The sequence below is a fragment of the Brachyistius frenatus genome, unplaced genomic scaffold (assembly GCF_029030835.1).
Source record: "Brachyistius frenatus isolate BFR_SWC_R1_liver_20210118 unplaced genomic scaffold, ASM2903083v1 Contig_28, whole genome shotgun sequence".
Classification (NCBI taxonomy): domain Eukaryota; kingdom Metazoa; phylum Chordata; class Actinopteri; family Embiotocidae; genus Brachyistius; species Brachyistius frenatus.
Window position 1 is genome coordinate 1,578,364 of NW_027210627.1, and position 60,948 is coordinate 1,639,311.

The window sequence follows — 60,948 nt, forward strand, 5'->3', positions numbered from 1 at the left end:
TGCGTCAGTCGGCAACATACCTGCCGGCTCTTGATCATTTTACCCAGACATGACTGCAATTTCATGCCCCAACACTGATAGCTTCAATCCAACAGCGGCGTGGTGGTACTCGGTGAAAAGGAAACACTTTTTTTGGGGGGTGTCCCTTAGACGCCTGCATCGATGGTCCTTTCCTTTCCGCTACGTAGACAAGATAGCAACCGTTGAGTATCGAAAGTGTCCAGCGTTTCACACTCATCTTTTAGAGCGTATTGAGTGCATCGTCCGAGTACTCGTGGCACGCTGCATATTTCCATACTTGGCAGTGTGAACGGACTCGTGCAATCAAAACAGCGTGCGCAAGTACGCTACTTGGAACACAGCAAAGGTTTTCAGACTGTAATCACAGCGAAACTGAAGCTGAGTAATAGACAGGTGGAGCCAGGCGACCTCTTTACATCCTGTTTCAGTAAATGTGCCGTGCTGAACTGAGGTTCTACAGTTGATGAAATTGTTTTTGAGTTTTTTTATAACGTAATTTTTTTACCACTGACATTTGTGATGCTAAGAGCTCCAGTCAGCCACTTTGTATGCACACTATATACAGCATATACTTAACCTTCTTGTAACTTGAAGTTTGTTTTCAAGGGTGGAATAATATAGTCTAATCTAGTCTCTAATCTAGGGTCTTCGGCCCTGCGGCCGCAGCGGACAGAAAGGAGGCCATTCTAGTTTGGTGCACCACGATGAGGCGAAGAAGAAACGGCACTGCCAGCAGCATAAATGTGAGATTTATGCTTTCAAACTGTCAAACGACTTCAGTGATGAAGACTAAGTAGTTGTTCTGGCAATTGTGCCTCTGGCTGACTTCCTCACCTCGGTTGAAAAGCAGAACACATCTGCTTCGTGAAGCTTTTTCTATCATCCACTGTCTCTCAGGCAGTAGACAACTGTTCAAAAGCAGGCTAGCGTAACTGTTAAACGGAGGTGAATTTATGTCTTAATGAAAATCACATTCTAACGATATTCTCTAATTCAGAATAAAAATGACAGAATGTGACTTTTGGGAGAAGAATTTGACAGTCAGCGCATTTATTTTGGCAGCCAAAAAGGACAAATCTTGGAGACAAACAAAGATGAAAAAACAGTCAAGAAAAGCACAAAAAAAAAAAAAAAAAAAAAAAGCACCTGAGAGAGGAAGCCGGAGGCAGCCAGATAGAAAGCAAAGAAGGGGGATAGATGGTGCCTCATGAAGAAAAAGACGAGGAGGAACGGCAAGCGCTGAAGAAATCTCAGGACAACTGCTTGGAGAGAAGGAGCAGCTCCAGTCACCAAGCGCCTATTTGTTGTGGTACAAATCACTGCTAGCCCCGGCAGGCCCAGAGGGGAAAGCACTTTTCTTCACCTCATCGTCAGGCCTTGGAATCCCGTTCCACTTTTCCAGATGGCCTCAGCAGCAGCAGCAGCAGCAGCAGCAGACCGAGCTGGTCCTGCTTCCTCTGACCCGCCCAATCATCCCGTCTGTCCAACCCAAGCAATTCAGTCACTACTGCCTGCAACCGTTTGGGACTGGGAACCTAACCCCGGTGCCTCGCTGGAGACCAGTTTGCGAGGGTTCTGGCCTGGTTTTACTGTACTTGGCAAACTGCCTAATTCGACGATGGTTAACCATTCAGTGTGTGTGTCTCAATGCAACGCAGCCTGCAGTGAATGTAAACTGTTGTACCACTTAAGTTTCTCAAACTCACTTCTTTTTTTGCTGCAGGTTTACTGCAACACAGGTACGTTTATTACTGGCATAGTATGCAGGACTGAATTCGAAGCAAATTTCAAACGGAGAACAACGAAGTCAACTGAAACGCACGTGGAAATTTGCTGGTACATTTTGAAAACGACCAAGCACCAAACAGTCGCAGAAATAGCGACTTAATCTATGTACACACAGTTGTAAGCTCCAATCTTTTTTTTTTTTTACACTGACTCTCTACAGTTGCTATGTCAACTGTTGGTGGTAAATAAACATGAACTCTATACAGATCTGCATGAAAAATTCACACAAATGAAGTAGACAAAAAAAAAAAAAAATTCCAGTTCCAGCTGAACAAGCCTTTAAAGTTCTCAGATATATCTATAGATGTTGTCTGATTCTTTATGCTGACATGCAAGAAATCAGGCCTCATAACTTTGTATGGATTTGAGCAAATATATTCAGGGGAACAATCAAAATGCATATTCTTTTTAACAGTTATTCTGCAGTAAATTTGATCTTCAGAGCTACTTTTGTGATCTTACAGGTGTCTCGCAGGCTTTCTGACCCAAATGATAAATGTTAAGGATAAAACTACATTTAAAAAAAAAAAAACACTGTAGGTCTCCACTCTGCTTTTATTTTATTTTTTATGTGTACGAAGTCAAGTTTACAGGATGTGGCTGGTGAAGTCTGGAAATATTGGATATAGATGTTCATTTTCTTCCCATTTTTTGGGGGAAAGACAATAGATAAGAAAAACAAATCTGTTTCTGGATAACGGACAAGAATAATAATTAAACTAGTCCCTAAAGATTTTCATAGAAAATGCATTTTGTTCAAATCCAGTGCGATGTACGGAGTTTTTATGTCACAAATGTTCCTAGCTGATTCCAGACATTACTAATGGGTCGAGATATAAACAATAAACTTACTCCACGGGATCGTTTTTTGTGTTCAGCGGAATATGCACAGTAACAAATTCCAGTCTCTCGTAATGCCTCTCTTTTCTTGGGCTACCAGCGCTTGACCAAAGTAATAACTATCAGAGTGACACACTACATAAGGGAACTAGTGTGTCACAAATGCTTAATTGAGACATCCCCCATTCTGCATGCAAGGACATTTGAGACTATTTATTGAAGCTTGAGGGGCTCTAGGAGCCCTCTCAGTTTCCACCAGCTGAGAAGGACTTTCTAGCGAGATGGGAGCAGGCTAGAAAGCTCAGCCAAGTAAGAGCCAGGTTTTGGACTCCGGGCCAAAAAGTTCCCCAGCTGCTTCCACCAAGCGCTGTGCAGGCCCAGGTGTTCAGGCAGGATTTGAAACCCAAGCTCAGCAGTTTAACTGTTCCACAACCCCCCAATCCCACATTGTCCCTCTGTTTACCCCTCAACAATGCCACTCACTCAATATATTTTTCTGTCTGACACGGATCGAGTACTCTGGTCATCTAACTGCATATATTTGCTCCATATGTCAACACAGTGGACATCATATGAATCACTTTGTATTTTCATGATTGGGTCTGTGTTTCATCAAAAGCTTTACTTTTGTCTAATGAACCTAAAAAACAAGTAAAGCCCTTGGCATTCATGTTTCTGAGTGCGTGACACAGCTCGAAAAGGTTGTGGGTTCATGTTAATAGCAGTTTTTAAAAGGGAAACTTTGTAGTTTTGGAATCTTTGTGAAGCGTAACTCATGATTTATAAAAAGCAGTCTTAGTCGATCCAGTCAGGGGTTTAGTTGCTGGAGCTCGGTCAGATGCGGCCGGTGTGGTGGCCAATTAGCCAACGATTGCTACCTTAAACTTGATTTGATTGATTCTGCTCTCGTTCCATCAATGCTACGCTACATTTTAGCTCGTTACAGATCAATGACTTTAACAGGAAGGTGAATGAGAGCAAGAACAAACCTGAACAAGTCTTCCTGCCTGGGGGTGGGGGGACGTTCTCGTAACCCCGAGTGAGGTCTTCTAATTAAAATGTGTTTAAAGCAGCACGTGTAAATAGTAAAAGTCAATGATGGGTGAGTTCCAATCAGCTGCTTCAGTTTGAAATGTTCTGGTAAGCTGTGCACGGCATTCAAGTTCACCATGGGCAATTTTCAGTCGTAGGCTGTTGTCTATGTTACGAAGACCAACTCTACATGACTAAAATGCCAATATATTAGCTCAGCATCCAACGAAAAGTGGACTTCCGTGGCCTCTGCCTTTCCCATAAATGTCAGCAGACACGTACACGGTAAATATAACTCCATCTGAACACAGCCAGGAGTTTTCATCAGCGACGAACGTGCGCTTTACCTGCTATAACAAGCCCGTCTGACATTTGAAAAACTCTTAAGCAGCCAAGAAGAATTCAGCGAGCAAGCATCCTTCACTTTCCACTTTGGGCCACAGTTTTGATTGTAAGAGCAGCCCACTTTTCATTTGGCTAACACACCTATTGCTATGTGAATATGCTGTATTTAGTTTATTCATCAGTTTGCTTATTCAATGGGAGCTCTGTTCACCTTATTTTAAGAGGTTTCATACAGGGTGCCTCTCTGTTGTCCTCCCTGCAAGAGCAGCAAAAGAGCTCGCTAAGGCAACTCCATTGATTTTTTTTTTTTTTTTTCAATAAAACTGTTCTCTGCTGAATTCTACGTTCTTTTGTTGTCGTTGTTTCGCATGTAACGCTAAAGACAATATCTCCTTAGTTGTTGTTTTCCCCGTCTAAATATAAATAACAGGCTAAGGGAAGCAGATCAAACCACCGCGCTGACACCCGGCTGACAGAGATCATTGACTTTCAAATAAAGGATGTGCTTCCACCACAAACTCGGTGTCGGTGCAGTATCTCAGCCCAAAATCACAACAAAACAAAACAATATTTGACAGCCTATCATCACTGAGTAAGAAACAGTATTAAGGGAGGAAGGGCAAGCAGAATAAATGCAACACTTTATTCATCAGGGCATTCATTCAGCGATGTGTAGGCATCTGTATACTGGACACAGGTGTCATCTCTGCGCCTGCCCCCCCCCTCCCCCCCCCCTCCCCTCCCCCATTAATGCAAAGGATTGAAAGAATTAAGTCCTGAGGACAATTTAAGTAATTCAAGAGCACCAATTATTACTTCTTATATAATACATTCCATTTTTGAATTAGTCCCAGATTGTGTTGGACAAGGGAGGTGGTAAAATGTATGCGAGTGCGTGTGCGTGTATATTAAGGGGGGAATTAGGTTAATGAGAAAAGTTCACAGAAAGTCCAACCTCCCTGATTCCGTCTTCAGCTTGCAACACAAAGGAAGGCAGAGTTCACATGCACTTGCCGGGAAGAAAGGCGAGGTGACAGGTTCAAAAGTTCAGGCACCGCTTTAGACTCACTTTGCATGCCGCTACCATTCGGCACACCCTGATACTTTGGAAATGTCAAGGGGGTGGGGGGGCTCATTTACTGTTCTGCATCAAGCTCTGGGTGACAACAACCTCGACAGGGGAATACCAAAACGTGGATAAAAGCAGAGAGGGGGCTGAGAGCCCTGGATCTTCCACATCCTCCTTGATGCGTTTGTAAAACAGATCTTCGATGTCTCACCGAAGACAAGCCGTGACATGGCTCCCTTTTCAGGTGTGATAATCTCTGAACGGTATTTACCATCACATGAGATGCCATGAAATCGGTCCCTTCACCTGCGACCTCTAAATACTGTAGGACATATACGTGTCATGACAGGAGAATAAAATACAATTCTAGGACACTAACCCAGTTTTATATGAAACGGATCACTTTTTGAATTTAAAGAATCACAGAAGAGCATCCCTTTACTTTTGGAAAAATTTAAAAAAAAAAAATGGTTCTAATTATACAGTGGTACTTTGACAGACACCACTTTTCTTCACAGTATTTCAGTGCTTTAGTAAGGCACCTGAATACATTTCAGGGCTTGTGCAAAAACAGACTGTACCAAAAAAAAAAAAAGAAAGAAAGAAAGAAGGCAGCCGAACCGAAGACGCGTGTTGACTTTTAGGCAGCGTTCACCTAAAAGTCAATGCAAACCAAAGGTTGCCATGTGATACTGCAACTAACTCGATCAAATGTAAACGGCGTAACAAAAACATGAACCTTGATTCAGACTCGTAGGTGGAAAAACAGCAATAGCCTAATACGGTTCAAACTAAAAAAAAAAAGACACGGCATCCTTTCTTCTCATTATGCAACTGGAATAGTTTCTTTAGTCCTGTCTCTCTTAACTGCCCGCGTCTCTCGAATTCACCGATTTTTATTGCAGGGAACACATTGCATTCACAAAACAAAACAGAACAACAAAAGAAGAAGAAAATAGACAGCTCATCTCCCAATTATTACTATCTCATAATTACTAGAAAAGATCTGGATCTCGTATTTATGAGAAAAGATCTCGTAATTACGAGAAAGATCTCATAATTATGAAATCTAGATCTTGTAATTGAGATAGTGAGTAATAATTACGAGATAAACTGTCTATTTTTTTATTTTAATTTTAATTGAGACTGCAATGCCCTTACATAGGCTTGAGTAGAAAAAAAGGGTCAAAATAAAAAAAAAAAAGACAACTGAAAACTTCTCAGAAGACCCAAAATGTCACCATCAGAGCAGTCTAATCTGTGACGCCTTAACGGACGAGCAACGTGCAAAACGCAAATGGAAAAATACGAGAGCAAAGCGTTCCTTCGTGCGGAACCACCGAGCTGAAAGCGGTTCAAATCTTCTGCCGAAAACCAAAACGTCTTTTAGCTTTGAACTTTGTCGTTAAAGCGAATTAACGCGAAGCTGGTCTTGATGTCTACGGGGACCGGCGCGCAACACTGGAACAAGCATTCGTACCCGCAGCGTGACTTTGCGTGCGTCTTTATGCGGGAGAGAATCGGACGGAGAAACCGAGCGCGGAGAGGAAAAAGGGGAGAAACCAGCGCGAGGTTTCTGTCGCTGTCGCAGCTCGCTGCGCAGAAAAGGGCCTCGCCACGTCATGGAGCTGCTGCCGTGCGGCAGGTCGGGATCCTCGGCCGGTCTCGCCGTCCTCCTGACAGCATGTCTCCCGTGCCTGCAGCGGCTCCCCTTGCCCGCCAGTTCACTTCTAATTATCTCCTTAAGTCAAACGCACTCCGAGTCCAGCAGCGCAGTATCAAAACCTTCTGGAGGTTTTATCCCTCAAACCTCCTCCTCCTCGGTCCCTTTCGACGACAAAAACAAAACAAAACAAAAAACTTTTCACGTCCTGGTTCGGTTTTTAAAAGATGTTTCTTTCCTGAAGTTCCCTTTTTTTTTTTTTTTTTGTCAAGATTGCAATACAAGATTGTCCCAGCTGCCTCCGGTTGGACGGACATCATGTGGCTCTTGAAGAGGAATGCTGGAGGAACACTTGAATGCTGATTTACGACGTGATACGTAACCTGACGTTTTTACCGCAGCGCTACTGTCAGGGCGCCCACGGTCATTAGGCAACAAATTCGCTTCAGTCAGTCGGGCTTTGCGACACTTCTCCGTATCTGTCTGCTATCAAGCTGCATCAAATGGACAACCCCATCTGTTGCGTTTTATGTTTCCCCCAAAAGATCCAACTTTAGTGGAATCTGCAAGTGATTAGAAACAACTCCTTCAGAGCAAAGGACTCTCGGCTCGGGGCGAAATCGTGCACACGCGGCTTCGTACTGCGGGAGTAAACGCGCCGAATGTGATCTGAGCGTCCGTTTCATGCAAATTCTTGGGTTTATGTCTTTTAAGAGAGACGCGTCTCGTTCATTTCGGCAGTTTTCGCAGAAACTTTTGTCGGTGCGAAAATCAGAGAAATGAATGAGGGAAAATCCACATGGTCTCATGTTGACTCAACACTTTGGCTGCGTGTTTTACTGAGTCATTCGCCGTGCCATTTGTAAATATTCCTTTCCTCTCACAATAACACACCGTAAAACCCGTCTCAAACATGGAAAAGATATAAAAAAAAAATAAAAAAAACAGTCTTAACATGCAACAGGAAGAACATTACGTTACATTATTACATTACATTCAGCTGACGCTTTTATCCAAAGCGACTTACGGTAAGTGCATTTCAACCGTGAGGGTACAAAACCCAGAACGACGGGAATCAAGAAAATACAGTTTTCTTCAAGAAAGCCAAACTACAAAGTGCTATCAGTAAAGTGTCATTTTAAGCGCTGCTAAAGTTCTACTGTTCAAGGTGAAGTCTGAAGAGGCGTGTTTTCAGTTTGCGGCGGAAGATGTAACGGAGTTTCCTGCTGTCCCGACGTCGGTGGGGAGCTCGTTCCGCCATTCAGGAGGCCGGGACAGCAAGCGGTCGTGATTTTGTGGAGTGTTCAGCTCGCAGCGAGGGAGCGACGATCCGATTGGTGGAAGCGGAGCGGTGAGGGAGCGGGCCGGGGGCGTAGGGTCGGACCGCGTCCTGGACGTAGACTGGACCCGGTCGGTCCGCAGCGTGGTACTACGCAAGTGCCGACGTCTTGAAACGGATGCGGGCGGCCGGCTGGTCACCGGTGAAGGGAGCGGAGTAGAACAATCTCCTTAAGGGTGCTCTGAGACCAAAAAAAAAACAACAACAAAACAAAAAGGGCAAAAACATCAACAACCTCCAGGGGCAGAGAACTCTTCCCGATCGTCAGTACAAGTTTCCAATTGACAGAAGAAAAAAAAAAAAAAAAAAAAAACCACGCCGTTAATACGTCCCCGCATTGTTTTGTGGACAAGCGCGGAGCCCTGAGAAACGAACCCTATTTTAAGCATCTCCCCGGCGTGCGGTCGGAAGGCCCGATCGGACCGCACGTTTCCCGCGTTGAAATCGAGCAGCTGCAGAATGGGTTAACCTAACCCATTTCATCCATTATTCTGAGCGGACATGAATACCTTCGGCAAAAAATGCCATGCCTACCCTTCGATTAAAGAAGTGACTTAGCGCGCCGCTAAAATATAAGCTTCCGGTATATTTTTTTGAACACCAGCCGCGTCGAACTGCGCAGCTGGCGGTGAAACGCTGCCGACCTGCACGCATCGCACTGCCGCGTCAACATCTGGCCTTTTAAGGAGGAGAACCGACGCGTCGCCCTCCCGCGAAACAGGCGCGGTACGCCAAACGGTTGCAAAATCATTTTCGGGTGAGCGTTTTACCGACGCTCAAAAATACAGCCGGTTGCAATACATTTGTCGGTGGTTTACGATAAAGCGACGTTAAGCCCGAAACGGACACGAAAAAGAAGAAAACATTTAACAGCAGTTACCCGTGGAGAGTGTCGGCGGGGGCGTGAAGCCGTGCCGAGGACGGGATTAAAAAAAACAAAAAAAAAAAAACGCCGTCGCGCGCAGAGACTCGCGACCGTCGGCATCTCCGGTTTGACGCAAAAAAAACAACAAAAAAGGGGCGTCGGCAAAAAAAAAAACTAAAAACAACATTCCCGCTGGACGTAAAGTCGTCCGGTGTGAAGGGTCATGCGGAGGTGTTTGTGCAGGAAACAAGCTGCGTTGTTTACTCTGGCATCGTCACCGTGTTGTTCCTTGCAGCGTAAAGGAAAGCGGAGGGGACGATCCTTCAACGTCCCGGTCATTGATTAGGCGTAAATTGGATGACATCGTTTCCCGGGGCTCCGATCCCGCTCTGCAGCATTGTGCCGCCGCTGGACGGGACGGGACGGGGCGGGACGGGAGAGCTCCGGCGGGGATACGCCAGCGGTCACAAACAATATCGGTCTGAAACAAGAGTCGGACCTCTTCCATTTTTTTTTTGGGGGGGGGGGGGTATTTTCTGGTCAGCCGGTTTGTAAAAGCATTTGTATATAGTTGCCTTTCTGAAAGCCAGACGATGTCCAAGTGTACTCGCCGTCTTAAAAATCAAACGTTCATTGCGATATTCGAGCTGCGTGAACCTCCCCCCCCCCCCCAAAAAAAAATGGTGTCAGAGTCCTAAATAGAGTTAAAAATGGTCGGCCTTTCACATTTATGTTTCAAATGCAGTCATAAAAAGTAGATTAATCAGAGACGTGGAACGGCGTAATTAGGGTTATTCCACATGATATTCGCGCCTGCGAGCTGCATCGTTTCACTTGCGCGGCTGACCCGACGCCGGGATCTCCCCCGACTTCTGCTTCCCCCACTTCGGGGAGCTCGTGGGGGTTTCACCGGAGGAAGTGGCAAAATCGGGCAATCTGCAATTGCGGGATCAGCGCTAAGCCGTTCGCGAAATCCAGCGGTGGCGAGCTTTGTGTGTGTGTGTGTGTGTGTGTGTGTGTGTGTGTGTGTGTGTGTGTGTGTGTGTGTGTGTGTGTGTGTGTTTCACTGTTAGTGTAGCGAGAAGTAGCTAATGAGATAACGCTCCCCCGTGAAATGAACTTCCAACCTGCAAGGCGGTGCAGAGTCGAGAGTTTCACTTAAATATGAGCGCTCGCAGTGTGACGCCGTTGTTATTTTTGCAGTTGTGGAATATATTCGGTGTACATATTAAATCGATATTGGGGGGAGGGGGAGGGGGAATGATCTGATTGCCGTTGCCGTGTTTTACATTTCTATTTGTTTAATTTGATGTATTTTATCCGTCCTTATGCATTTATCTTCGGTAATGTGTCATTTGTCTTGCTGAAAAGCCCTTTGAGCTGTATTTATTGAATGAAATGTGCTATGTACGTTAAGTCTATTATTAGTATTATTATTATATAAAAAAAAAAAGTGAAATATTGGCTAAGGGCGCTTCAATTCCCTTATTAATTGAATAGCTTTGCTTTATTTTTTTTTATTTTTTTTCAGCATTTAATATTGAATAACTTTTTTTCATTCATTTGGATGCGTAAACCTCTTTCACCGCTTCGCTGGATCGAATAAAGTACAAACATAAATCGAAGGCGTAAATACTAAATTAGTAGCAAAGTAGCCTTTGCGTTATAGGCGGCGTATATATATATATATATATATATATATATATATATACGTGTATTTTGAAGTAGGGCTCTGTCACTTTAAGAGACGTTACCTGGCTGCCTTGCGGGTACGGCGCTCCCTGCGCTCTTCATCAGTACGTGAAAGCGGCAGGTCACGTTTATAACGCCGTGCAGATTTGTTTTGGAGTTTGTTCAACTCCGTTCATATTTGCCATCGTCACGTTGATGCACACGTACCTACGTATGGCACGTGCGCGTGGGACAGGGACAGGACACTTGTGCAAAAGTGCAATTTTGTATTCTTGCCACGTGTGCGCCGTGAACGACCAAACTGCCTGCGTTAGTGACGAGAGCGTTTTTAATACTTCTGGTACAATGCATGCGTGAACATACATGTTCCAGAACAGTCCAGTGACTGTATCATCTGTCCTTCACCGGCAATAAAAATCAGCTCGACTGGGATTCCTGGTCTGCGGTGATTTAAAACAACACATGCAGCTCTGTAGATGTTCTGGTGGTGTTGTGGTTTAATCAAAATCCACGATTTGACATTTGGCTCACAATCAGCAGTCTGGAGCCAAATACTTTGGAAATGTTATTCCATCTCTTTAACTTTTTTTTTTTTTTTTTTTTTTTGGGGGGGGGGGGGGGGAGTTTGATTTTCATACAGAACGTATTAGATATCAGCTGCAAGTCCAGGAAATTAATTATGAGTTGCATTGTCATGCAGATCTAGACGAGTACAGGACTCCTAGCAGTGGTTTCAATTATTAATGATTACGGTATATGCTAAAAAAAAAAAAAAATAAGGATATAATAACAATGTTATTCAAGTCGCTATAAAAAAAAAAGGGAGTTTTAGGACATTACATTTGACTGTTTTACTGTATCTGATTGGCTCCTGATTAAAGTGGAACTACTGCAAACTTAAACATGCAACGGTGCAAAACCTTTAAGGAGCCGTGTCCAAGTCCAAACATCTGCATTTGTTTGCATAGCGGTGCTATTTATAACAATTTATTTGATATGCTCCAGTATATTTAGGGATTTATATTTGGTCAATTCTGGATTAATCTCTGTTGTGGAAAACACATTGTGGCTATGAACCGTTTCCAAACAAGGGAGGAGGCTTCTGGAATAGTAATTGCATGTACGCTGCGCCTGACCAAACACACGAGGGCTCGCATAAATCCAAGACTTGAGGCTTTAACACATGGCAGATGATGAACTCCACTTCCAAATCTGACTTCATTAACAAATGATCATCTCGTTTAATTCCTGGCAGGAGCGGCGCTTCACTCGACTACCACGCGGTTTGCCTCCGCGATCGGTAAAAATGGCTTTTTTTTTTTTTTTTTTTTTTTTTTTGGAGCTGGAATGCGGCCCCCTCGAGACGCACATGTAACAGGTTCATGTTAAAACCGCAGAGTGGATAGGACGGGGTGGGGGTGGGGGGGTGGGGTAACCGAGTTTCGAAGCTGTAAAGCCAGTGTGTGTGTGTGTGTGTGTGTGTGTGTGTGTGTGTGTGTCTGCATGTGTGTGCATGTCTGCGTGTGTTTGAGATGAAGATAGAGGGAGCAGACGGTATTCACCGAGACACCGGAGGTCACAGATGTGTGGAGAGAAAGTGCACATTCAGCATTTCCCAGGGAAGGGTGGGGGTGGTGGGGGTGGGTGGGGGGGGGGGATGAGCGCGGGATGAGACAATCGGGAGATGCAGGTGGTGCGGCTGAACGTGCCGGTAAGCAGCAAACCTAACAAGTCTAATCAGGTCTTATCGGGCTCTGCTACAATTTCATGGCTGTTTGAACCAAGTGGGCCATGTTCCTCAGATCTCTGGTGGAGGATTTTTATCTCGGGGGGGGGGGGGGGGGTAAAAAATAAAGTTTCCATACAGCATTTTGAAGCTATGTTGAGGAAAAAAAAAAAAAAAAGGTAGCGTGTGCCAGAGAGATATCGTTTGTACGGTGACGACTTTATGCCTGTTGAGCACACGATGGCGGTTTCAAAATAATACAGGACACCGTGGTCTTTTAAAGACATGATGTCAGCATGATCAGTGGAAGGAACAAATAAATAAAGAAGCTGTTTTATCACTTAGTATAGTTTTGCACTTGCATACACTTAAGCACTACTGTGCCTATAAAATAGGTTTGGCTTTATTGTATTATTTATTAATGTACTGTCTTGTGTTTCATTTGATCTGTCCTATTATGCATCGTTTTTCTTTTTCTAATTTTTAAATGACTTTTTAACATGTTTTTATTTTATTTTTTATGTTCCTTTGTAAATAAATATATAAAAAATACTGGTGGAAAAAACAATCTGCTGAATTAGCCCTCATTTTCTGTGCTAAACTTCCCTCCAACACAGAACAGAATTGTAACACAGCACAATCATTTATGAAAAAAAGTCATTATTATAACATGAATTGGTGGAGCTTTTAAAAACACAGTGGGAATAAGTGTAATTTTCATATTGATGTTTTGGCGTAAACACCTGCTTTGCATCTTAAAGACGGCAGAACTGGGCTCACCATCGAGATCAAGGTTACAGTGTTCCAAATACCTCCCCCGCCAGCAAAGGCCAGACCTCACTGCAAGTTTCTTCCCCTCCCGTTCGCCAGCATGATCGACATAAATCAAAACCAGGCTCCGAACGGCAGCGCTCAGCCATCATCTCCGGCTCTGTAACACCAGAAGAAATCCCCTTAAAGACCTCTGATGAAAAAAACAATCCGAGTTGTTTCGACTTATTCCATTTCTCACCGCTGCGAAGACAAATCATCCACGCAGCGCACAATGTCTAACTCTGTTGTGTGTGTTTTTTTGGTTTTTTTTAAACCGATTCGAACCTCCAAATGACAATTTCTTGGAACGATCTTATGTAAAAAGTCAAATTCCTGGTATAACATGGTCACTAAAGGGTCATAGCAAAAAAAAAAAAAACCCAAGCAACCATCTGCATTGTGTGTTCAAGACGGGACTAAAAAGGTTTGAATGATGTGTTTCTGCGTGTTTGCTTTTTTTAACTTGAATCCACCACTTTGGATTATTGTTGAGGTTTGCCTAGTCATTTCTCAAGCGGAGCAGTGCACATGAACCTAACCCAACAACGTGAACTGGTTGACTTCAACCGTTCAAGGGCCTTTTGAGTTTGTCTGACAAACCACGTTCCTATTGGGAGGTCAATAAATACTCCTTGAACTTCATAACAAACCAGACGGGGAATTAATTGTCTGTCGTGCAACAGCAGCCTTGCCTTGCAGTAAAGTATTCGGAGTTTCCGACGAGTGCAGAAGTGAGTGAATAAGGCCCGTCCTCATGTGTTTGCACTAAAATTTCATGACCTCGCTGTGTAATCTTCCGACAACCTTCTGACATCCTCGATAAAAAAGTTCACGTGGGAATGCGTTGTGTGTGAACTCTGAGGCCCGTTTTCATTGCTGCCTGCTCCAAGCGGGACTCGTAACCACATCCAAACCTGTAACGCTGTAAATACTACGTTCCTGGAAGTGAGCAGAACAGAGGTGCAAGCAACAGGTGCTTTGCGAGAGCAGCGCCGGGCTCTTTTCTTGGGAACATATTTGAGCAATCAAGCAATATTTCATGACATGTTAAATTATGATGTGAACAGAACGTAGCGAAGAGCTCTCGCGAGGGTCGTAGGAAAAGGTGCTCTGTGTTCCTGGCAAAATTCGGACTTCAAAAAAAAACAAATACCTTTTTCCCAGTGCGTGTTCAGCCAAAGAAAGGTTTACTGTAGAATCACAAATCAAGTTTAAAGGGGAATAACACACACACAAAAAAATAGTATGACTGTCAATCACAAAGACCCTTCCCTTGTTCGGTTCTCAGCAAATCCTCAATGTTATTGGTGTAAATGAATCTCCATCAATTTTAAGGATGGACAAAAACCTGAAGTGAATCTTGTTGGGAGCAAAATCAAGACGAGAGGTCCAGACATACTTTGTGTTTCCAGTTTGGAAACTGGAACCGTTTACCCGGACTCCACTTTTCTTACCTTCACGAGCAGGTTTTGAACTCCTCTACATGGGACAGCGCTCGTTCGAGAGGCGACTGTCGCGTCACGGTCACAGTCGTAATCGCAGGTCACATGATGCCCCACTTGGCCCAAAGGGACTTTCACTCCCTCCCGAGTACTGCAACAAAAGAAACAGTTGTGCGAGGCCGAGTCCATTTTTCTTCGTGTCACAACATTCCAAAAAGACTTGTTTTTGATGCCATATACATGTTCGGGGAGTCAGCAGGAAGTCAGCCAGCTCAGTCAAAGAAAGACTTGCTTTATGGGCCCCAAAGATGTAAAAGCCTGAGGAAGTCTGGAACACTTTTTTGGCGCGTGATCTAGTGAGCAACTTTCATTGGAATGAATAGGCGGTATCCTGGGACTTTTGAATCGAGTTCACTTTAATGTGTCCGTGGTGGACAGATATTAGCTGCTTCCACACCTCTGAATCACGACCCACGTCTTTGTTCGTTCGTTTATTCAGCAAGCGGGCGCTGTGTTCGGCCCCGTTGGTAGCTCTTTGCCCTGTTTGATGACACAGTTGATGAGTGTTGGTCACAATAGAAGTGGTTCACAAAAAGGAACGTTATTAGGTTCTTCAGAAAAGTTCACATTGTGCAGCGCATTCACCGCAGCCCGAGTTTTCCAGCAGGCAGCGCCCGATCGTGTCTGCATACCCACCGGGAGGGATTTAGAAGTGAAGCGTTTTGCCTGCATGATTTTTCTGATTCCTGATTTGGTCTTTTTTTTTTTTGTCTTTGATTTGTGTGCATCTAGTATGGATAAACGTTGTTAAATAGGTTTCTTTTTTTGTCCTTTTTGTGTTTATTGTTGTTTGTGCTGCAGCGTACCGACGACGTTAATACAGTTAACTGTGTTTTACTCATTAAAAAAAACCACATTCATTCCTGTAATCATTTTACTACTATTTCACATACAGTGCCTGTTAGCAGGAGGAGAACGCTTTTTTTTTCTTTTTTTTCTTGTCCTACTTCAAAAAGCAGATGGAGTGATACGATCTATGATCGGAAAACTGCACAGGGTGTTTAAGAACTAATCCTACTTACAAATGGGGCCCCAAGAAGTGGGGACAAACTCGTCACGCCCTTGAATTTACCTAATCTGAGAAAGGTATTTTACTATATAGCACACCAGCTACATCCAAGTGATGACAGAAATATAGCTACAACAGTGGCGGGAAGAAAGGATAAAACTGTAACTCCGCCTTTTTGGAATAACGTGGGATAACCCTTTATAACGCAGAGGAACCGTTATCGCGGCTGAACTGTCGAGTAAATATGACTTCAATGAGATGGAAATAAGACTTGATAAAAGAATTAGACAAGGTGCAAATATGCAGCGACATTGAAACTTTTCAGCGCTGCCACACTCCTTTCCTCGTACTTGGTGTCTATGACTTGTTTTTCTAACCATCGGTACGCTCTGGTGATAAATATTCATTGGTTGAGCTCCATTTTAATGACTCTAATTAACCAACAGAAACAAATATCTGTTATGGGAGAGTAACATCACATAATACACGATGTTGGAGGTCTCGTTTTCATAAAAAGTTTGTGCGATGTAGTTTTTTTTTTTCACAAACCACCAACAATCAACACTGTTTATGAAGGTGACATCATGATATAACAAGCTGAAGGAAGTAACTCATTAATGCCAGCAGAACCACATTATATTCTAAAACGGACAGGACACGGTTTACGAGGCAGTGAAGGGAGGGCTGTTAAAATGGGACTCGTCCAGATAAGTAATTGGTGCCCATTTTGCCAAAGACAGAACATCATAAAAACAGCATCTATTTAAAACTGACTTGGCGTCCCCGCTCAACCTCCCTAATGTGAACAATATGAGAGGCATGTCGGGCTTTGTAGCTCTCTGATACATACTGCAGGTGGTCTCATTAAAATCAGAGTGAGAATGATGAATCCTGTGTATTTTAACATGCACAGCAAAATCACACTCAAAAAAAACAAACTATTAATATCTTCTTCTTTTTTTTTTACACCGTAGTTCTGCAGGTTTTGAGAAATGATCGTCAGTCATTTAGCATTTGTCTGAAAATCCTTTGGGTATTTATTAATTGTAACATGCAAAGTTTCAATTAAAATTTAATAGGATGATAATTTTAGATTGGATCCAAAAGGCACATCTTTATACAAGAAACATGAAGTGTCCAAAAATGTAAAACACTTGTACAAACTTGCCTCTTCATTTTTCAGACCATCATTTCTGCCTCAAATTGTTAACAATAAAAGCTAATAGTGAAAAACTAAAGCCAAAGTTGTCTTTTTTTTTTTTTTTTTAACCACAATTACGACAGTTGAAAGTGATAGTTTGAAATTTTTTGAAAATATGCTTATTTTCTTTATTGGTAACGGTTAGATGAGAAGATGCAACTCTCACACTTGTCCCTTACTTGTGACACTACCAATAGCAGCTGACAATGAATGTTTGAAAGCATTGATCAGCAGGCACCGGAGGCCCCTGCTACAGCCTTGGTTTTCTTTTTCTGAAAATACACTATTAATGCTTTGACACCCTGCGAACATCCCGCCATTGTATTTTTGAATCTCATCGGTCCAGTTTGAATCAGATTTGACAAAACTCCTGATCGTTCGTGAGCACAAAGCGTCGCGACGCAACCTGTGTAAACCATTGAAGATTCCAATAGCGCGACAACAACAGTTCCTTACTTTGTGAAAAAAGTGCACACACAGCAGGACAATTAACTTTATCCATAGGAGCGCAAACGTTTTTGCACAGTATTGTCGCCAATAAAAGTCCGCAGAACAAAATGCCTCCCAAGTTTTTAGTCTTTTTTTTTTGGGGGGGGGGGTATAAATTAGGGTGAACGTTCAGGGGTTAAGTGTAACACCGACTGACATGATGAGGGCCTTTGTGTGGTTTCTGCTGTATTGTCTGGTTTTGTGTCAGACCCTGTTTGTATCCGCAGTGTTTACATGGCGCGTAACCCAAAATTGTGTGTTCAATCAAATCACCACACGGCAAACGTGGATTCCAGCATTATGTCGTTATGACATGAAAAAAAACTATTAATGTGATATATATATTTTATTTTAAACCATTTTACCAATTGCAAGCGTGCAGTGTGGACACGGGAGAGCCAACCGCCGCAGTAGAGCGAGGCAGCCGTCACGCACACGCCATGCGGGCGAGTGTGTCCGGGGCGTAGATTATTTTGTACTCCGCATCAGAATATTAGCACCGAATCTGCAGTGTTCAACAGAGCGACGCGTTTCAGCTGTTGTTGTTTTTTTTTTTTATTGCTGCTGTTTAATGTGAAAAGAAATCTTTGGATTAAATGGATTTAATGTCTCATTTACTTGGATTTGTCCTCTCTTCTCATCTACTCGGGATGCGGCTTTTACAGACCAAAAAAAAAAAATAATAATAATAATAATCACTCGTTAGGATTTGCCGCCAGTAAACTGTCAAGTCGCTGCTGTGTCACATTCAGCAGGCCTCTCTCCGAGAGACCCGGCTGATGGATGGGAACGAACGGCAAGAACGCGACGAAACGCCTCGAAGCCGCAGTCTGTTTCTAGTAAAATAAAAACTTTTTATGAGCGTGTCCTTTCGCCCCCCCATTGATGTTACGTCCAGCGAATCGGCACTCGAAAAACAAGCAATCCGTCACGTGACACCTATCTGAAGGTAGGTTGACACATTTGCAGGAGTGGGAAGAATCACAGTGGAGACTGATGCAACGCAGATTACATTCTACGAGCGGTCTGGGAAACATCGTTTAAAAAAAAAAAAAAAAAAAAAAACTACATGATGCACATCTGTATTTCTTTTTTTTTTTTTATGTTATGAACAGCTGGAGAAAAAGACAAAACAAACTCGCAATTTTTTTTTTTTTTTTTTAAAGATAAACATTTCAGTTTCTTGGAAATTTGACCTCGGTTACATAACATTACCAGTGTTTGTGCATAAGTCATACACCACTCCTTTTATATACAGGGCTGTTTAATAAAGCGGAAGATATGGTATTCCGATTTTTGTTATTGGGGATTATAAACTGTTTCCTGGTCGGGTTTTTTTCTGCCAGACAGAAATGCCTCGCTGCAAGGAATGCGAGAAACCTTTTCCTGCCTTTCTCGAGCTGTTAAAAAAGCTTCTCATGTCTGTCTTAATTCTTCTTCCAAACGAGTGGGAAGCTCTATATTAACGCAGAAGGGTGGATCAGAAGGCCTCCGTAGCCATGCTGTCACCACACAGCAATTTCAGACTTTTAAGTGCAACAACACAACAACATAAATGTTTCACTGATCTCTAATGGGGCAGTAAGAAGTCCGGCGAGTCTGAGCGCGGACGCCGGTTAAAAACGGCGGCGGTGGATGCGGAATATCTCGACTTTGCCCCGCTGTCCCCCGGAGCTTTGTGTCGTCCAAACCCCTCCCCTCGGTGAGAGCCTGTTAGTTCCCCGCAGGCTGTTTCCACGTTGCCACACCATCAGTCCGACACAAAAAAACAAACAAAAACAAAAAACAGCAAAAGCATGGTTCGTTGCGATGGACGTTGCGGAAAGTCTGTGTGTGGGCTTCCTCGGTCAGCTCGGCGCGATGCTCCATCGTTAACAAATTAACAGCGAGTTGGGTTTTTTTTTCAGAACCGGGCCTCATTGTGTTCATTAACCTTTTTTTTTTTTTTTTTTTTTTTTTATTGTAAAAGGGGAAAGACACGCCACGGCGTTGCCCTAACGACTAAACCGTAGCCACGGCATTTGCTTTGTCAGGCCCCTTTGCCGCATTGTGGTGAGCATAAATGTCCAAACAATAGCCCTTTTTGAGTCACATCCCCAGAACTGTAAACCTATGAATCACTGTGGCCTTTTTTTTTTTTTCTCTTGTCCTTCGAGGCGTCGTTCGGGTTCGAGGAATTCGGGGGCCTCGGCGGTTCGTTTTTTTTTTTTTTTTTTTTTTTGGAAACAAAAGCTGACACACAAGAGCGGGTTTTGCTTTAGCATTTTGTGCTCATCGCCGTGCTAGTGTCCTGTAACGCGCACGCCAAACTGCGTCATCGCTAGATAATAGCGATTCCTGTCTCCACCTGTTTATCTTTGCTCCATCACTTGATTTGCTCTCAGTCTGGTATGCACAATGGGCCGTTGTGCGCGCACCGAGCCAGGCAATCAGGACGCTGCCTCTATCCAGCAAATGCCAAGTCTAATTCACGCTGAAAGATGTCGGCTTCCAAATCTGATTTACTGCTTGTTATTCTAATGACACACGGCCGTGACTTTTGGCTTCTTTTTAAGGACCGGCAGTAAATTAGTTTAGTCCAAACATACTTATTAAGCTTGTGTTTCGCCGTGTCGGGCTTGAACTGAATTTGCTTCTTATTAAAAAAAAAAAATTAAAAAAAATAAAACAATACGCTGACGCCGATACATACGATCGCGAAGAATATCCTTGAGATTGATACCAAACCATCAGCTGTGCCTGCTTGATCCTCTTCAGCCGGACTGTTTCAATAGCAATACGCCCCCCGGGGTCTTCACAGGCACAAATAACTCCGCCAGTTATAATGTTAATAGATGCATCGCTGCATGGAATGAACTGGTCACACGCATCCCTTTTCTTTCAATTTAACAATAGCGTTGTGATCAATACCAGACAGCAGTCAGTCATACTACTTTATTACTTGTTGCAGCTGGCAAAGTAAATAAATACCCGCCAATACATTCAACTTTTACGTCTCTTGAGCTTTCAGAGCGACATTTTGAAGCTCGCCGTTTCGCTTAGCTCGGCGTTAGCTCAGCCAGCAGCGATCGATGAACACGCGACTCGACGGGTGGCGGGTGCGGGCGTAGTCCCGCCGCAGCCAATCAAAAGTGTCGGGAAGATTATTACCGACAGGTAATAGTTACCATGTAAACTACTGGTAAATAGTTACCCCGTTAAAAACCGTAATGAGATGTTCTGGATGGATCTGTTTCAATTACGTCAAACTTAGTTGGTTGTTTAAAGTTTTTACTGATTGCACAAAATCACTTTTCAAACAAATGTTTTAACCTGACCGATAAAGCTGAGCAGTTCTAAAAAAAAAAAACTAAACGCAAACTGGTCAGCGTGGAACCTCCCAGCAGAACTCGACTGCCGATTAATGCCAAACATTTTTATAAGCTCTTCCGCATCATTTAAATGAATATTGAAATGTTTGGACCACCAAAACAAATCACAAATCTAAAGATCGCAGCTGACGGCAGCGAAGGAAAAACAAAATTTCCCCCGAACCTCAGATCAAGTCGACATTCAGGTCAACAGGGCTGGCTGCTGTTCACGGGATTTTTGGAAACTGGTTCCCGAAGGACCTCTTTTAACATCTCTTCGTCTTATCTGATGTGATCGTCGACCGCCGTGACGTTGTTGCTTACAGCGACGCGCGATGATTTGATTGGCAGACGAGAAGCGGTGCGAATTCAAAACAAGAGAACTCGTCAAAAAACCAGGCTGAAAGTTTGAGCTCGTACTGCAAACGAATGGAGACAGAAGACGTTCCTGCTCGGTGGGACGATGGAAAGCCGCAGAATGTGCATTATCTTTTAAATACGATTTTGCTACCGAAAAAAAAAAAAAAACTAATTTGGATGCACCGATCGCAATCACCAGAAGTGACCGTGTTTGGGTTGATCCGACTTGATTTGATTGCAATGATGCAACCCAATGATGCTACGTCCTGCCCACTGATAACTGTAACCTGAATGGACACCTGTCAATCAAGCAAACCTCCCCCCAAGGCCCTTAAGGCACTTCCGCATCGGCATCATTTTTTTCGACCCAGAAGCCACGTCCACTTTTATGTACAGTCTACGTGCAGGCCATAGAAAAATGAAAGGCCCGCTTTACAAGGTGGCGTGGGGTGGTGGTGGTGGTGGGGAGGGGAGGTTTGAGGGGTGGGTGCAGAGCTTATCCCAGCTGTCATTGGACAACAAGGCGGGGTGCATCCTGAAAACAGGTCACTAAGTCAATCACAGGGTTCATGCCCACATACTCAGCTATGGTTCATTTCAAATGACCAATTAACCGTGCCGGCCCCCTGACCCTGATGATGGTAAACATAAATGTCCACAAATAGGCTTGTGACCAGATGTTTGCCACAAAATTATTTTTTTTTAACCCCACCCCCCCACCCCCCGTGATCGAAGTGACCCGAGTCTGACCAGTCCGCCCCTCCGTAGGAGACTACGGCTGGATCGTTGGCCCTCGTGGTCGGTGTCGCGGCCTGGACTCCCAGTAAACATAATGCAGGAAGCTTCTTTTATGCGCAACGCCCTTGTTTAACGCGGAGAAGTATCGATTCAAGCGAGCGCACTGTGCTCCTCGTCAAACCTTCATATTTATGCCTGCGCACAGCCTGCGCCGCACGAGTTTGAACGCGGACCTACGCAGACAATAAAACTATTCCAAGTGGCTGCCAGCGTTCGAGAAGTAATGGCTAAAATGGCATCGTATGACGCGTGTTCTCTTTTTTTTTTTTTTTTTTTTTTTTTATTGCCAAGATTTATTCATCTTCCAGTTATATATCCCCGTTTTTTTTTTGTTTTTGTTTTTGTTTAAATGAAATTTGATTACTGCAGAATGAAGTAAAACACATTTGATGAATTCCAAAAGGGGAACGACGGGTCCTGGCCGTATTTCTTTGAGGCAGTTTTCCCCCCCCCTGGGGTGATGAGATGCGAGAACGCCCAACTCGACTTCAAGGAAAGACGACGTGGTTTCTCGCCCCGCTTCGGCGGGATGCAGGCGCGTGCTCTCCTAAAACAATACAGAGGAGCAGTCGGCTTCGTTTACCGTGATAAAGGAAAAAAACGCAGCCTTCTCTCTTAAGATCTGATGGGTGAGTAGTCTTCGGGGAATGCGGTCGATATTTCCGCTCTTGTGTTTCCATTACTAGTTCTAATGACTAACAGTGGTTCGAGGGTGTCGGTGTTGTCATCCGCTTGGCACTGACGGAGACTGGGCCTTATCGCCGCGCTGCTTTGTCTCTACGTTGTCCAAATCCCTTTCTGCCGACATCTTTGCCGTTTCTCATTCTGTCATCCTCCGCCCTCCCTCCGCCCTCCACCCTCCTCATCGAGGACGGCGCTCGCCGTCGCGCCCACGGGGAGTATCGGGCTTCTAACCTCATTGAGATGTAACTTCTCCGCGAGCCGGGAGGATTCCCGCCCCTGTCAGATAGGAAATAAAAGCGTCGGGAGCTCTAAACAAAAGAACTCGATCGATGTTTCTTTCTTAACAAAACCGAACGAAAAAGTCTAAAACGAAACAACGAGACCTGAGATTGTTGCCGGCAAAACCTACGGCTCTGCGCTATTGTTAAAAACGCATCGAGTAGCCCCGACCGTGCACGCCGACCGCGCTCCTTCGTTGCAATTAACGCAGTCAATGTGGCTTTATTTTTATTTTTATTCGTTTTCATCGGTCACACCGTCACTGGGAATATACACAAAAAGTCTATTCGTTTGCAGTAAAAACTAGTTCTCAGCAAATACAAGTTAATTACTCCCATTTTGTTTGCTCGATAAAAAAGGGTACAATTCCCGGCTGTTAAGAAATGACTGCGCAATTACACACATTTGTGACTAGTTTTAAAAAAAAAACATGAGAACCCGACGGACTCGGAGCGCCACCGGCCGAGTCGGGGAGTCGAGAGCGACGCCGGTGCCCTTCGTTTGGAGCTGTTTCGACATAGTTTTGGTCTTTCCGCGGGATTGGTCGAGGAGAACAAAAGTCTAGAACGGCGCCGGGCTTTGTTGTTCGAGGTCAGCGGGGCAAGCGAGGCCGACGGTTCATGACGGCGATAAAGACCGCCGTCATGAACGAAACGGGGTTTCCCGGCCCTCCCGCGGATCCGTCGTCGTTTTCCTTCCTCCTTTTGAAATCTCTAAGCCGATTGTCGTAGGAGGGTCGAGTCGAAAAGCGTGCGTGCGGTCGTCGACGTGTCGAAGTAAATAAAGAATTCAAAACGCCGGCCGGAGAACTAAAGCTGCAACTTCCGCGTCGCGACGAGCCGCGTTTAATGTAAAAACAGAATTAAAAGTCGTGAATAAATTGCAGCAATTGAGTTACAGCAACGCACTTTGGGGGAACAAGTTGCAGCTGCAATGTTTCTTGCTTCTTTTTTTGTTCCCCCCCCCCGTCAACCACATTAGGACTCCTGTTTGTTGAGCGTATGGAGATTGCGTGATGAGACGGCGCGAATATCTTACCGGTTTTTCATCGTGATTATGTTGCGAGTTAAAACGGTTGCTGCGGAAATGCGTTTTTTGTTGTTGTTTTTTTTACTTCGCCATTGCTTTGCTAAATAAAAAAAATAAAAAGCGTTTTTTTTTTTACTTCACCATTGCTTTGCTAAATAAAAAAAATTAAAAAATAAAATGCAATTTTTTTGTTTTTTTACTTTGACTCTGGATACAAATTCAAGTAAAAACAAAACAAAAAACGCGCTTCGTAGGTTTCCGGGGAGGAACTTATTGCAGATTTTCCCAAATCGAAGCTTTAAAAGCGGAGTGCGACCGATGACATGAAAAGGAATTGAAATTAAACTGAAAACGAAATGCTGAAATATACGCCGGATGGTAGTCGGGTCGTTGTGAAAACAAAACTAATGAGGCAAAAAGAGAGGGGAAAAGCCTTTGTCTGGCACTTTGCACGTTCACGTTTCTGCTATCTGAACAGTATCGTGTTTGCTCTTTTTTGCTCGCGGACTGGAACGGGTCAGAAGCGCCGGCGCCCTTTGAAGAGGAAGGTGGACAGATTTAAATCGGGTAAATTTGGGCCTTACATGCGCGGTATTGGAACTTTTTGAATGAACCTTGTGAACGGCGTGCCGCACGCCCGACTTTTGGGAAGCGTGCCGATATCGCCCTTTGAGAAAACCCACATTAAACATGTGGCCGCGTGGGGTCCCATCGTGTCCAAATAGCTGACATCACGCCACGCACATTCACGGTCACCGGAGGCTCCGGCCACACGGGGGAGAAACACAGAACCAATACAGGAATATTCAAAAAAAAAAAAAAAAAAGGTGTGAAGTCAGTGAGTAAATGCATAACAGTCTCTTCTGTTTATGAACTTCTGGTCCCGTTTTTTTTTTTTTTTAAAGGTCTTAACTTTCCAGATGCTGCGTTGCATCTGCTCAGTGTTTTTGTTGTTGTTGTTGTTGTTTTTTTTGTCAGCTTTACTACTCAACGTCCAGGTGCGGATGCAAATAACGGCACCGGGGTAAAGAAAGCAGCAGGAATGCTCGGACCAATCTCTGCAAATTCGTTTTAGGCTTTTCTTCTTTTTTTTTTTTTTTTTCCCTACAAATTAAATTGAGATTTTGGATCAACCTTGTAAAAAAAAAAAAAAAACTTTTATTGCGTACATAACATCATCCAAAAAAACGACCCAGTAGGAATGCTGAGCGTATCCAGAAAACCCTGAAGGTTTTGGTTACTGCGAAAAAGTGAAAGAGAAACAAACCATGCACCCCCCCCCCCTCCCCTCTTCCCTTTCATGCGCATTTTGGAGTTATTGTTTATATAAAAAAAAAAAAAAACTTGATCTCGGCCAGGGGGGGGGGGGGGGACAAAAAAACAATCTGATTATTCATGAGGCAATCTCTGCAAAGTGTCATTAGCACGTCATCGAAGGTCCATCTCGCCTCTTGGTGCTATCGTTGCGGCTAATCGGATCAGCAATCGTCGCGTCATTACATCAGAGTACCTGTATATCATTTCAATACTTCACAAAACTCCCCGACACATGGAACGTCTTACCATACGGACGCCCATAGCAGATACAGGGGAATATGGTTATACTTAGCGGGCCTGCAACACACTGGTATTACCTCATGCTGGCTTTCACACACACACACACACACACACACACACACACACACACACACACACACACACACACACACACACACACACTGTAATCATCCCCTTGTATATATATTTTTTTTGTGTCCCACAGAGAACATATCATCCAGGAGAGGCTTTATTTAAACCGTTTATCATTTGTTTGAACTGTTTTCATTCACCGCTGTGGTTCATTGCGTCCCTTTTTCATTGGACTATGAAAAAAAAAAGAAAAAAAAAAGACATAATTAAACTGACGGCAACACGCAAATATAGAAACGGTTATGAAGTTTGACATGAAACTCCATGCTTAAAATCACTTGTGACAGCTGATTAGGCTCCATGTGGCTTGATTTGCCACGGTCCTGAATGCAGGGAAGAGAGACAAAGTAAAACGGGTTGCAGGTTTTTCTTGTGTTTTTTTCTTGTGTTTTTTTTTTTTTTTCTCCCTTAATTGCTGCGGAGAAATACATTTATTGCCATTTTTCATGCCTCTCGAAGCAGCCAGCTACTCGGCCATTACTGGATCACTTTAAAAGAGAAGAAGGAATCTTCTCTCTCCCCCCCCACACACAAAAAATAAAATAAATAAATCCAAAACCCACAGAAATATGACTGAAAAACAAAGTAACTTGTAGGGAAAAAACAAAAAAAAAAAAAAAAGCTGTTTTGTCTTGACTGACAAAGGCAAGAGAAGCGTGCATGTCAGCACTTTTTGTCAGAGTGGCTCATCACTTCTTGTCGTGGCTCGCCCGGCATCGCAGCGCCCGAGGTGCAGCGAGCCCGTCACGAGAGGAGCAGACGGTGGCTAACGTGTAACTGGATCTGCATGGCACCATCGTCTTTGCATGGGGCTGCAGCTGGGTGGAAACGTGCATGTTTCTTTGTTTTGGTTTTTTAAAAAGGCAAGAAGAGAATAACTATTTGGATCCTCCAGGATTTCACTGAGTTGTTGTTGTTGTTTTTTTTTCCCCCTGTGATTGTTGCGATCAAAATTGCTTGATTTTAAGGGGGATTTTCTGAAAACAAAATGTAATTTGAGGAGTTTTAAGTGGAGGTTTTTTTTGACGGACATGTGGGGGAAAAAAAAAAAATTGCAGGATAAGAATAAAATGCCATTTTTGGAAGAAAATATCAAACTGTTTAACATACAGTCACATGTAATCACTTCCTTTGATAATAAGAGAATTTTAATGTTGAGATCACATTTCCCGCAAACCCCCCCCCCCCCCCCCCACCGGTCACTTGCGGGTTCTGCTCGTCCCGGTTCCCTCCGGTGCGCGGAGTTCGTTTTGGTGCCGATTGCGAGTGAGGATTTATTTTTGTGACGAAAGCGAGTTGTGTTTGGCCAAGACCTGCATTACGCCGGAATACTTTCAGTGCGGCTCCTGCTGACGACATTTTTTTTTTTTTTTTCAAAAACATCGCGGAAGTTTGAAACAAAATTTTTCACTCCTGAAAATGGATCGCTTGAATTAGCTAGATTTATGGCGATGACGAGATCGAGATTTCCCGGATGGTCCGCCCCATTTGAACATGTCGTTTTAACATTAAAGTTGCAGGGTTTCAACAGGTCGGACGATAAAATACCATCACCGCTTTTGTGCTCATTGTGATGGACGCGGCGTTACTTCAGCATTAACGCGTCTATTCATTTGTCGGGGCTGCAACGTGGCTTCTTTCATACGTACCATTCTGCGTCAACAATCAAATGCACGTCAAAAACTGGTAATCTCCTCTGACAAGACCTAAGATTTGTAGACCAGAGGTCTGTGTTTACTTAAGCACAGCACGCAGAAACATCTGGGTCGTATAAACAAAACAAAAAAAACTAGTAAGGCTTCATTTGACTGGTTGAAAGATTGCACCGGGTACAAATTCATAAATGACATTTTAACGGTAGATGCACAACAAAAGAGAAATAAATTTACTCAGCCGGGCTGGTTGAGCGATGCGGCCGTTGCGAGTTTGCTGCGCTCCAGCTGCTGCACATCTCGCCAGCCTCCGTATCTCAAAACCAGACAATTGTTTAACAGGGCGCCGGGGGGTGGGGGTGGGGGTGGGGGAGAAGGGGGAGTCCTCATCCACTCGTAAAGTTGGAGAAACGTCACATGACAATGCTCGCTTCAGCAGGAGCGTGTTGAGAGGTGGTCATCGGTCACTGGTAAACACATCACATTAACCGGACCGATGAAAACGGAACCGCAGGAGGTAAATAACGGGAGACGGTCCTGTCCGGAGAAGCTGTTAAAACCGCTAAAGAGGAATATAAGACGCGAACGGCGACAGCTGCTTATCGCATGTTGAACTGAAACCTAAAAACTAGAAAGCTCAGCTGTCGTGTCGTAATTAACATTTTTTTTTTTTTTTTCCCCCCGCCGCTTTCGGGCACGCTCCCAGAAAGCTGGAAATTAGACAAAGAAATCTTGAATGAACTATTACCTTTGCGTGGCTCAGTTAAGGCTCTCAGGACGGCTGCTATATGGCAAAACCGCTTGTTAAGGGACACACGCGGGAGTCCAGCCCACAAGCCCGAAATCCTCCAGCTCCAGCTTTTTTTTTTTTTTTCTACATCGGCTGCCTGTGAAATGGGATGCGTCTACAGAGTGACAACAAACTAATTACAGTCCAAGGATGAACTCATAATTTGGATGCGGAGGTCTTAAAGGTTAATGCCGCTAATTGCGTTGCTAATAGCGTCTTCCTTTGCCAAAGGTGTTGTTTTTTTTAAAGTAAGTTTGCCCTCATACAGGACAATTTTCATTTCCAAAATCATGAACATTTTCTTTTTTTCCTCCTGGAGTACGTTGTTTTCTATCATGTCATCCAAGAATAGACTGACATTCACATAATCAGGCATCTTTGTATCTATGGCAACTATTTGATCAGTTTCAAGATTGAGGCAACCACCCTGAAAAAAAAAGGTTTCTCATTTTTTCATACAGGAGAAATTCTTGTCACCACCAAATCTTTTTTTTCTCGGGCGCAGAGAGGACTTGAGTTTTCCATGCTTGGAATCTGACATAATGGAATTTTTCTATCACTGAACACGGAAGACGGTGTTGTCTCAACAACCCAGTGGGGGACATAAAAAGCTGTTAAAACAAAATCCCACAGAGAGACCAAACTCAATAATGTGTTGGTACTTCGCTCAGATATTTCACACTCAAACACCTGTGGAACTCAGCCATAAGACACAGATAAAAAAAAAATAGGGTTTTCTTTGTGTTTTTTTAAGGCTAAATTGTAATCCTGAAACAGCTGGTCTCTGTACATCACAGCAAAGTTACTTAATCAGAACCAAATGGTGCATTTGCCATCGATTGATAGTCAGGCTGAGCACAGCGCGTTCTTCTAATGACAAACGAATGCTGTAATCATTTCAGAAAGTCCGATATGAATTAAAAGGTACCTTTTTGTGTCCTTCGCGTTTGGTAGACAATCTTACTTTCTTACACTCAAAGACAAGGTTGTAATAGTTCTGTAAGCAGTCTTAAACATGGATCGCATTTAAAAAAAGAACACATTCTGTTGGTTTTCTTGAAAACCCTAACCCTTCTGCTCATTTCTCCATCGGCTCTCAAAGGAAAAGGTAAATGTTTCTGATAAAGCAGCACCTACAGGCGCCTCCTTCCCTCCCCGCCGATCTACGGTCGCGCCCCCCCCCCCCCCGACCACAGAAACAGATGTTCCGCAGGTCGCCTCCCTCTGAAAGGCTCCTATTGTTGGGGATTAAGCGCGGAGCAAGTGTACGCGGCCGGGTCGTGGGGTCGGGCTGGGCAAAAGGCACCGGGTCCAACAAGTCCTGACCTTTTAAATGAGTGCAATGTGATACAATGCATGGGTCAGCAGTCACATGCTGAAAGCAGGCCCACATGTTGACGAACACCCTCTGACCCCCGCTGCTTCCAACCGCCAGCCCCTTTCCTCGGCCGTGGCGTGTGGCGACGGAGGCTCTGCCAGGATGACAACCCCCCGAAGCTTCGGAGTAATTAGGGGACCCAACCAAGCATGGCTGGGGCTTGGAGCAGTTGGTCACCATTGACGTTTGATTTATACTGGAAATAGACTAGATTTGGTCCTACTTTTAAGTTACAAATGGCAGATGAATACTTTAACAGCTCTAAGCCCCAAAACCTAACTGGTTTCTTTGCTGTAATTTGACAAGCCGTGGAGTAGTTGGACTCAACCACGCTGCCCTGCAAGCAAGGAAACATGTGGATTTGTGCATCATTTCATTAAAGTCCTGGTCTAGGTTTTGACGACACCTAATAATTTTTTATTCGTGACATATTCTTTGGCTTTAAAAATGCTACAGCGTTTGAATTATATAGTTTGAATGGTAATTCCTAAGCTTGCGAGTACAAAACGTCCATTTGAGCATGCGTTCATTAATGTGGAATGATATTTACCACTAATTAGGGACTCCGAGATGACGTACGACAAATGCTTTGTGACAAAACTATTGCGCCGGTTTAAAGCTGAAGCAGAGCAGATGCTGTGTGGAGAGTCCAAAATAGCCCCACCACACTGGAGGTTTTTCTGACTTAATAATGTCAACACCAGAGCCCTCACAAAACCATATGGAGCCACTTTATTCGTTGGACTGATTGCACCTACTCCAGTTTATCTCCCGCCGCTCACATGGCGGAACGGAGCACGGAGTGAAAGACGTCTGGTCCGGTCAATGCTGTAATTTATGAAGTGCTTTTTAAATGCTGGGTTTGCCACAAAGTTCTGTGTAACAAAGCACATAAATGCTTGATAACAACATCAGCGAACACTGCAGAAATTTTAACACATGGGTCCAGATTGTCTTCCCTCTCCTCTTTTGAGTGGAAACATGTGAACGAGTAAATAGAAAAAGTTACACAAAGATCAGGGAGAGACTGTTTCACCCAGATGAAGATTATTTTCGTCTTTTTTTTTTTTTTACATTTTCTTAATTACGTAAAGATTTATTTGTCTATAAATAGAGCATGTTTAGTATGAGTTTTAATATTACATTACATTTAGCTGACGCTTTTATCCAAAGCGACTTACGGTAAGTGCATTTCAGCCGTGAGGGTACAAAACCCAGAACAACAGGAATCAAGAAAATACAATTTCTTCAAGAAAGTCAAACTACAAAGTTCTGTCAGTAAGTGTCATTTTAAGTGCTACTAAAGTTCTCCTATTCAAAGTAAAGTCTGAAGAGGTGTGTTTTTAGTTTGCGGCGGAAGATGTACAGAGTTTCTGCTGTCCTGATGTCGGTGGGGAGCTTATTCCACCATTTAGGAGCCAGGACAGAAAACAGTCGTGATTTAGTAGAATATTAGTGGTTATTTTAGTATCAATTTCTAGTTCCTGGAAAAAATTACAATATGAGTTTGCAGCAACATTAAAAAGTCAGTTGGAGTCGTGCTTCTGGCCCCTTTTCGCTCTGCTTTCGGTCTCTAGCAGCTGCTGAAGTAAATATCTGCTTCTTTTGCTTCTAAATGTTTCACCGAGTTCACCAGCAAGTTCTAACGCTGTTCTAAAATACTGTTTGGTGCAAAGCAGGTGGTGCAAAGTGGCTTTCTAGGGCCTTTTAGCTTCTTCTCTCTTAGCTTCTTGGCTTTTTTTTTCTTTTTTCGAGAGCAGATCAGCATTCAAAATCAAGATTATTACTTTCTGTTACAAAAGGTTTGCCTTCAAAAGAAAAAGCAGCCAGCGAAACAAACAAACCAGGAAAAGGCAAAAACAACAAAAACAAAAAAACTGCCAATCATACTAGAAGAGAGGCGAAGAGGAATCACTGGAGAGCTTGAAAATAAGTAACATAGAGACAATCTGCGAAACAGGAAGTGGAAGGCAGAGTAGTATACCCAACTGACTGATGGGTAAATAAAGCACTGGTGGAAAACTGAACCAATGAAGAAGTATCAGTGAAACCACAAATTGACAACTCCAAAAAAAAAAAAAAAAAAAGCAAATACTTATAGAGAGTCTGAACGGGGTGAGAGTGCAGCCTGAGCTTAGCATGTGCTAGCATGAAACACATTTCTCAATGCAGCCCTGAATGATCCGTGAGCGGACCCTTTCGTTTTGGTGCCAACATAGGTGTCATACACAGAGCTATAGGAACTAAAGCCCACACGCAACATCGTCCGTGACAGCATAAACGACAGCCCGCGAGCCGAGATAATCCCGTTTCGGGAGGTGAGCTGAATTGAGGAGTAGATCTCAGAAGGTCAGGGATCGTAACCACCGAACCAGGAGTCTCAAACGCGGCGCGATGAGCTGACTTTTGCTGACTCGGAGCGAAATCCCAACTCACGTGTCACATTTCGGCAGCTCGTCCGGAGAGCCAGAAACTTCACCGTGCCTCAATCGCTGTGCGAGGAAGAGGTCGTCCCAGCAGAAGAAGAACGCTGAACTCCTCGCAGAAGTCATTGTGTCCGCGTTTTTTAAAGTCAGGTCGTTTGCGCCTAAACAAACACGCCTGGTTGGATCTGCTTACGCCGAATGGAAGTCGTGGCCAAACCCATCGGGCCCACCTAATATATCTCTCGCCGTCCCTCTCGCTCTTTCTGTCGTCGCCGACTTTCTGCTGTCACTTTTACGGTATGCATCTCGCACCCACATTTTGGTTCCTGAAGCCAAGATACAAATCACTGCTTTAGTTCCTATTTACTGCTGACATTTTCACTGAGGCCACGTGAGGAAAAAGAAAAAAAGAAACGCGACACTTCATCTCTTTTCACAAAAACAACAAACCACTTCCAGGTACACGGTCCCAGCATCCATCGAAAGTCTCCCCCTTTTTTTTTTTTTTTTTTTTTTTTTTTTTACAGAGTGTGGCTCTGCGCTGCCAGAGGCTTCCTTGTAAGCTGGTTTTGAAAATGAATGCCTTTCTGCTTCGGTTTGGACCCGCTGAATAATTTACTATGTAATTACATACTCTGCAAAAGCCTCCGTGTCCACTCGGGGCCCGTTTGGGAATCTCTGCAGCATTGCAAGTCACAACCAGAGCCTTGACCAAATCAAAATTCAAACCCACTCTCTAATCAAAAAACTGGAAAACTCACATCCAGAGGCAAAGTTTTATGTCTGCAGTTTGCTAAATACCCTTACACCAACAATTGGGGTGTAATTTCTGATTTGCAGCTCGGCCAAACTTTAAAAAAAAACAAAAAAACAACAACAACATTCGGTCAAAATGCTGCAGTTTGTGCAGCACTAGTGCAAAACATGTCCCGTCATTACAGTTGGCGGAGGTCTGCTGAGGGGAATGACAATACAGTGCAGCAAAGACACCGCAGTGACGGACTGGAAAGCCCCGAAAACCCATAGAAAACTCAAAAATGTGATGACGTAGGATAGCTGAAGCTAAAGATGATAAAAGCTGCCGAACTGCGGGTCGAGCGAAAGCAAAGATGTTTCAGAGACCGATTCTTTTTATGCGTTTTTTTTCATTCAAATTCCACGTTTCTACTTTCTGTTCAGAGGTTCACGTGAATAAAGGCGGCCAGCAAACAGAGCGGGAAGCGGAAAACCGTCTGACCCGCTGACAGGAAGTTCAATATCGACGACAGCAAGAAATGGAAAACTACAAAATAAAACAGGAAATAGTTAACCGGGGTGCGACAGCTGGAGTTGGCATATTTGTAGCTTTATTTCAGTGGATCATCGTCAGCTTAAAATTAAGCTCATCTGAATCTAACGCATCTATTTCTACGCTCTGCTGGCTGATTCTGCAGCAAAAGCTCTGCACTGCAAACATTTCTTTCAATATGGGAGTCACTTTTTTTTTTTTTTTTTTTTTTTTTTTTTGCGCCAAGTTGACACCGAGTTGCCAAAATACCAAACATTGTTTTCTCTCGCGTATCTTTCATATCAGCAACAAAGCAGCACAGCTTACCTTCTTCAGCCGGTGGCGGTCGTCACATTCAGATCCGCCGATCAGCCCGAGTGAAGCGCAGGTGAGTGACGGTTGTCCCTCTGGTGCGCTTCGGTTTGGGGATCAAACCAATTTCAGTTGAACAAAGCAGAAGCCTTTTTAATGTCTCATTGCTTATTTAGTCACGGCCGTAGACACGCCCTGCCGTGAGGGATTTCAAAATGGCTGCCTTCGGGCTGGGTCCTTACCTGTCGGCAAGTAGTGACACGGTCGGTATGGACCAATAAGGAGTCACGTGATGAACTGTGTCAGCAGAGGAAAGCAAACATCAAAACACCTTACATAAATCTGACTTAATCTCAGGGCAAGAAAAGGTAAATATAAGCAGAAGAATAAATATCAATATACATTTTTTTTTTTAAATTCTTTTTAAGTTTTCAATAAATACACAGACTAAAATGCACAGTTTACATCGAATTTACATTTTAAAAAGACGCACGTGTATAAGTAGAAACGATGTACGGGTAAGAGACACTTACAGCAAAGGAGACAAATCAAAGTTCTCCATTCATACCGAGGTATTTAGAAGCTTTTAATATCTTTATCCAAATTGATTCTCTTGGTGGGAACTTTTTTAATCTGCCTCCACCCGTTATAGAGTTTTCTATATGCTGTGTGCCGAGTGGGGCCGGTTCTTATGGCGTGTTTATGTTCAGCCAGTCTTTCCTTCAGTTTGTTCTCCTAAAATAAAAAAAATTAGCCACATGGACTCTCCTGTTTTTAAACCGCGAGACGCGTCGCAGCTCGTGAATGACTTTAAACTTTGAGCTGATGTTACGCCGGCAACACTGACACCAACAGCACATGAGCATTAGCGGGAGGGAGAGAGAATACCATCATTCTTTGTAGATAAGATCTCGGCCAACGGAATTTAATAAGGAAGCTTAACAGCATTAGGCCGTTCCTTTCCATAAAAGTCATATTATGTACATTTTATCTGCACAAAACGGGTGATTTGTAGCCATTAACAGACAGTAACCATCTGCTCTACAAAAAAAGAAGCTAAGAGGGAAAAAGCTAAAAGGCTCTAGAAAGCTTGCATTGCACCAAACAGTGTTTTAGAACAGCGTTAGAACTTGCTGGTGAACTCGGCGAAACATTTAGAAGCAAAAGAAGCAGATATTTACTTCGGCAGCTGCTAGAGACCGAAAGCAGAGCGAAAAAGGGGCCAGAAGCACGACTCCGACTGACTTTTTAATGTTGCTGCAAACTCAAATTGTAATTTTTTTTCTCCCCCAGGAACTAGAAATTGACACTAAAATAACCACTAATATTAAAACTCGTACTAAACACGCTGTATTTATAGACAAACTCGGCCCGCAGGCCTCAAATTGGGCCGCTCTAATCTCCACTAAGCTTGAAGTTTACCAGCAGCGTTGCTTAAATATCAGCCGAGCTGAAGAAGTTCTGTCGCGCGGAAGAATGGAAAATGTAAGCGGTGGGAGATCGTATCAGCTCGGAGCGTTTGTACAAGTGGGGTGAAAACTCGACGTCAATTTCAGGGGCCGAACGAACGTATTAAGCTGAGTTGATGAAGGTGTACAAACTACACCCGAACATCAGCGTTTCGAGCATGGTTGCCATGTCTTTGTGAGCATACGGCGGGGCAGGCCTCACCGAGCCACTGGCACGGCCGTTCTCATTGTTGCTCTATAATGTCATTTAGATCTGCTCTTTATTCTGTCACACCACCCTCATGTGCCCAGCTTTAACTCCTCACACATCACAATCATACCTCATCTCACACACACACACACACACACACACACACACACACACACACACACACACACACACACACCACACTGAGCCTGGCACAGCACGGTTAATCTGCTTGATCTGCTCTCCAGCGGGATCCTGGTGGTGCGCTTCAGCCGCTGCCAGCTCGTCTCCCGCTCGTCCAAGATGCCTTTCATACCCAGAGGTTGGCACATACCTGAGCTGTCCGGTATCGAGCCCTTCTCGCCCCGGAGCTGTTTAGCGTACCAGGCAGCATCTGGTGCTGAGAGCCGCGCGCGTTGGCACGGCCGCGTTGAAAAGCAGTGTCGGCCTCAGCTTTAAACCCCACCCCCCCCCACCCCCCACCCCCCGTCGCAGAAATCACAGACACCTCGTTTGCATGGGAAAGTTTTCTGCCCCCCCCCCCCCCACACACACACACACACACACACACACACACACCCCACACCTCCACCAGACATTACATTCAGTACGCTGACATTTCTATATAAATGCAATTGACTGCTTGTGTTTCATTTCCAGCCTGACATTTGCTGCGAGCTATTCTAATAAAACACACTCCTGTCTGTTTTTAAATTTCAGCTCAAACACTGTTGATTGAAGTGATTTTTTTTTATTTTTTTATTTTTTTTATTGTGCTGTGTGTGCGGCTATTTCTGCTTTTCCTGCTTTCTTGGAATGTCGCCAGCAGAGGAGTTTCACTTTAATTTTACTGGAATTTTTTTTATGTTGATCCTGTTTGCTAAATACCTAAACTAACAAACTAATGACATTGTTTGGGAGTGTTTAAAGAACACCTTGAGGAGTACTTGATGTACAAATTCAAATATTTATTGGTACGATTAGTCACTTTTGAGCCCCCTCTATGCACGCACACGTACACATATTAACCCTTTAACGTTTTATTTCTTTGCAATATGATATTTTCATCATTCGGTGGTCCACGAATATTTATATCTTTATTTTCAGTTTTCCTTTCTGAGTTTTTGAATCAAAACATAGTTATGGCACTACTAGATACTGTATATAAAAGTGGACGTAGCTTCCAGCTCTGAAAAATGAGGTCAATGCAGAAGTGCCTCACTCCTTCTTATTAGTTTTCTGGCGGTCCCTCTGAAAATAATCCCTCATTCATGAGAAAATAAGCTTCAAAAAGCTGTGTTTTTGGGGGAGTGCCTGTTTGATTGACAGGCCTGTGGTGCAGTCAGGTTACAGCTGTCGGTGGGCGGGACGTAGTATCGCCGGGTTTCCAATCAGTCAGATCCACCCCCTCTACCCCCCACCACTTCATCCAAATATGGTCACTTCCTGCTTCCATGATCGGTTATCAGTGGTTTGTGTACATGTGAAAAGTGACAAGTAAACATATTTCAAATATTACTGTTTGGTCCAAATCACTGCTAAAAATCATCATGTTAACAAAATTAGTATTACAGTTAGCTTTACTTTTGCCTATTTTTATTCGTGAAGTAAGAAGGGAAGAACGAAAACAACGATTTGCGGTAAACAAAAAGAAGATATTTAAAGAGGACCTGGAATATGGAAATGATGAAATAAATTGATTTCAAAAAGATACAGCAGAGAAAACACTCAGCCACGCGTGGAATAACAGATGAACACGGGTTCTGCATTCGAAAGGGATTCGCGCAGCCCGCGGCGTCAAGAGGGTTAACAAAAGACAGACTTCTTTTATCGGGTCGATCGCACAAGCCTGGATGTCGATTGCAAATGCTTTTAGGCCCGGCCATACATTAATAGACTATAAAAAGAAGTGGCGGCTTGCGTAAGTTTTTTTTTTTTTTTTTTTGCACCGCCGGCTTATCTCGATCTGCGGAGTTTCCATCGCAGCGCTCCGATAAGCCCCCTTTTTTGCACCGACTCGCGTTACAGGAGACGCGCAGGCCTCCTCGCGGTCACACCGAGGCGACTCCTGCGCTCAATGGGAACCCGCAGGGCGAGAGCTCGCCGCGCTGTTGATGACGCCGCTATAGCAACACTGACAACTGCACCGAGATGCAATCCGAGAGGCGGCGAGCTGAACGTTTCTCACCATTCGGGACGAACCGAAGGCCAGCGAGACGTTTTCAAGACAAATAAACCACACTCGTGAGATTTATTTTGTCCTTCAGAAGTGACCTGCCGTCATCCAGCTGACGCACGCGTGGAGTTAAAACCGCCACGTTTTCCTCCGGGTCATTAACTAAATGAGGTTTTTTTTTTTTTAGTCCAGTCGTGTGGATTTCAAATGTTTCAAGGTTGACACCGATATCGGTGTTTTGGTATTGGGAGTTGTCAATAGCTCATATTTTTGCGCCGATATTCAATACGGATCGTTAAAATTGGACCAGAGGCATGCCCCAAAATGTCAATATTTTTCTTCTCAACCGTGAAGAAAAGACATTTTTACCGTAATAAGATATTAAAGCAGCACATCATTTTCCGCTCACTGGCTCCGCCGCTTTCGCTCAGAATAAAACCAAGCTTGTGAATGACTTCCCCGAATCAGATCTCCCGACGAGCCGATTAAATCTTGCTCAAAGCTCTTCCTCCCTTTCGATCGCCTGCACGTCCTCGTGTCACGTCCCGTTTCTCACACTCTCCTACGTAGTCTGAAGTCCTCGGCGTGAACGACGTGACGCAGAGACGGGCCCGTCCAAGACGCTCGCGTTGCTGAACGGGTTCGGAGCCGCGCTGTCTGCTTCCTCAGCAGGCACACGCTGCAACACCTTTTCTGTATGTCCTTGGCAAGCGGGACTGTTTGTGCGCGCGGGGAGTGTTTGTGTACCGCGCGCTCCTCTTGTGTATACGTAAAGACTGCACGAAGTGGAACGAGAAAAATTACAAGCCGGAGGTTTCCTCTGGTGTTCGTTGTTTTCCATCTATGGGGAACGAGAGGTCGTAAAAACACCAATACACCTCCGCAGTCGCAGACACGCACACGCGCACGCACACACACACACACGCACACGCACGCGCGTAGACACACGCGCAGACACGCACACACACACACGCACAAGCACACGCGCACGTAGACACACACACACACACACACATGTACACACACGTAGACACACACACACACGTGGACACACATGTACACACACGCAGACACATACACACACACGCACACGCGCACGTAGACACACACACAGACACACGTGTACACACATGTACACACACGTAGACACACACACACACGTACACACACACACACATACACGCAGACACACGCACACACGTAGACACACATACACACACACACGTAGACACACACACACGTACACACACACATACACGCAGACACACGCACACACGTAGACACACACACACACACGTGGACACATGTACACACACGTAGACACACACACACACGTGGACACACATGTACACACACGCAGATACACACACACGCAGACACACGCACACACGTAGACACACACACGTAGACACACACACAGACACACACACACGTAAACACACACACACAGACACACGCACACACACACATAGACACACACGCACACACACACACACACGTAGACACACACAGACACACACACACACACACACACACACACACAGACACACACACACACACACAGTGTTTACAGTATATCTGAACGCATAAACACAAAAGTGACTCAAGTACAGCTTGTACAGAGGAAGTACTGAATATCACACATGTACCCAAAGTTTGTTCCTTTTTTGGATGTTGCTGACACTGACGTAAAAGAAATCAGTAATATACAAGTTTAGAAAGAGCTTAGTTTCAAACAACACTAAACACTGACTAACAAATAAAAACATGGACAATGTCAAGTTCACTTCTTTTGCTGTCCCTGTTTGGTACTGAGTGATAATAATAAAAATAATAATAAACTTTATTTGTATCGCACTTTTCTTATCTTGAGTTACAAAGTGTTTCACATAAAATGAGCTGTAAAAACAAAACAAAACAACCTGTGAATTCAACACAATGATCGTATAAAGCAGCCATAAAACAAATAAAAACAGTTAAAGTATAAAAGAAATAAAAGCGGATCACTAAAATTAGCAAAGCATTTATCTGTAAGGCTCTGAGGTTACGTGTGAAAACATGCTCGAACTTTGCTGCCGTTCACAGTGTGTTATCCTGCTGGTTACTCAGCTACTTCACAAACAAATTTATCTCACAAAAAAAGTATGAACTTCTACATCTCGCAGCTGATCTGTCATAAACTTTATTGCAGTTCAGCTGCATTTGTCAAAAAATAAACTTCACACATCTCATCGTGTTTCAGGTCTTCGGGGGGATTTCACCGCATAAAAATGTTCTATAAACCCTTTTGTGGCTCCAGAGGGAGCCGAGTGAAGTCTAATAAATGTCCTCGAGTGATTGTCACCTGGGTCGGCGTCGAGGTGGGGCCGAAGACTGCAAGTCAGAAATTGCGAAAGGAAAAAAAATCTGGTCCTGTCGATGTTAGAGGCTGGAGGCTACGTGAGGTGTCTTAGAATGGATCAGCCGGAGGAACTTTCAGATGCAACATGAGAAAAATGTGGTGGAGTTTTGAAAACTACTTACGTCACTATGTCCACTTTTCGATATGCAGTATATGCTGATCACGTTGCCTTCCTGGCGGTTAAAACGCACCTGATATGTCTACTTGGTTGGAAATGTTTTAACCGATATTGCAATACAAAAAGAAACTTGTGTTGTAAAAATCTGGAAATTCAGACAAACGCAGCAACAGCTTTTACTGTAATTTAACTACTGTGATTGGCCGGCAGCTTCGTTCCTATTGAACATGCAGGTATCCGCCGCGGTGATCGGTGGCGCACTGCAAAGTGTGCTTTACTCGGGGTGCTTCACTCGGCGTAGCGAAAATCGACCGAAAGCCCAGAAAGTCCACCACTCGCTCAAACTGTCGGCGGTGGATTTGCATTGTGGGTAATGTGAGGCGTCAGCGTTTGGCAAGAAAACTGGCATGAAAACAATCAAATCTGTGAATCTGCCGCAGTGATTTTGGTCCTTTTACAAAAATGCCCACCGTGAGTCCAACAACATCAGGGAGGCAACCGGCGGGGAATTCATTGTCTTCTGAAGCAACCACAGCCATGAAATCCAGTCACAAAATCAAAACTAAAAATATCGGGGTCGCGGGTGAGCTCGACTCATCGGAAGTGGGCGGGGATGATATTTATTCTTCCTCATCGGGGAAAGCTACACTCAGAGCCAACAGGTCGACGCGCAGGTGGAGATGAGTTTCTTTGAAATGCTGACGTATAAAGAGACTCAATCAGTCTGAGGTAATCAAATCAGGTTTCTACTTTCCACGCAGAATCGTTTTCCTCAGACAGTGTCTCTCTGCTGCGCCGTGGCAGAAGGGTAGCAAGCTATCTTAACGAACTTATTTCATCTGTCCACGTGTAGACTACGCAGTGAAGTTGTTGGGATGTTCGTGTGTTTGAGGACGTTGTCCGAGACAGAGCTAACCTCTCTGTTGCGCCGACCCGCTGGGATTAAAGTCGCCACGCCCGATCCTTGATGATTTCCCTGCACTACTGAGTACATCACCACATCACAAGTTTATGGTCTGAAATATTCAACCACTAGATGGCGACACATGCAGGATTTTCAGAGGAACTTTGGGGACTCCAATGAAACCTGCGTGACCTTTACCGACCTCTGCTCGTGTCCAGGCGGAAATGCGACAACAGAGGACGGCAATTCATTCGGCAAAACAACACTTCTGGCGTGATTTTAGCTCATTAATCTTACTGTCCACTTTACAATAGCAGAGATCCAGCAGAAACTTGAACTGCTGCTGCTTCGTACTTTTTTGTTGTTGTCAGTCAGCTTTAAGCCTCTGTTGCTGATCTCCTGCGATGCTGGCTGCTCTCTCGGACTTAAATTGCACTGCTGAGCCGTAGGAAAAGGCAGCAGTTAAAGCATTGTACATGTAGTTGGGGGAAGTTGCTTTATTTTGCATAGAGTTCTTCTGGCATTCGAATCCCAACACCTCCCAAAGAAAAACTTTTGTTATTGTTCCTTTAAAGTCAGAATGATGCATGGGTCGACAAAGGGTGGGACAGAGGGAGGAACAGATGGATTGATGCATGAACAGATCTTTGGGGAATTAGGATTTGCATTGTGCAAAAGAATGAGAGCAGAGAAAAGACACGAATAAGAACATTGTGTCCCCCCTCGCTGATGATAACATGAACAATGTGCATCCTTGGCTCGTATCAGGGGCATATTTTCCTTCCTAATTCTGTCATCCGCTCTTCATCCATCGTCTAATACTGCCCAGCTGAGATTTGGTGTATGCGGCTTTAATCCGCGCCGCTTTACCGTCGTAATCCCGCTTCATTATCGCCACTCCGGTTCGGCCAAAGGAGCTCAGATTTATGGTCTTTGCAGGGTTTTTTTTTTTTTTTTGCCGCTCCTGTTGGTTTTGGAGGGAACACTGACTCACCGCAGCTCTTCGCTCGGGAAGCTGACTGGTGAGACGTTTAACTATCGCAGCTCGCTCTCTGCTCTCTCTGCGGCCGCTGGATTCATTTGTAACCAGGAGAGATTCCTTTAATATCGAACTCGGGAAAACAAAAAGAAAAAAAAATCACTCTGCTTTAGAGTTTTTAAAGCAAAAAAAAAAAAAAAGGATGAGGAGTGATAGCAGAGATGGAGGTACAAAAGGGGGGAAAAAATATGTCTAGATATGTAAACGGTAGTTATGAAGGCTTTCAAACCGAGTTTCAAACAATCACGGCTGAACCGAAGTGCAGAAAAACACTAAACATGTGCCACACTCATGTTGCGGTAAAAACAAATCACAATGTGAATTCAGTGTCATATAGACTATGTAATTATCCAGCCACTAACTCTACATGGAATTAAATGACTGGATACATTCAGTATGCCCTTATTTTTAGATTAATATGAACTAATCCCCATGCTGCTTACGATCTGTGACTCTCCTCCACAGACTCATGTTCAGCTATCACTTTCAATTAAGCACTCATAAAGTGGCAATTTCTGGGAGTTCAAAGGTTGGTTGTGAGTGAGAGCTTCTCCACTGAGTTTATCACTGCTAACAGCGCCTTCTAGTGGCCACCGGCTGAACCACTGGGGAGTGAAATCACTTCCCTGTGAGGATCTCCAGCCAGCAAATGAAGGGATTAGACAGAAAAAAAAAAAAAAAAAAAAAAAAGATAGGAAATGACTGTGGCAGTTTATCAAACAGTGAGTGGATTTTTTTTTTTTTTTTTAAGGGGAAGGACGAGCAGCGAGATACAGCTTCCTTTGACACCCCGGCTGGTACTGGAGGGAAGAAAGAAAAAAGAAAAAAGTGCCCTTGGATGGATGGAAAGAGCAGCCCCCCCTGATGGAGAGTGCATATGTGGTGGAGCACACGCTGCTGAAGCAATCAGGCGTTATTCTGCATGCAGGCTATAAAATAATAGAGCACAGTGGCGCTGGAGTTGTCAGGCTGCGTGACATCTTTTCTCTTCTCTGCTTCTCTTTTTCTTCTCTGCACATGACTGTCTCTCTCAGTGGTGTGTGTGTGTGTGTGTGTGTGTGTGTGTGTGTGTGTGTGTGTGTGTGTGTGTGTGTGTGTGTGTGTGTGTGTGTGTGTGTGTGTGTGTGTGGTAGATTTCCCTCCGGCTGTTAACACAAATACTGTCCGATGGAAGCAACAGGTGCAGGCTTTAAAGGTAACGTATAGACCGGAGCAGGTATCCCCCAGCGCGCGTTATCAAAACAAAAAGCGGAGGAAAAGCGGTAAAATGGCAAATCCATCTTTCCTGTTCCAGCTTCCCTTGTATAAGTGAAAGATGCAGTTATTATTCTCACGCACACACCTTCTTATTTTTTTTTTTTTTTTGTCCTTGTTCCGAATTGTAAAGCAGCACTTCGAGATTTGCGCACCTACTTTTCCTCCAACAGGATGTTCCATTCAACCCGTGACAATGACTCAAGTAGGGGTTTACCGATGATTTTATGGCCACAAATGAATCGTGATGTCATGTGAGAAAATGACATTTCCTCAAGACTTGAGTAAAAGTTTGAGGTATAAAACGTCTTAAAAATCCATATTTTACGCATATATTTTTGGGGTGAAAGTTGATTTTTACGCACTGATCCATTTACGCACGTACTTTTAATCTGTTTAAGTTCAAATCTAGTTTAAAAGAGGGAGAATTTATTGGTTAGAAAAGCATTGTGACGAAGGACTTTCAATGTGGAGGCTTAGAGATGTAAGAATTTGAAGCCACAGATCTATAAGCAGTGGAAAGCCTGCAGGTTTTGACGCGCGCTGCAGCTGAAATGTTTCGATTCGAGGGTTGCGTTGTTGCTTTCTGCTCCTTGCCTCTTGCACCTCGGCATCAGTTCAGTCTCCAGGGTGAAAGAGCGATCCTCCTGCTGCTGAAAAAAAAAAATGTTTGGCCGCCTGCCAAGCTGTGGAACAAGTGCGCCTCCCTTCCCTGCTGTTTAGCGTATTCATAGTTAGGGGTTTGGGCTCGGGCTGTTTTTAAAAAGGCAAGGCAGCTCTCAAGTTGATCAGTCTGCTCAGGAAACTTCTGCTGGAGAAAGTACTGGAGTCCAAAACTGAAGAGGGAGAGAAAGAAGAGAAGTTGAGATTTTGTGCACAGAATTGCGTTGCTCCTGCAGAGGACAATATTTACGGGAAAAACAAATAGCACATTTATTCTAAAAATTGGCCATTTGAACTCCTTTTGCAGCGTGCACAGCGTCAAGCCTGTCATTCATGTTTTTAAAGATAACAACACTCCTGGATAAAGACTCTTGGCTTTAACTGTAAAAATCGGATTATCTGACTGAGGCATTGTGTTCATTAGTCGAGGCTACTTTTTTTCCCCTCCCCTCCGCATTTGAGGTTTTTATGCTGTAACTGAAGAGAGACTACGCCAACAATGTTCCTGAGTTTTTGCCTCTTGGTGACATTTATCTTGGGGCTGTCCGGCTGCTTGGGCTCGTACGTTCCGTGCGAGCCCTGTGACGAGAAGGCGCTGTCCATGTGCCCTCCGGTCCCGGTCGGCTGCCAGCTGGTCAAGGAGCCGGGCTGCGGCTGCTGCCTAACGTGTGCGCTGTCCGAGGGGCAGGCGTGCGGCGTTTACACCGGGACGTGCACCCAGGGCCTGCGCTGCTTGCCGAGGAGCGGGGAGGAGAAGCCCCTGCACGCCTTGCTCCACGGCAGGGGAGTGTGCACCAACGAGAAAGGATACAAACCTGCCCACCCGCCCATAGGTAAGACGCGGCGCACCCGGCTGGCTGACTGCATGCTCGGGAGCAAACGATGACTTGAGAATGAAATGAACACGGGTCCAGTTATATATGCATTAAATCCACAGGTCTGATGTAGAGCAGGACCGCGGAGTCTCTGTCCTCTGTGGATCAGTGTTTGATGACATCTTGCCCGGTGCAGGGATCCACTGTGAGCTGCTGTGTGGAGGGATACTGTCTTTAGGGAGTACATAAAAATGCACAACACTATCGTTTACTATAAGTTTTCTCTTGAAGTGAATTCAATTGCATCACTTATTTCCTCATTTTTTTACGCACAGGGAGCGTATAAGGATCACCTTTCCTCACTGTAGAGCACGAGCAGCTGGTACCGCTGCTCTCTGACGGACTGTTTGTTTGACAGATGGTTTGAGGTGCCATCTGATTAACTTTTATCCACTGGCTGCAGGAGCTTATTGTGGCTCTCGTGTCTCCTGCAGACACAGAAACGCACCTTGTGTGTCGGTGGCAGCTTCAGCATCCAGCTGTAATAAGGTTGCGTTTGGGTGCACGTTATTTATCTTTAGAGTAACAGCACGATATTAAAAAACAACAACCAAAAAACAACCTCTGGCTGTGTGCCTGCTGCCGGTTGATCTGTGGCGGGCGGGTCGACGCTCCGCTGCGGTAAACGCACATGGTGCCTCCCGTTTGAGTCGCGCCTTTAGTGCGGGGCAGTGGCTGTCAAACTGCGGTTAGGCAAGACCCAAGCGGGGTTGACAAGGATCGAGGCAGGCTCGACTTAAAAAAAAAAAAAAAAAAAATCTTAAGGCAGTGAGAATGACTAAATATTTTAAGATTCACTGTTTGTGCTGGAATGTTGACGCATTTTTATTTTTATTTTCAGGGGGCAAAAGACTTTATGAAAAGTGGTCTATGGACCACTGCTGGTTTATTGATGTAAGGAATATGAAGAGGAAAATGTGGTAGCCCCTGAAGTGGCGCCTTTAATATCCAGCTCTGTAACAAGTGTCTGTCAGAGCCCCTGATTTTTCCATCCTCACGCCAGAGAGGCTCTTATGTCTTTAATTTTTTTTTTCTCTTGCCTCTGTTTTTGCTTCTTTCCAACATTATTCGCACCTTTAAACTGCTTAACTTGTGAACTCAAGCCAGGCAGAAAAAAAAAAAAAAAAAAAAAAAAGCATCTGCTCTATGGGGAAGGAATGAGGTGCCACTCCACAAACTTTGGGTCTTGTTAAAGCAGAATTGAGGTAGATTTAGGTCTGCAGGCTGTATACCCCGAGGGTGGTGTTTAAGAGTCGGATTACCACTAAATCTGCATGCGTGAGAGAAAAGAGAAGAAAGACAGTCAGACAGAGACACGGAGAGAGAGGAGAAGGAGAGCCGAGCCAGTGTTCTTGAATGATTTAAGACATTTCTCGGTGTGGCTGACAGGTCCACTGTCACTCAGGGTTTAGCAGCTTGTCAACAACTAGATAAGTAGGTGGGAACCACAAAGGTTTTGGCTACGAGCCTCTTTCTATAAAATCGGCTACCAAAGGTCTCGTTTGGAGCGTTGACGGAGTCCTCGGGCCGTGACACTGCAGAATGTGATCCGTCTGTGATCGCCATTGTTCTCAAAATACTCCCGAGTGGTTTGTGAAGCATTGATCACAATCTGAAATGATGTAAAGTTTGGCTTTGCTATCAGCACTCTGTCTGCGTGTGTGTGTGTGTGTGTGTGTGTGTGTGTGTGTGTGTGTGTGTGTGTGTGTGTGTGTGTGTGTGTGTGTGTGTGTGTGTGTGTGTGTGTGTGCGAGTGTGTGTGTGTGTGTGTTTCAAGTTGGTGTAGCCTATGTGTTTGCTCTCACGTATACTTGGGCGGGGCTGTGTGGGTGTCTGGGTGTGCATTGTGTGCGATGACACCTCAGGCAGTTTTGTCTCACTCTTGGCTTTGTGCACGCGCACACGCACAGAACCTGACTTCTTTGTTGGCCCACAGAGGTAATCGGAGCATCTTTTTCCTGCCTCTGGCGCTGCATTCACTGCATGGGCGCTCAGTCACAACGCAGTGATTCAGCAGAATGCCTCCGGCTCTCTCTCTCTCTCTCTCCCCCCGAAGGGACCTTCTGTCAAACGGCTCCGCAGATGGGAACTAGTGAGGTGAGCCTCTGGTTTCCTTTCGTGTGGGGTTGCAGCTGTCTCGTGTGCAGCACCAGCTGAGCAAGGCAAACACAAGAGGAGGAGGAGGAGCTCGAGTGTCCGCGACACTCATGAGGGCCACGCGAGCTGCAGGCTACTAAATATTGACTGGGGCAGTCAAACAATGGCAGAGAGGAATCTTTGCTATTCCTACAGCAGCACCCCACCCACCTTCCAAGAATGAGAATCCCGGCCGTCGCTCTGGGTCCCGGGTTCACGTCCCAGCGGTGCATTAATTCATATTTTGCTCTTGCACCGTGATGGCAGGAGTTGCTCGGATTGTAAGGCACAGGAGGTGGTATGGGCTCTCGGGGAGCACGCTGACTTTGTTAGCCCCCTACGAGTGAATCGGAGGCGGGGGGGGGGGCTTGCCAAAAGATATGACTTCATGGCAGCAGGCCCCTTGTTCTTCAAGCTTCAGAAAGGGGCCTTATGTTTTAACAGATTGCTTTTTGCCAAGAAAACAAAAGATGATTAGGGAGTGGTTCCAAAATCCTGAAGACTGCTGAAGGCTCGCACACGGGCAGAAATACTACGCTCCCTTATTAGCAAAGCAACAGGAAACCCGCCGCCTTTACAGACAACTTTAATACTTTACGTTTGTCTCGGCCCTTCGCGTGTGTGTCGATGCAGTTTCAACTTGTTGCCAGATTGTTTGGACCGCGTGACGCTCTGAGAGGTTAGCGGTTTCGCACAGGTCACGTCTCCGTCATAAATCTTTACAATCACCAGTAAGTGGAGCAACTGCAGACTCCCGATGTTTAATATTTACCAGAGAGCTTCACGTACATGGCTCCACTGTTGCCGTCTCATTTCTAAGCACCGCACAGGATCACTTGTCATCACACAGTTCCAGAAAAGCCATTCGAACTGAGAGCATTCCCGTCTGCTTTTTCCACGTTTTTCACGTCGTCACCGGCGCAGTCGGTCATCGGGTCGCAGCTGAGAAACCGAAGCGAGCGGCGACCAAAAAAAAATAAAAAATAGAAGCCGATTCTCTCTGACTCCTCGCTAAGACTAATGACAACCAGCCACCGCACTCTGCTGTCTACTGCGTACGTTGCGTGCTCATGCAGACATGTCACGTTGCGTATGGCGCCGGTCGCCTGCGGACACGCGCGGTCCCAGCTGCCTCGACGGTTTCACGACGGGTTCGTGCGAAAGGAAAGGCCGTACGTGGCTTTCCGTCCGTCTCACCTTGAACATCTGAGACAGCGCAGTGAAAGCTTAGCATGCTGCAACTGATCTGTCGCAGGTGCTCGGGGATAATTGTTGGGAAGGTCATTTTGTCAAGGTTGTCGCGTGAAAGGCCTCGAGGAAACGCTTGCGGTGAATGCAATTCATGGAAAATGTGATGCTGACCAAAGGTATAGACCCCGTTCCTCGGATACGGCAGCACTATTACCGACGACATCTTTGTTTCACGGCATATTCTCAGGCGCACCGCGAGCACACGGACAGTCGACAGCTCCGGAGCTTTTTGCTGGCGAGCAAATAACCTCTTTGGCACACTCGCATGATTTCTCCCTATAAAACTTTACAGTGGTATTTGTACAGCTTACTGGTCACTGACACCTAGCCCGCTGGTGGCAACAGCTGCGGAAGAAATCAACACTCACGGTAGTGCAGGGTTTTAAAATGATGTCACATGTGTTGAGACCGGACCGGTGTACTGCAGTCTCACCCACACCTGGTTGCATAGGAAGGACGGGAATTCTAAGAACAAATACTATTTGCTGTTCACGGGTAAGTATTATTCCAAAGACGCCTCCCCTCCCCCACTAGAAGAATGTGAGACTGGCCTCCCTGTCGCGGTAGATATGCCCATCATCGTCACTGAATAGTGTTTCCTCCTAAATGATTCTTGGTCTTGCAATGACTCCCACCATCACGCGGCATTAACCGCCAACTAATCATAAAGCTAATTCTTCGCCCAATGTGACATTTACTTTTTTTCTTTTTTTTTTATTCTTTTTTTTTTTTTTTTATTCTGCTGGAAGATAATGTTTGTGCAGTACATCCAGGAGTACTCGACTCTCGCCAAAATAGCTGCTTCTGCCACTGGGGAGTTAGAACATCGTCACACCCAGCAATTGTGTTGTGGCGATGGCAACCCAAAAAAAGAGGTTGCGTCCGTCCATGTGGCTTGTTGAAAACCCAAACTCAGATGTGGGACGAGACCTCAGACCAAAATTAGCTATGTACAGTAGAGCAGCCATGCGCCATAGTTTGATAATTTACTCTTCAGATGGCTTCTAACACGAAACTGAGCATTTATTTGCATTGCGGAGGCTGTAAACAGGTCTGAAAGTTTGCTTACCTATAGCAGCATTTCCCTCTTGGAAAGATTTCGCATCCCCTCATGAGTCCTGTTTTGCAAATTTTAATCCTTGAATTGTTCTTGTTGCTATTTATACCACGCATACAGAAAAGCAGGAAACTTTTTGATTGCAAAGAACATATTCTTTGTGCACAATACCATGGGAAGAGTTATTTCCTGCATGTTCAGAAGCTGATTGAGAGCATGCAACAGGCCCGAACAACATAAATTCCACTGAAACAACAGGACATATGGGTCAAAACATAACTCTCCTATCCTACACTTGTGCTTCAACCATATCCTGGACAGAACATTTGCTGAAGTCCATATTTCCTTGCAGCTCCAGCTGGTTTGGAAGTGAGCCTTTCTCAATCATCAGCCTCTTAATCCTTCTCCTGTTACCACTGCACCGCTTTCATGTCCTGTAACAGAGTGGGAATGAGGATTTCAAGCAAAAAAATACAATGCGATAATTTGGTGCGAACCATTTGGATTTTTTTTTTCCGAAGACCTCGTCCCCTCATCGTGCACCTACTACACACAAATACACAAAGCGAGACAGAGCTGGCCGTAGGCCGTACACTCCAGGCCAAGCAAATGCTATAAACTTCAAAGACCCTTCCCTTGGACAAAGCTGATGAGAAGCAGCTCTTTAGCTGTGATCTTGGAGATGGGCGTCATTGTATGCTTTGCATTGCCAAAATCAAACTTACTTCACATGATGTCACATTATCTTCGGTTGGATTGACTGTGTTTTTCCCTAAAATGGCTGCGCCTAGCTACGGTCGACTTATGCTGTGCTCGCTTTATCGAGCAGAGTTTGCGCCGCACCTCACTTTCGTTGACCTTTTTTTGAAGGACTTCCACTCGAACTTTTTGATGACTGTTGTCGTCTCTGTGTGTTTCCACTGTTACTATTCTAGAATCTACACAACTAGGCAAGTTTTACCTGAGTCTGGTCGTAACATGTTCTTCTCCTCGTTTTGTTGCTAAATAGCTTTTGGCAAACAGTTTTTAGGTTCATTACCGCCACCCTCTGGTGGTCGTAACACATTTCTAGCTGGGCGCAGGTAAAAAGAAGGGAAATAGGACAAGAAGAAAGTCACAAACTATTTGATCTTGAATTTTTGGATGACTCATTCCTAGTTTAGAGAATATGTCTTATTGGCTTTTAGCATCAAAACCACTGTCTCTTTAAGAGAATACAACTGGTTATTCATGCCTATGTTTCAGTCCAGTTTTGCTGTAGTCCAATGATACTAACCTTAGACCTAGAATTTTATCTGAAAAATCTTGTTTTAGCTTTTGAGTTGGTAACTTTGCCACACTTTCGAAAAAGCCTCTCTGACCCATTTTGTTTTCAGTCCCCTGAACCTAACTTTTGTGCTGTTGCACACACATCCTCAGTGACTTGCGCAGCTCTGCTGGTTTGTTCACACCTCTCTTTCTGCTCTAGTTATCGGCCGCAGCCTCGCTTTCAAATATTAAGTAGCGGAGGCCGTCTGACACTGAAGGGATGGTTTACCAACGTTGTGCTTTATGTGACACTGGCCCTCGGGCTCATTTATCCCGTGAATTATCTTGTCTTACCCCCAGATGAGATTAAACGGCACCTCCATTCTCCGTTCTCTTGCATCTTGTAAAGATGTAATTTCAGATGCACTGCAGAGATTGACTTAATCAAAGGCAGGACGTAACAACCGTGGTGTAATGCTGGGAAATCCAATGAAAGATGGGAGAAGCCATTGTCTCAGTTTTTTTTTTTGCTGTCTAAACAGTATTATTATAGTCTTAAAGATCGAGCTGAGAGAAAAAAATCCAAAGAAGGGGTAGCTTATCTTTCATGCTTGGACTGCCGCCCCGCAAGAAACTTGGGATATTCATGAAGCGTAATTGTGTGCAGATGTTAATTTTTAAACAGAGAAGTATCAGGTGCACCTCCTTTGGCTACTCCGCTCCCTCTAGCCCCTAATGAAATCTTTAGCTCAAGCGGAGGGAGAGAGATAGCAGCACAGCTTTGGGCTCAGCTGAATGGAAGAGCTGCACATGACTTGGCTCACTTGGCTCCAGTCCAGCAACTTGGCTGAGTTTCAGGAGTTAAACACAGACCCTCTAAGCCTCCTTTACAAGCTGGGTACCCTTAGCATGGAAAAACTGAGTTTTTGTGGCCAAAGTGGAGAGCCCACATGAAGAAAAGATGAATTTGGTAATTTTGTGACTTGAGGACAAAAGAAGTCAAACACCATTGTCTTCATAAAAGCTACATGAATTAAAAAAAAAAAAAACAACCACAACCTTTTCTGTGTTTCTGACACTATTTTACCAAAGACAGAGAGTTTGGGAGCAATTAGGTGAGGTGAGTGTGCCGTGGCTCAGACCTTTTTTAGTCCGGACATTTTTATGCTTAACTGAAATTTAAATGTTAAAAACACAACAACAACAACAACAACAACACAAAAAAACAGTCCTTATTTTCAACAGCATGTCTCTTTGCCAAATATGTGGCATTTTAATCAAGCACCCTGAGAAATTATTGGACTGTACAGCAGAAATAAAGAGTTTTTCCACAGCGGTCACATGCATGGTGTACATAGGAATGCTTGTTTGACGTATTTATTTATAGCCGGCAATAGCCTCGTAGTCTGCGCGGGGAGACACAAGGACATATCTAAACACAAACCAAGGCCTGCCAAGTCATGAGTTGCGAGATTAATTTCAAAGAGACGGCAGTGTGGCGCAGAAGCCAAAGACCCAATTCTGGTAATCACCCTGCCCCCAGCTCCCCCCTCCCCCCGCCCATCCCACCTCCCCCTCCCAGAAGACTCCCAGACGCTCATGCTGTGTCAGGCTCTTTGAACATCAGTTTTCTCTGAGCTCGTGCCCCTGTTACGTCTCCGTGCCTTTTTTGGGTTGTTTTTTTTTTGTTGTTTTTTGTTGTTTTTTTTTTACCACACTGGCTGTGTACTAACGGGACAGTCAGCGAAAGCAACCGCAACTTGTGAAAAAAACAAAACAAAATAATCATCGTTTTTTTTTTTTTTTTCAACATTTTGTCTGTATGGATGTTGATTTGTCTTTCAACTGCAGCTGGCCTACAGTCAAGGGAGCCAAACATTCCTCTCCGGTTCAGCACGTCTGGCCCTGCGCACCATGGCGGGTTTCCTTGTCAGATAAATATAACCAGGGTCATCCACTGGCACCGTCGCTTCGGGCCGGTTGGGGCCTGGCAAAGTCCCCACAATAACTACTTATGGTACAGCTAAGCCAAGGGATGGGGGTGGCGGAGGGCTTCTTTCTGTGGCCTCAAAGAACCTCTGGCTGGGGGTCCGGGCTTAAGAGGCTGAGCCCCAAAGATAGGAAAGGGGGAGAGGAGGGGGCTAAATTAAGGATAAAGGACCTGAACCTGTAAATATCCCATCAAGGGGGACTTTCGGATCTCCGAGACTACAGTGCCCCCTCTGGGAACCTGAAATGACATTGAAGAAAAAGTGCATAAATTGTGACACAAATGTACAAGCATTTATACAAGTCCACGGAGCCACTGGATTTTCCTCGGCTTGACATTTGAATCAGTTTAATGTGGGACACGTCGCTATAAAGTTACTTCACTCAGGGGCCTAGGTCCCGGTTGCAGTTTAGCAGCCGTCCAGATAACGTGTTAGCAGATTTTCCAGGCACAGTCGAAGGCAGTCATGCGAAATGTGATGCAGTTTTCCCAAGTCGTAGAGGTCTGTGTGCTCACAAATATGTGCTGCTGCCTTGTATCTGAGACATTAAAACACATTGGAAGATATGTCGTTAGTGGTTAGCTGTCTTTGTCTCATGGATGCACGTCAGCTCAAGCTGGTCTTAATGAATTGCACATTTGAGCTTGTTTCTTTCGATTACTGTCAACAGTAGAGGAAAGGGGAGGTTACTGTGTGAGGTTGGGGGAGATAAGATGAGTTTAAACTATTGTCTTAGCTGCAGGAGTTCATCAGCTGTCGGTCAGACCTCCGGCCTTCCCTCCTCTGTAAACAAATGTTAAACAACTGTTGGCACAAACTCTGGGAGAAGCACACACCTGTTATTGTACGTATGTGAGAAGGACTGACAGGAAGCCGAATTTTACAATTTGTGCAGATAGAAAATGAGCAAATAATTACATATACTGACTTTTTTCTGTTTAGATGTAAATCATATATCTTATTTGGTCAATAATAAATGTTATTAAATCAGACATTATTTTTTACATTTCAGTTAAAAAAAAACATGAAAGTTTTATCACAAAATAATCTTGATGAATATCAGATGAGAAGCAACTATTTACGTATGCTGTCAGAGACAATGACATTTCTTTTAAGGCTGCACTAATTCACGTTCATATCAACAATTGGTGAAATGCCGATATCATAGAGTGTTTTTACCTTCTGTCAGCTTATTAAATGCTCCGGTAAACCCACCGTATACTACCTGCCCAAAAGCCAAACAGCAGACAGACAGAAAGCGAGCCACTAGCTGGTGAAACTAGTGGAGCATGCAGCAACCAAAGAATCACATATTTACCCTTTAAGTTGGTGGAGACCAAAGGAGAGCTAAAAAAAAAAAAAAAAAAAAAGGACAGTGAATAGTGGATACAAACACAACATGAAATGTACGAATGTGTAAAGATGGCATATTGTAATTAGGGGTGGGTCATGGTAATGTGTTATTACAACCAGAAGGTGGCGGTAATTCACCTAAAAGCTGTTTGCCCACTGCCGTTGGACAACAAAAGGAGGGGACACGTTACTAACACGCTCCGATAAAACACATGTGGCACTGTGAGATTAGATGCTGTAAAAAGAAGCAGAAAAATGCAAAGACAACTAACAGCTGTCCAAACGTTCCATGCCCAAACGCCATCTAACAAAATACAAGAAAATGAGGTGCAGTGCAAACTCTGCTGGGTAAATATAGGATATCGTAAGTTTGCCACAGATATGCACAGTCGTTAGAGAGCGAAGCACCAAGCAGACGGTCGATGCACAGATCAACGATTAATGGCGAGCTTTGTCTCGAGACAAAGTAAGTTTGATGTTGGACGAGCAGAACAGACTTCTTAAACATGACAGCTAAAGACGTGCTTTGTTGAAGGCGAGTATTTTCGAAGTTTGATGGCATTTGCTGATGTCTGCGTTAGGTTTACAAGTTGCTCTGACTTTCAGTGAAGCCGTCCTATTCTGTCCATTCACACTTGCTGTATTCACATATAAGAATGTCTTTGCATTAACGCTGAAGCTGGAGCTCGGTAATTGGTTGAAAAATGAGCCATTAACGAACCGTCTTTCCTTTGTTCCGCTGCAGATCGTGAGTCTCGAGAACATGAGGACACTATAACCACAGAGATTACAGAGGAGCTGCAGCCAGCTAAAGTGCCGCTCCTTCCCAAAGACATTGTGAACAGTAAAAAAGTCCACGCAATGCGCAAGGAGCAGAAGAGGAAGCTCGGCAAGCAGCGCTCCATGGGCTCCACCATGGATTACTCCCCTCTGCCCATTGACAAGCATGAGCCGGAATTCGTAAGTATCTCCGCATTTGTGACTTTGGCAACACGTAGTGGCAATAAAATACCAAGAGTTTTTCACTTCTGACCACACCGAGCACACTCACAGGCTTTGGTGTGGTCGGAAGTGTGGAACCGACACACTTCTGTGGCACCTGTAACCGCATCCGACACCTTTTTTTTCAACGTGGAATAATCTCTGATGACCATGTTGCTTGGTTGTAACCCTGAGCGGTATTTCTCTGAAGGGTCCATGCAGGAGAAAACTGGATGGGATCATTCAGGGGATGAAGGACACTTCTCGTGTAATGGCTTTGTCTTTGTACCTTCCCAACTGTGACAGAAAAGGATTCTTCAAGCGCAAGCAGGTGAGTGTTTTAAATGTTGATATATCGTTTTTAAACGAGTTGTTTCCTTACATTTCCGAGCACTTTAAAGGCCTGTGCGAACAAAAGATTTGTGATGATATTTGAAATGTGCAGCTACTCACAAACAACATCTTCGAAGCAACAACTTTCTGTAATTTCGTTTTAACTATAGACAGAAATGCTTTAAACTGCAATTCCACCGACGCCCACTAGGGGTCGCCTCCAAAAAAGGCTCTGGCTCAATAGATTACCATTCAACTTCTCTCATGAAATACAAAATCCATTAAAAAAAAATTCCACAAGTCATAATGGCGTCATTTGCTAAAAAAAAAAAATAGCAAGATGGAGACGACCAAAATCTGAACTCAGAACGGCTGCTCACAAACCGATGGACGACGTCACTGATGGTTGCTTGGTTTTAACTGCCAGATTTCTCGTAGCTGGATATAATTTGGTCCATCCTAAAACACAAATTTAAATGATATTGAGTTTCTTGCACCAGTTGCATCGCAGTAGTGATGAAATGGCAAAAACACGGCTTGCGTCACAGTGACTTTGCAACGAGCTGATGGCTGTTGAAAGAATTGACCTACCTTTCACTGTAAAACTGCCCACTTGTGACTTGACAAGCTGAGTTGCCATCTTCAGTTGAGCTGAGACAGGCGAGTTCACACTGCTGCTACTTTTTTTTTTTTAGAACATTTTTGAGTCGTGTACCCAAAGTACATGTATTTTGTTACATCACGTTCTGCGGTGAAAGGCCTTTATTCCCCCGCCACCTTTCTGTAGTGGGATTACCTCTTTCCACTCACACCGCATCCTGTGCTCTTGTCCGCAGTGCAAGCCATCTCGCGGCCGCAAACGAGGCATCTGCTGGTGCGTGGACAAGTACGGCATTCAGCTGCCCGGCACGGACTACAGCGGAGGGGATATTCAGTGTAAAGACCTGGAGAGCAGCAGCAACAACAACAACAACAACGAGTGAAATGGGGAGGACCACCCTTTGACCTCCTCCGTCCCCCCACCCCGTAACCACCACGTGACCCAGGGCCCACGCCTCCTCTCTGAATCACACCTGTATGCTCCGCCCTCCGTTCGCTTCGAGATGATTTTTTTTTTTTTCAAATCGAAAAAAAAAAAAACCAAAAAGGAAGACTAGAAAAAAAAAAAAAAAAAAAAAAATCCAAACAAAAAGAAAAGACACCTGTAATTTTTTTTCTTTTCTTTTCTTTTCTTTTCTGTTGTTGACCAAGCACTCTTCTCCGAATGAGGGGGGAAAAAAAAGTCCCAGAAGGTTTACTAGATCCCTTGACTTATCGATCTCGGGACCTCCCCCTTGTATGAGCCGGGTCCCTTTGGCCGCAGATCCATGAAAATATATGCACACAAATGGATATATTTTTATAGAAGCTGGAGGTTTCAATACAACGCTTTGTATGACGTAACAATAACACAAAACCATTGTGAAGAGAAAAAACAAAAAACAAAGCATCAGGCACATTGATTGAAAAACCAATTCGTTTTAGGCTGTGGAACATGACGCCACTGTGGAACTGACGATTGGCAGAGTAATTTGTTTTTTTGTTTTTTTTGTGTCTGTTTTCCAAAAGAAAAAAAAAAAAAGAAACAAAGAGATAGGGATATGCTGTAACAGTTGACTCTATCTGGGTATGTGGTTCTGGCAGAGCACTTATGAATAGGGGAACCTGCTTGGATACTAAACGAGTGTAACTTCACAAAATGACGCGTGTGCTCATGTGTGTGTGTGTTCAGTGCGAATGCGGTGTGTGTGTGTGTGTGTGTGTGTGTGTGTGTTGGTCTATGACGGAGTGAGCCCATTACAAAAAAAAGAATGTCCTTTTTTTTTTTTTTTCTTTCTTTCTTTCTTTCTCTTTTGTTTTGATTTTTGTCACAAGTATTGCTAGCGCTTGAGGTGGTCTTGGGGCTGGCCTTCTCTACAATGTAAAGTATGTCTGGGGACACGGAGCATTCAGAAACAAAAGTAGATCGTCACAGATGAACCTATGTTAAGTGGCTCTTCGACAATGTAGCTAGCCTGATATGCCAACTGTGCCTATTTGAACAGACACTGCCATGCAGGGCGACACAGAGCTTAGAGAGCGCTGAACCCGCTGGGCAAAATAAAGATTTTCCGCTTAAGCGACGGGACTCCAGTTTCGACTTCGATCTTTCGAGTCGAGCGCGTGACGAAACGCGCCGGTCGGGGCCGCCCGCTTCTCTGATTCATTTGTGTGAAGTGTAGTTTTGTATGGTTTTTGTTTGTGCTGTTTTCTTTGCCTTCAGTGAAGTAAAGACTGCCCACTTTTTTTGAGCCATGTTCCTTTATCAAGTGGTTTCCCCTCAGTACTGCTACTACAGTGTAACCATGGTGTATTACATTACTTTTAAATATAGTTATTGAATGTTGTTTTTCCTGTAGAAACAAAGTATGACGATAATGTAACTGTGCTTGGACAAAAGATTTTAGCCTGTAAAGAATTTGAATAAGTCCTTGTAGCCCGTCGGGAGAATGACCCCCCCCCCAGAGTCGTTTGACAGCAGGGCAGTCAAAGAAGCTAACCCTCTGGAATCCTTCCGCTTGCATTGCCTCCACGCCGAGGTTATCTACCGACGTCTGGGTGGGGCGTGATCAAAACAAAAAGCTTACAGGTAGTAACAGGGTCTTTGATAGAATTGTTCTCTCTCTGTGTGCAAGTCACAGTGCCTTCCTACACGCAAATACATTTAAATACTGACGTGAAAGTGACATGGATATCATACGGGGCGATTTTTTTTTTTTTTTTTCACACGCCCTCCCTCCCCTCCCTCCCCCCCCCCCCCCCCCCCCCCCTCCCCCCGCAAGGGGGCCGATACGACGATAAAGAGGTTCAGTTCTAATTAAGAGAAGAACAGTGAATGTGGTTGGGTGTCAGCAATGCATTGCAAATCTCCCGCCTGTTCCTCGGGGTAATTCTGGACAAGAGCGATGTGTGAGGGACCGCGGTGTTACCGCAGTCGGTCTTCTCTTTCTTTGACAACCAATAAGCTAAGATTCTTGCCTTTTTTTTTTTTTTTTTTTTTTTTTTTTTCATGTGAATGCCAATGTATATGATTGCCAGTGAGGGGAAGCCAAAGGATGTTTTGGAGGTAAAGCAACCATTTTGTTTTTCTGTAAAAAAAAAAAAAAAGAGAAAAAAAAGAGAGATGATATGTGCATCCTAAATGGCTTCCAGTTGTGAATACATTAACAAGGCTCCTCGCCCCACTTCCAACACCAGATCCCCCCTACCACTTTCGAGAGAAAAAAAAAAAAAAAAAAAAAAAAAAAAAGCAGCTTGCACTTATTTCAGTTACTCACTATTGATATTGACACACAACGACATCCTGAGATGTGGTATCATGAAGTTAGTGGAACAACAACAACAACAACAACAAACAAAAAAACAAAACAACAAAAAAAAAAAAGCTAAATGTTGTGTTATCTTGTGCTTACCTTTCAGAGGTGGTGCTTTGGGGTAATATTTGTTGACAGGGGCTTTGAAGCCCATGCCTGCCTGGGACCTCCAATACTGCAACATCTTTTAGGGAATTAAAAAATTAAAAAAAATTAAAAAAAAATAGATCGAAAGTAACACGCAGCTACAGATGTTCTCATGGCCTATTGCACAGAGATGACAGCTGAGGTAGAGAGGAGGGAGGGAGGGAGGGAGGGAGGAAGGGGAGGGAAGGGGATGGGGGAGGAGAGAGAGGGAAGAGGAAGAGCGAGCGCCATGGGCAGTGGTCATAATCAGGGCCTAGCCACTTCCCCGATGTGGGGTCACCAATTGCATGACTTTAGATACAGTTAGGAAGACAGCTTACCAGGAGTCATGGAAATCTGGGGAAAACTACTGCAAACTGGAGCACGGCAATAAGACTCCAATGCTCGTGTTGAAAAAAGAAGAAGAAATATTTGGTATCTGGAACTGTCTAATCTCTGGTTTGGTTCCAGGTATTTATTTATTTTGTTTGAATTACTGGTTGAAGTTCAGGATATTAAAAAAAAAAAAAAGTCACTTGACTTCCTGTTTGCCAGTTGTAGCTTCCTCAGTTTCTCATCTCCGACTCGGTTTGAACCCATATTCACATTTCATACTTCAATAGGACAGTAACTACAGTACAGCTTTTTTTCTGAATACATAACACTTTTTGGATGTAATGAGACAACACAATTGGTTTTCATAATTTGGTGTTCACTGGCTTGTGAAATAAGACCCATCGGTGGCAGGAGGATAGCGGGAAATAAAATGGTCAGTATTTGGAGCTACATATGACAAATAAGAAAAAAAGACAAAAAATCTCAAATTATTAAAGTGAATATCACTGTGTAATATTTATTCAACTTGTAATTTATGTACTCTTTTAACCTTTGTCCTTTTTTTTTTTTTTTTTTGTTATGACAAAGCATTTATTTAAATAAAGTTATGTATTCATTTAAGCACTCTGCCGAGGTGTTCATTTCTAGCGTTGCCTGTTTAAGGGGAGGAAGCAGCCGCTGGATTGGCTTGAAATATACGGTTTGAAGTGGAATCATCCTGATAGTAAGCACTGACTAATCTCCGAAGGCACGAGCTGATAAACCTCTTAGACGTAAGTCTGAGACACCCAGGCTAGCCCACAGGATCTCATGCAGCATGCAGGATGTGACTTTATAAAGCCTCGCCCGAGGGCAAGTCACCTGGTTTTCAACACCATAGTCGAAAAAGATTGCACAGGAACAAGGAAGTCATTTAGCATGAGTTTGAACTTCAAGGGAGGGGGTGGGGGGGTAACATCTAGTGGGACTAGCTTCACTATTCAAATGACTGGGAAGAAGAGATTTGTAGCCTGAAGGAGGCTTCATCATGTTATGGAAAAGCTGCCTTTTTTTTTTTTTTTACCACTTAAAGGCAGAGTGGACTCCCCTGAGACGCACCTGTTTACACAGATACACGTAAGTGAATACGCAGATGGATTCACAAGATGCGGAGAAGAAAATATTCCAGGTTTAAGATTCTTCTATTTGGCCATGTGCGTATTGACATACTAGGATTATTTTATGGCCTCCAGTTTAAATTTTTTTTTTTTTTTTTTTAATTGTAAAGAACAATCTTATGTACTGTAGCAACAGAATAAATCTGAAGCTCACCTGAACAATATAAATTAAATACGTAAAAGTTACATATCTAAACCGGAGACTGTTTTTTCTAATAATAGAAAAAAAAAATCTACGCTCAACAGTACGCATATTTGTATTAGGGATCGAGCACGAATTTTGAATATTTGAATAGTCCTTACAATCTACAAAATCAATTGGTATATGCGACTATCTTTCTTCTTTATTTACCCTGTTTTTACTGGCGCCTGGTTGCAATGCATTACTACCGCCAGAAGGTGGTGGTAATGCAGCTAAAAGCTGCCTGCCAGCCACATTAAATAATACAGGGAGAAGAAGAATATTCCATTAAAAATCGAACAGCTCCTGCTTCGAATAGCAGTTTTGCTTGAAACGGCCGTCCCTAATTTGTACATGTGCTCATGCACACAGCAGGCGGGGCAATCCCTTCTGATCTCAGGGCTTCAAATAGGGCTGCTTTGTCAAAGCGTCTCAGAGATGCCTTAGAGTTAGGCACCAAAAACCACGTGGTCAGGTTCACGAAAAGATCATGGTTTGGATTAAAATAAGTACTTTTATGTCAGTAACGTTTCGTGCTTTACGCACATTAACTGAAAAGAAATCCACGTTGACTTTACGTTCTCGCGGACTTGAACGTCGGCACTGAAAGCTCTGCCTTCGTTCCGTCCACCCGCCCCGAATCGCTCCGCTCCGTCGGGACCTCCTCTTTCGACCCGGATGGTCACGGTGACAAAGCCAAGAGGGCACGAGTTGTTTGACTTCTCTTGACAGAACAGCGGTATTTGACGCCCTGGGAATGAGAGCTGGCTCCACGTGGACAATGTTTCACCGCGAGTTTGCTCATCTGAGCAAGAATGAACAATAAACGCTCAAAGACGAAGCTCTGCCTCAATGTTTAAAGAACCAAAAAAAAAAAAAAAGACGAAACATAATCGGATAAAAAAAAACGAG

The 60,948-nt window shown here is 44.2% G+C and overlaps 1 protein-coding gene and 1 long non-coding RNA gene across 2 annotated transcripts; one reads left to right on the forward strand and one right to left on the reverse strand.

Annotated features, from left to right (window-relative positions):
- Positions 1 to 12,314: 12,314 nt before the first annotated feature.
- Positions 12,315 to 33,580, reverse strand: LOC138621000 (uncharacterized). The gene is made up of 3 exons (XR_011310918.1): positions 33,424 to 33,580; positions 14,648 to 14,786; positions 12,315 to 13,311 (listed from the first exon to the last, which is right to left on the reverse strand). It is a non-coding gene; the product is annotated as an uncharacterized lncRNA (long non-coding RNA).
- A 10,150-nt stretch (positions 33,581 to 43,730) lies between these two features.
- Positions 43,731 to 57,656, forward strand: LOC138621064 (insulin-like growth factor-binding protein 5). The gene is made up of 4 exons (XM_069698828.1): positions 43,731 to 44,452; positions 54,276 to 54,490; positions 54,723 to 54,842; positions 55,681 to 57,656. Exons 1-4 carry the CDS (start codon positions 44,119 to 44,121, stop codon positions 55,825 to 55,827), a joined length of 816 nt encoding a protein of 271 aa, XP_069554929.1. The 5' UTR covers positions 43,731 to 44,118; the 3' UTR covers positions 55,828 to 57,656.
- The last annotated feature ends 3,292 nt before the right edge of the window (positions 57,657 to 60,948 follow it).

Excerpts from the sequence above, each read along its gene's own strand:
- LOC138621064 (XM_069698828.1), top strand. The coding sequence starts at position 44,119 with ATGTTCCTGAGTTTTTGCCTCTTGGTGACATTTATCTTGGGGCTGTCC. Across the intron at positions 44,453-54,275 it reads ACCTGCCCACCCGCCCATAG|ATCGTGAGTCTCGAGAACAT; the intron begins GTAAGACGCGGC and ends GTTCCGCTGCAG. Across the intron at positions 54,491-54,722 it reads ACAAGCATGAGCCGGAATTC|GGTCCATGCAGGAGAAAACT; the intron begins GTAAGTATCTCC and ends ATTTCTCTGAAG.